The sequence below is a fragment of the Neophocaena asiaeorientalis genome, unplaced genomic scaffold (assembly GCF_003031525.2).
Source record: "Neophocaena asiaeorientalis asiaeorientalis breed wild unplaced genomic scaffold, Neophocaena_asiaeorientalis_V1.1 scaffold192, whole genome shotgun sequence".
Lineage (NCBI taxonomy): Eukaryota > Metazoa > Chordata > Mammalia > Artiodactyla > Phocoenidae > Neophocaena > Neophocaena asiaeorientalis.
Genome location: NW_020185326.1, coordinates 2,978,217 through 3,050,305, shown reverse-complemented (window position 1 = coordinate 3,050,305; position 72,089 = coordinate 2,978,217). Strand labels below are relative to the sequence as shown.

Genomic DNA, 72,089 nt, shown 5'->3' with positions numbered 1-72,089 from the left:
AATGGAGGTATAACAATTTAATGGTAGAGTGAGTAAAGAGTGAAACACATTGGGAGGGTCTGCAGTGACTTCTTTAAAGAGGCGGCATCTGAATTGGCTCTTCATGGGAAGGTAATGCTTGGATCAGTGGATACATGCAGAGAACCTTCCAATAAGAAAAGGTTTGAGGAAAGGCCCTAGAAGGAACCTTTGGAGCATAATAAGTAAACTTCTATAACTAGAACATAGGAAACAAACAGAGAGGATAAGGTCACTGTGGCAACAAAACTGGGAATTGCAGAGAACCCAGATCATCAAATCTATTCTCAAGAAATTTTCAATTAAAAAAATCTTACTGCTGTACTATAAAACTCTTAGAGGAAAACATAGGAACGCTCTATGACATAAATCACAGCAAGATCCTTTTTGACCCACCTCCTAGAGAAATGGAAACAAAAATAAACAAATGGGACTTAATGAAACTTTAAAGCTTTTGCACAGCAAAGGAAACTGTAAACAAGACAAAAAGACAGGCCTCAGATGGGAGAAAATATTTGCTAACCAATCAAGTGATAAAGAATTAATCTCCCAAATATACAAGCAGCTCATGCAGCCCATATCAAAAAAACAAACAACCCAATCCAAAAATGGGTGGAAGACCTATATAGACGCTTCTCCAAAGAAGATATACAGATTGCCAACAAACACATGAAAGGATGCTCAACACCACTAATCATTAGAGAAATGCAAATCAAAACCACAACGAGGTATCACCTCACACCAGTCAGAATGGCCATCATCAAAAAATCTACAAACAATAAATGCTGGAGAGAGTGTGGAGAAAAGAACCTTCTTGCACTGTTGGTGGGAATGTAAATTAAAACAGCCACTATGGAGAACAGTATGGAAGTCCCTTAAAAAACTAAAAATAGAACTACCACATGACCGAGCAATCCCACTACTGGGCATATACCCTGAGAAAACCATAATTTAAAAAGAGACATGTACTACAATGATCATCACAGCACTATTTACAATAGCCAGGACACGGAAGCAACCTAAGTGTCCACTGACAGATGAGTGGATAAAGAAGATGTGATACATATATACAATGGAATATTACTCAGCCATAAAAAGAAACAAAATTGAGTTATTTGTAGTGAGGTGGATGGACTTAAGAGTCTGTCATACAGAGTGAAGTAAGTCAGAAAGAGAAAAACAAATACCATATGCTAACACATATATATGGAATCTAAAAAAAAAAAGTTTCTGATGAACCTAGGGGCAGGACAGGAATAAAGACGCAGATGTAGAGAATGGACTTGAGGACACAGGGAGGGGGAAGGGTAAGCTGGGACGAAGTGAGAGAGTAGCATGGACATATATACACTATCAAATGTAAAACAGATAGCTAGTGGGAAGCAGCCACATAGCACAGGGAGATCAGCTCAGTGCTCTGTGACCACTTAGAGGGGTGGGATAGGGAAGGCGGGAGGGAGGGGATATGGGGATATATGTATACATATAGCTGATTCACCTTGTTATACAGCAGAAACTAACACAACATTGTAAAGCAGTTATACTCCAATAAAGATGTTTAAAAAAAAAATCTTACTGCTGCAAGTAATGTTATCCACTCCCAGTTCTTCTATTTGCATTTCTTCTCATTCATTCATAATCAAACCATGATGACCACATCAAAAATACAGGGATGTGTACAAGGAGGATTGTAGCAAAAGGATAGAAATGGGGAAAGGAAAATAGTTTGAAAAGCAGGAGGAAACGGCACTAAAATTAAAATACCAAGCTGATAGGAGTCTCTCACCTGTATCAGATCAGGGACTATGTCATCAGCAGTTTGATTACTCTTACATTTATTTAACTTTATGTCATTTTTTTACTACATAAATTTCTATAACAGGCCCACACTAACTTATGATGCAGAGACAGTGATCCCTGAAGGCAACCAGTATCATTTTAGAAAGGAAACCTTTTGACCCATGTACTCTGCACTCCACCCAGTAAGCCACTGACATTCCTAAAGAGTCAGTGGATCTGATACAGTATTAAATACAGGCTGCATCATGCAACAAAATTCACAACCACTGTACTCATTGTATCCCCTGCTTTAAGCACCAACTCAATATTTAATGCATACCTGTTAATGGCAAAGACACTGTTGTTGGCACTGACAGGGATACCTGGATTAATCTGGTATGATACAGACCCTTAAAGAATGCAGAGTAGGTGAGCCAAATGTGCACATGATAATGCAATTCAGAGTGTCATAAATTTATGAAAAATGTAGCACGAAAGCAAAAAAGAAGCATTCATTAATCTTAACAGGAAAAATGGAGGAAGATTTCATGGCAGGGTTAACTGGGACTCCTATGAAAAGTTTTCATTGTATTTCTTTTTTTATTTTCATAATTTTTTAAAATTACAAAAGTGATATATGTTCATTATTAAAAAATCAAAAAAATACAGATAAGCAAAAACCACAAATAAACCACTATATTTTAGTATATGCCATTTAAAATTTTGATTTATTTATAAAAATAAGAAGATATTTTACATTCTTTTCAGTAAGCAGCTTTCTTCAGGCAACAATATATTACACCCATCTTTCCATGTTATTTACTATACTTCTGCAACTGACTTTTATATTTAAAAGGTGCATATCACAAAAAGAGTACACAGTAAAAGCATGTCTCCCTCCCACCCCACCCCCATTATCTTATAGTTTTAAACAGAAGCAACCACTGTTACCAGTTTCTTGTGATGGTTCCACAAGTAGTCTATGAATATATGAGCATAAGTGTATATATTTCTCTTTAAATAAATGGCAGCAATGCACTCAGCTTTGTACCTTGCTTTTCTCCCCTTAGGCAGTACACTTATCATTGCCTTGTTCCTCCTAATGGCTGCAAAGTGTTCCATTACACAGATATATAATAACTTATTCATCTAGTACCCTTTGATGGACATTCAGAATATTTCCAACCTCTTGCTATTACAGTATTGCTAGACAGATCCTTAAAATGTAAACATGCACACATTTGTGAATATATCTGCAGAAAAATTGCTAGAAGTGGAGTTTTAAGGTCAAAGGATATGTATATTTTTAATTTCATAGATATTACCATAGTGTCCTCCATTCAGATGGTCCTAATTTCTACTCCTGCCAGCTACAAATGAGAATGCCTACCTATTCCCTACCTGTGGCTGCCCAGCAAGATACTATTTTCCATTCCCCTCCCTGACCACACACAGACAGGTGAGGTCACTTGTCTGGTAAATGGAATAAGGAATGTGAACAGAAATGTGTGTCATATCCAGGCCACAGAAACTGAGAAGAGAATATGCATTTTCCACCCTTTCTTTGCTTTTCTACCAGCTGGAAACAGAAGATTTCAAGGCCTTAGGGAAAGAGAGAGCCACATGATGCAAGGAACCCAACTTCCTGAATCACCATATAGAGAAAAACTGTCTATCAACCAGAAACATCCACATTGGACTACTACATGAGGGAGAAATAAATTTCTATTGCATTAAGCTTCTAAAATGTTGGTGTTTGTTATAATATCTTACTTTATGCTAACTAATATACCAAGAAACCCCTTTTTATATAAAACACCAGATCCACAGTCCAGAGGAATACACTTGGGAAATGCTGCTTAAGTATTTCAATGTTAAGTATGAAAATGCCTATTAAGAAAGTATCCTTCATTTCCTGGATTACCAAGAGCTGTTTTTTGTTTCTTTTTTTTTTTAAATCAAGAATGGGTATTGATTATCAAATACCTTTACAATGTCTGTGGAAAGGACCCTAAGATTTTTTCCTTTTACCTATTAAAGTGAGATATTGCATTAATATTTCCTAATGTTGAAATAGCCTCACATTTCTAAAATAAATTGGGTTTACTTGGTTATGGTATTTTTATATGATATTGAATGCAAAAAATAACCAGAACAAAATAATATACTGGGAAATTCTTTAAACATGATTTATAAATTTTAAATTTCAATTAAGGAAGTAAAAAGTAGAACAGACCTTTCTGAAGAACAAATTTGCCATCTGGAAAAGCAAGTGAATGAGTTAACATACTATCCAGGGCAAAAATAAAAAGAAATGGAATTCCTGAATGAAAAAAACAAACAAAAAAATAGAAACAGAAGGCAGGCCTAGAAGGCCTAAGCGGAAATAAAAGAAGTTCCAGAGGGAGAGCAGAGACCATACTGGAGAAAGCAATAATCAAAACACAGTACAACAGAATTAAAAAAAAAAACCACACAATACAAGAAAACTACCCTCAGGAGGAGACTAGAGTTGTCAGAACAAAAGCATTCACTGATTGCCAGTCAGGATAATTGAAAAAAGGCATACATATAGATATATCCTCATGAAATTTCTGAAGTTTAAGAATAAAGAAAAAAATATAAGCTTTCAGAAAGAAAGAACAGGTTACTTACAAATGAATGAGCACGAGGCTGGCAATGGGCACGGATAAGAACGTAGGCTCTGAAGTAAGACTACCTGGGTTCAGATCATGGTGTGAACTTGGTCAAGTATTTAACTTCTTTGCGCTTCTGTAAAACAGGGATGATGATAGTACTTAGCTTCTAAGGTTGGTTGGAAGCAGTATTTGAGATAACACATAGAAGGTCTGGCACATCATTTGAGTCACCCAATTCCTATCTGTTAACACTGAAAACTATATCAGAGAGTCAAAACTCTACACACTTTTGAGAGGACAAAAGCCTGCCCTCTCCCCAGAGCTTAATGTGTGGCACTAATGACCTGAAGAGCTGGCTGGACTAGCCCACCAGAATGCCTCTAGTGGTACCTGAGCTCTATGCTAGTGAGAAGTGAAATGATGGGCGAAGGAATCTCACTGATTATTGTTTAATGTGAACAAGGCAATGACAACAGGTTTTTGGCCTAGAGCGAAGATTATCAGAGAAGAAAAAGTTGTAGGCTCTGTCAAAAGCAAATGGACTCACAGTGGAATCTCTTGAAGTCAGTGAGGACTCTCCTACAGTATTACTGTTATTCAGGACGCTACAAAAAGTGAAACAGTATAGGACTTGTGGCTGCCTGATTTAGGTGTCATAAAAAGTTATTTCATTCATTTAGCAAATTCTTTGAGCACACCTATGTGTCAGGAACTACACTGGGGATCTAACTGTGAACAAGACACACCAAGCCCCTTCCTTTAAAGAGTTTACATATATGGGGACTTCCCTGGTGGCACAGTAGTTAAGAATCTGCCTGCCAACGCAGGGGACGTGGGTTCGACCCCTGGTCTGGGAAGATCCCACATGCTGTGGGGCAACTAAGCCCGTGTGCCACAGCTACTAAGCCTGAGCCTGCGAGCCACAACTACTGAGCCCATGCACCACAACTACTGAAGCCCACACACCTAGAGCCTTTGCTCCACAACAAGAGAAACCACCACAATGAGAAGCCTGCACACCACAACGAAGAGCAGACCCTGCTGGTTGCAACTAGAGAAAGCCTGCACAAAGCAACAAAGACCCAACAGAGCCAAAAAAAATTTTTTAATTAAAATATACATGCACCCCAATGTTCATTGCAGCACTATTTACAATAGCCAGATCATGGAAGCAACCTAAATGCCCATCGACAGAGGAATGGATGAAGAAGATGTGGTACCTATATATGATTGAATATTACCCAGCCATAAAAAGGAATGAAATTGTGTCATTTGCAGAGACGTGGATGGACCTAGAGACTGTCATACAGAGTGAAGTAAGTCAGAAAGAGAAAAGCAAATATCGTATATTAACGCGTATATGTGGTATCTAGAAAAATGGTACAGATGAACCAGTGTGCAGGGCAGAAATAGAGACACAGATGTAGAGAACAAACGTATGGACACCAAGGGGGGAAAGTGTGGGCGGGGGGAATGAATTGGGAGATTGGGATTCACGTATATACACTAATATGTATAAAATAGATAACTAATAAGAACCTGCTGTATAAAATTTTTTTAATTAAAAAAAAAAAAACCCCACAATATTGTGGAGAAGGCAGCAGTGGCAGCAGCAACGGCAGCTCTGGAGATGCAGTCCCGGTCCTGGCTTCAGCCCCAGTCCCATCATGGTGGCACTCGCTGAGCTCCTGGCCGCCCTCGTGGCCACAGCCTCCGGCTACTTTGTCACATGCCGAGGAGTGCTTCTTTGAGCAGGTCACCTTGGGCACCAAGATGGGCCTCATCTTCAAGGTGGCTGAGGGCAGCTTCCTGGACATCGACATGGAGATTACAGGGCCTAATAATAAATGAATTTATAAAGGAGACTAGGAGTCCAGTTGGAAATACACATTTGCTGCTCACATGGATGGAACATATAAGTTTTGTTTTAGCAATAGAATGTCCAACATGACTCCAAAGACAGTGATGTTCACCGTTGATATTGGGGAGGCCCCAAAAGGACAAGACATGGAAACAGAAGCTCACCAGAACAAGCTAGAAGAAATGATTAATGAGCTCACAGTGGCGATGACAGCTGTAAAGCATGAACAGGAATACATGGAAGTTCGGGAGAGAATACACAGAGCAGTCAATGACAGCACAAACAGCAGAGTAGTCCTTTGGTCCTTCTTTGAAGCTCTTGTTCTAGTTGCCATGACATTGGGACGGATCTACTACCTGAAGAGATTTTTTGTAGTCCGGAGGGTTGTTTAAAAAGCCTTTTCCTGATGGTCCCAAACTCATAATTCACTGTTTACCAAATATCTTGGGCATAATAATGTCATTAGTTTCTATGTTTTTATTTTCTGAACTGTACATTCAAAGCTTATGTTTCTTTGTGATTAATAGATATTGGGGAAAAACACTTTTTCAGGAAAATTATAGTGAAAATTTGACATTTGATTGGCATAATTTCATATTTGAATTCTTCCTCCATTATACAGGTCTTTCCAGAACTCAGACGCTGTAAGTTGAATATAGGTGTATAGTCCTTATTATATCTTCTTTCCTTTTGCTTTCATAATAAAATACAGTTTGTTCAGGATAGTACTTTACTGATAGCACTTTACTAAAATGACTGCATTCTTGGGATCCCTAATCCTGCAGTTCAAGTCATTAAAGATTCATTTTGTTGAATCTTTACGAGAAACAACAATCTGAATCTTGACATTTTCTGTCCAGCCGAAAATGGCAGAGCCCTGTGACTTACAGGATGCTACCAGGTGGTATTTTCATACTTTGTCTACCTTGTTTTTGCATTAAAGATAAGTCTTTAACCAACAACCTTTCCCTCCGCTAAAGTTTTACTCTGAACCTTAGAACTCAGTCACCTCCAGTTAAAATTGTTGACACAAGCAGCTAATAACCATTTTTTGGTTTCTGCCTAACCGTGTAAGAAGTCTCTATTAAAGCCAATTCTCTAGGTGTTTCAGTGAACTGTAGTTCCTTTTCTTTCTGTGCTGGCACATCCACTTCTCCACTCTTGGCACGTAGGAGGTATGCATTCAGTACTAGGAAAAAATCTGGATTTCTGATGCCAAAGGGTTAAAGCCTCTTGGATTTCTTTGCAGTGATATACAGCCACTATTTCATTTTTGGTCAGTGGCATTTTGGTCACTGTTTAATTAGGGTACTGAACATCACTGTCAGTCCTAGGGTTTTTGTTTTTGTTTTCCTTGGGTCTTTCTATTTTTTGTTTTTCTTTCTTTCTTTTGTTTTACTTGGGTCTTTCTTTTCTTTTGAATTTTGTTTTGTATAAAACGAAATGACTTTCTCTGATGATGGGTTTAAAATTAAAAGAGTATCTAGTTTTGGTGTGGGGATGATCCAGAATTATGTTGTGACTGATGTATATAAGTTACTTGCGCTTTTTTTTTTTTTTTTTGGATCTTTGCAAGGGGAAAACTACAAGTAATGAGTTTTATATCATTAATTTAAATTTGTTACAGGTTTTCATGTTCAGGATAAACAATTTTTCAACCTTGGGTGAAAATACTTGAAACAGTTTCTGGTGACTGTGTTTTACCTTAGGACAACTGTTGCATTCCAATTTGTGTGTGCATGTGAAAACACTTCAAAATTGAGTTAAAAGATGTAAATTTACAATTGGTTGTGTATCTAATCTGCCCCAGGTTCAATAAATAAACAATTCTCTAAAAAAAAAAGAGTTTACATATATGGATCTTGACTTATATGACCCAAATGAGAATGCCCACATAATGTAAGAAACCTATCCTACTGATTTAAGCCATTACCAAAACATACACACACACCTTTTAGTTCAATTACACAAGAAACAAAAAAAGCTAACTTTTAATATTGTTAATCGTGAATAGTCATATGCTACTTTAATTTAGTCCCTTTTTTTATAGTTCTGCAAATGCAAAGCTAGCATAACGATTTGGTGGAACTCGTATTAATTAGTTCAATTCTAGTTACTAAGCACTTAACACCAACCAGAAATATTTTAAATGTTCCTCTTTGTATACTAGCTAAAAATTCTCTAGCCCATTTGCCCACCTTAAGACAGATTATTTCTTCAATCCAAAAGGAAGATATTAAATTAAATGGCATACAATGAATATAGTGGGTTGAATTGGTGGTCCCTGAAAAGATAGGTACATGTCCTAATGCCTGGAAACTGTGAATGTTACCTTATTTGAATAAAGAGTCTTTGCAGGTGTAATTAAAGATCTTGAGATGAGGAAATCATCCTGGCTTACTAGGTGGGTCCTAAATCCAATAACAAGTGGAGTATTAAAGTCAGTCCTTATAAGAATCAGTCCTTATAAGAGAAAGGCAAAGAGAGATTTGAGACAGACATAAGAGGAAAAGACACAGAATAGAGAAGGAGGAGGCTATGTGACCACAAAGGCAGAGACTGGAGTGAGGTGACCATAAGCCAAGCAGTGCCAACAGCCATCAGAAGGTGAAAGAGGCAAAGAATGAATTCTCCCCTAGAGCCTCCAGAGGGAGTGAAGCCCGGACAACACCTTGATTTCAGACTTCTGGCCTCCAGAGCCATGACAGAATAAATATCTGTTGTTTATGCCACCCAATTTGTGGCAATTTGTTACAGCAACCATAGGAAGCTAATACAGTGAACAAAGGCATTTTGGTAAGGAATCATGGGTTGAAGTCCCACTCCTGTCATTCAGTCCCTATTTGCTCTTTAGTAAGTTGGTTAGCCTCTCTGAGCCTCCATGACCTTATTTGTAAAAATGGGATAATCAAACCTGTGCTGCTATCCCCCAGGGTTCTGATAAGAATCAGATGAGATCATATAGGTGAAAACATTCAGAATACTGTAAAATCCTTTACAAATATGAATTATTATTCTTATACTTTATCTGGAATTTAATGAGGTTTGGAGCCCAGGCTTTTATGCAAGCCCACTTGCTGCAACCCTTTACATAAATCAGCACTTGTCTAATTTTAGCAATGCCAACATTATATCAATTTTTTTTTTTTTTTTTGGTATGCGGGCCTCTCACTGTTGTGTCATCTCCCATTGCGGAGCACAGGCTCCGGACGCGCAGGCTCAGCGGCCATGGCTCACGGGCCCAGCCACTCCGCGGCATGTGGGATCCTCCTGGACTGGGGCACGAACCCGTGTCCCCTGCATCGGCAGGCGGACTCTCAACCACTGTGCCACCAGGGAAGCCCTATATCAATTTTTAATATTAAATTTTATTTATAGAATTAAACTATCACTAATATACATAGTACCTCTTTAGTGTTAGGATTTAATGAAGGTCTACTTAGCACTAACCTTATCTATTTCACTTCCCTCCATATATCTTTACTACTGTCACACTTATTTAGAAAAGAGACCATCGAATTGGTTTATTGCCCCCATATACATTAACAAATCAGTTCTAACTGATCTGCCTTCAATACTATCTGTGAACTCACTTAACACAATCATAATTCTTTCTCTAGCTGACCTTAATTATTCCTCACTGAATTTTTCTTGGCTAAGAATGAATCATTAATAACCTCTTCCTCCTATTTTCTGGTTTTCCCCAATAGGTGGATCCTGATCTACTGCCAGACCTAGTTTCACCTTTCCTGAAATCAAGTATATTTATGAAGTATAACCATAACTAAGGATATCATTCCACAAGTTATGCACAAAAGTTTCATAACTCTATAATCTCACTTTATCCATGTACGAGTTTATATTTTCTAGAGAATTTTTCCATTTTTATTTCACAAGAAACATCATCAAACATATTCCAAACTATTGAGAGGCTAGTTCTACTGCAAGCTTCAAATTTCTTTCCTTCAGGGGACTTTCTTGGTGACGCAGTGGTTGAGAATCCACCTGGCAATGCATGGGACACGGGTTCGAGCCCTGGTCCAGGAAGATCCCACATGCCACGGAGCAACTAAGCCTGTGCACCATGACTACTAAGCCTGCGCTCTACAGCCTGCAATCCACAACTACTGAGCCTGTGAGCCACAACTAATGAAGCCCATGTGCCCTAGAGCCCGTGCGCCACAACTACTGAGCCCGTGCGCCACAACTACTGGGCCCACACGCCACAACTACTGAAACCCGCATGCTCTAGGGCCCATGCTTCGCCACAAGAGAAGCCACCGCAATGAGAAACCCATGCACCACCACGAAGAGTAGCCCCCGCTCGCTGCAACTAGAGAAAGCCTGCATGCAGCAACAAAGACCCAACACAACCAAAAAAAAAAAATTTCTTTCCTTCAGTGCAAGAGTTTGACATTAAAAATAAATAGTACTCTGATGATGCAGTCTTTATTTTCTTGTGCCATAATCATTCTTTTCTATATCAGAATTGAAAGATATTCAAATTTTCCTTAGATCTAACACAGAGTACCATAAACATTTTATTCTTTGAAATTTTGTCTCTTCAGAGTAACTTAAAAGAATTTTTCCCAAACAGAAGTTCAAAACAGTAAAACCTTGAGTGGGCTTTTGAGATTTGTAAATGTAATAATCACTTGCAATTATTATTATCAATAACACACATCCTTAAGATGAGATGTCCTTTAGATGTCCCTACCAAGCCACTGAATTGTGGGCAGTAAGTTATTTTAACATGCTTCACTATGTTTCCACAAACATAGTGAATAAATCATAAATCACTTCCAAGATGTAAATTAAACACTTGGTTCTCAGGATCATCACTAAAAATTTCAAATCAAAAGTTACACTTAGGGGGCTTCCCTGGTGGCACAGTGGTTGAGAGTCCGCCTGCTGATGCAGGGGACACGGGTACGTGCCCGAATACCGCAAAAAAAAAACAAAAAAAAAAAAAAAAAAAAAAAAACAGTTACACTTAGGAAATCCACAACCATTATTTTGTATAAATACAGATGAATACTACTCTATGGCATTATCCATAACTTTAAATATAGGCTTTACCCGTCTACAAATGGGTTTATAAAGGTACCTACTATTATCACTTCAGATCAATAAGAAATTTACTAACAATGGTTTCCTAACTCTCTGGTCTCTAAATGACCTACATAAAAGTAAACTGCGAACCTCTTCCAACAACCGTTAGCCTCCATATTTTTCAGACAATCGGATCCCACGTGAGACTGCCAAAATACTACTTATTCTGTGAAATGTGCTAATCCTCCTGATCATGAAAACTGGAACTAACGATCTTCATTAAGAATTTTAACTCTGGATCCTCAGAATACTTCTTAAGAAACAAAAAACATCCTAAGAAGCCGTCCATTCCCCAGTCACCCATCTTAGCAACCAAGTGTAGAACCTGGCTCCTCGCCACTAGAGGGGGGTGTTTCTTCTATTGGTTTCTCTTTCCCCTAATTTGGCTTACCAGAATTTCTGGTCCAACTAGAAATAAGCCTCAAGATCAACATCCTGACTTTTATTTCCCCTGCATACTGTGTGGCCCTTTCTTTTTATTTCAGGCTGTAAGCTACCACTAAAATATCAACTTCAATCCCTGATTACCTGTACAATTATGTCCCATGTCCTATTTCATTGCCTTTTTACTAACAAACAAGATACACAGAGCTGATTCTAGAAGACTTTGACATTAGTTCATCTGAAAAAAATCAGAAAATGCAACCAACCTCGCTTATTCTTTTTCAGGAAAAAGGCTTTTATTCATTTTCCATGTTCACATTATTTCATTTGAATCACAACAAAACTACAGAAAAGAATTGAACAATTAGTAACAAATTCCAAAGAAGAAACTCTATGTCTTTAAGTGACTTGCCCAAGATTTCAGGTAGCAAATAGTGAAGCCATAAATGAAGACTCAAGTGCCCTGACCCCTAGACATTTCTGGTGCTACCTGTTCTATGCCATGAGTAAAAGGCACTAGATGAGAAAATGGACTGAGGACTGACCTACTTTTACTTTTGCCATACCAGTCTAGAGCAAACAGCTGTGTGACTACTTAACTCACTATTATTTCTGGCAAAGATTATACATGTCTTAGACTAGCCCCCACTGGCCATAAAGTCACAAAGTGAGGCAGGAGTAGATGAGAGAGATAAAGGAAAAGAGAGGCTCAGGGGAGAAGGAAGAGATGAAAATAAATCTATTAAACAATTTTGAGGCCAGGCATAAGATGCTAAGTATGCAAGAACAGGGACCAAGATGCATCGAGGAATCAGAATCAGAATCAGGAAAAGAACAAATGAATGACAAAAAGAAGCAGTCACACCACCAGATATTCAAATGATCCAAAAGGCTCCAGAACAGGGACTTCTCTGGTGGTCCAGTGGTTAAGACTCCATGCTCCCAGTGCAGGGGGCCCAGGTTCGATCCCTGGTCAGGTAACTAGAACCCACATGCTGCAGCTAAGAGCCCGCATGCTGCAACTAAAGATCCTGCATGTAGCAACGATGATCCCATGTGCTGCAACTAGGACCTGGTACAGCCAAATAAATAAATAAATGTTTTTTTTAAAAAAGGCTCCAGAAGAGATGATGGCGGCTGGCTGATTCCTTGCTGCTTTCTGTGAAGAACCTCTAAGGGCAGAGGCCCTTAGAGAAGACTGAGACAAGAATTGGCCAGTTAAAATCTGCACCCACTTTCTGAAGCCATAAGACAGGGGAGGGAAGAGCCCCAATAAAAGGAAATCTATCAGAATAAAATCAAAACCGTTTGACATGAATCTGCTTGGGACAAAGTGAGTATACCACTCAGAATGCTTTTGGCTGCAAGTGACAAAATCCCAGATAATGCTGGCTTACACAATAAGGAACTGTGTTATCTCACAGACCTGGAAGTTCAGAGGTGAGGCAGACCAAGTACAATACAATCAGAAGTTCAGTAAGGCCATCAAGAGCTCAGGTTTCCTCTCTCTGTTCTGCCATCTTCTAGATCAGCTTCCTCCAAAGCTAGTTTCTCTCATTACCCTAAGATGTCTTGAGCTTTTCTAGCTATCATATTCAGACATAACAGCATCAGAGGAAGAAGAGGCACCATCTCTTTCTTTTATCTCTTTTTAGGGTCAAGAAAACCTTTCCAAGAAGCACCCCGGCCCTCCACCAGGCTTCCCTTCACATCTCATTGGCCAAAATAGGTTACAGGCCATTCCTAACCCTTCATTAGCAGAGGAAATGGGATTAACCATGACTGCTTAGACTCATCATCTAGGGTGGAATTAATGCTGGGTAGTCAGTCACTATGACCATACCACGGGCAAGTTATAATGTTGAGTATTACTGTGACATTGTTTTCACTCCATAACAAACGTATAATTTATTATGTTGCTTCCAAGATCTTAACGATGAGGCATGTGCTTTGCCCAAAATTTAGATAATTACTCTTTGCTGACATTCCATATGTGCCATCATAAACTTTTTTATCAGTTATAAAACATTTTATTACAATTTTCTTGGCCAATCCACTATTTAAAAAAAAACTTTAATGCAATATTTTAGAGCAAGAATGGTAAATAGGTTTGTCACAGCAACTCCAATAGGTACAGCTACTTAGAATCCCATTTCAAGAAAGATCCAAAGATGAGTTTGGATCCAATAAGTAATAGTGCCATGACTGATTAGTGATGTCTACCATGTACTCAGGTTTGCGCACAACACATAGCACATATCTGCCAACCCTGACTTAGAGAAAATCTATTTAAATAACTTCCCTCCAATGACAATGGATCTCTCTGCCTTATTTTTATTTTAGTCAGGAGCCAATCTAATTCCTACCCTCTCTTTATTATTCCCATCTAATTTATATATTTATACACATAATATACATCAAGCGTGAACTCCAAAAATTATTCTATAGATAATCAGAGCGTTCCACAGGGACCCTTTTGTAAATATATAGAAAGGGTTGGCAGAATGGCTTAATTTACAAACTGTCTCACTTAAATAAAGCAGGGGGGGTGTCTTTGGGGCCCAGGCTAGTTGTGGATCTCAGCAGGCTTCAGGGACAGAAGGAAAAAGAGAATGGCAATCTATTCCCAATTAAAGTGGACTGGCCCACAGTTGCAGGTCAAAAGGGAGAAAGGAACCAAAGCCTAAACCTGGACAAAGGTGATTAATCAATAATTGGAGAATGCTTAAATAATGGCAGATTACAAACAGTATGCAGAGTTTATGTGTATAAAATGCATTTGAAAAGATAGGAAAGGACAACAGTGGTTATTCTTGGGTAAATTAATTTATGGCTTTTTTTTTCCTTTTGTCCTTCTACTCGTCTACATTTTTCTGAGTGTCCTGTACTGCACATACACTGCCTTTTTAATGAGGGGGAAAAAAACAATAATGGAAACATGTTTTTATCTCATCCCTTGATGTTTTGGTTGTTCCAATTAACCTCTTATTGCCTTGTAGTTAAGATTGAGTTTGTCCAAGTATGCTATTGTTGGGCAGCTAGGTTGTCTTAACCTTTTGGTATCACAAGCAACAAAGTACTCTTGTAGTTGAAAATTAATTTGAAATATAAAAGAAGAAAAATCAGAAAAATCTCTAGAAAATGGACCAAAAGTGTTTAAACACCCCATAATATACTAAAAGTATCACTACTCAAAAATTAATAACTTAGGATATTCACACCAAATAATTGTTTTAACCAAATTGTCCAGTTGACCAGTTTACTTTCAACTAAATTGTATTTGGACAAAATTGATTTTGGCCAAAATAACTTTAAGTCAAATTGGTATTGGACAGAGTATACTACCAGCATCAGAGGAAAGTCTAAATGCAGAGATAAGAAATAGCACCCCCCCCAAAAAAAGTTTCAATAATAAGCAACAGGCAAGTCTGAAAGAGAAACATCACCTGGGGCAATGTTTCAAAGTAGAAGGAAGTGTTTATCAAGGAGCTATAAAACTAACCCAAGTAGCTTAGAAAGTGCTAGTAAGGATATCAAGTAAATTCAGTTTCAGCTGCCTGTTTGGACACTCTCCCCTAGGTAGAACAATGCTGGGTTTTCTCCAGGTTCCCTAGATGAAAAACTTAATCTGTTTGGAGTTCAAATTGAGGATGTATGTTCCCCAAATCATTCATCCACAATCACTTTCCCAGTAAATGAGGTTCTGGAGCTGGCCACTGCATGATGGGGAATCCAAACCACTTCTTGGGCATATTATGGTTCCCCACCCCAAATTATAGAGGGTAATATCCCATATTGTCAGACAAGCAGAGGTAGCAGATGATGTGAATTTGCACGGAAAGAAGCAATCTGAACTGGATTGCCGCAGGAGTAAAAGACCCAGGTAGTGGGTTTCAGCTTCTAGAATAGCTGGTTAGCATGGCCAGAGAGAGTTAGAAGACATCTCTGACTTGAACAGTCTTCGAAGGAACCAGATTACAGTTAAGATTTCTTTTTAGCCCATTATTGCTCCATGGAAAATCCTGGAGAGCTTTCTGAGCAGCCTGTATGCATTCAAATATTAACTGGTTGTCAGGCTGCTGGTGTTGCTGAGGTAAGCAGAGAGGTAGCAGAGTAGAAGGCAAAGACATCTGTGCCATTAAAGAAGGGATTCTATAGGAAGGAAAACAGAGAAATGCATTTATATTCAGTCACAGCAAAGAAGGTGTGAAAAAACAAGGTAGATGAATCAATTTGTTTCTACTAAAAAGCAAAACAATGTAGAGAGGGACTATTCACAAATGGTGTTGGGGCAACTGAGTAGCCATTTGGAAAATAATTAAATTTGGACCTATGTCTCACACCATACACTAAGAAAAGTGCATCAGAAAACTTAAGTGTAAAATAGAAGCCATAAAAGTAGTAGTAAAAAAAAAAAGTAGTAGTAGAATATGAGAGAATTCTTTTATAACCTTGTAGTGGGGCAGGCTTTTCTAACTATGACACAAAACCCAGAAGTCATAAAAGAGAAGACTGACAAATTCAACTACATTTTAGGAAAAATCTACATGGCAAAACACTACAAGCAAAGACAAATGACAAACTGGGGTCGGGGGGGATGATGCAACTCATTTTACAGAGGGCAAACCTCCATATTATAAACATCAGCTACAAGTTGATTTTCAAATGACCGCCCCCCCAAAAGAAGAATATAAGAGATACTTCACAGAAAAGGAAATACAAATGGCTTTTAAACATATGAAAAAATATTCAAACTCACTGTTAAAAAGAAATAAAAATTAAAACCACACTAAGATAACAATTTTCACTCACTGGATTGGAAAAAATCCAAAAGTTCAATAACACATTTTGTTGGCAAGAACACAGGTAGTCAGGCACTCTTATACATTTCTGATGGGGGTATAAATTATACAGCCTCTATGAAGGGTAGTACCTATAAAATCACTATGAGATACACTCTTTGACCACAATTCCACTTTTAGGAATTTACCCTACAAATATATTTGTACAAGTGTGAAATAATCTATGTAACAAAAGTATTTACTGCAGCATTGTTTCTAATAGCAAGAGATTGAAAATTTCCCAAATGTCTATCAATATGGTACTGATTAAATAAATGATGCTATAGCCACACAATGATGTGGAAGAGATCTCCAAGACATACTGTTAATATGAAATATACCTCATATATTTCTCCACTGTTATGGAAAGAACACCAAGATACACTGTTGAGTGAAAAAGGCAGAATGGAAGCATAAGCTTCCATTTGTATAAAAAAGGAAAGGAAAACAGAATTTATATTTGTATTGGCTTGGGTATGCATTTTAAAACTCTAGGAGGATAGGAACTGAGTAGATGGTGGACAGGAGTGGAAGGGAAACTTTTTTATTTCTAAACATTTTGTTGTTTGAATCATGTGAACGCATTACCTTTTCAAAAGTTAAATCTTAAGATTTAATATATTAAATGTTTAGAAAATATAATTTGAGTTCCTAGATAATATTCTACATTTATGTCCCTCAGTCTATGGGTGATAGATTGTAGACAAGTGACAAGAGGCCTTGAACTGTAAAGCAAAGTGAGGGTTACAGTACGAAATCTGATGACTAGGAGTGAAGAACTCACCAATGAACAGGTTGTACAGACCCAGGGTAGAGACAGTAAAGAAAAGAGGGAAGGACACCATCTTGTGAAAGTATCAGAGCAAAAGTGCCACATCGAAATAAAGAGATAAGCCAGAGATTAACTCTTGAGGGGGTTTAGGATCAAAAGGTGATATAATTCCTTAGGATACTTGAATTCTTTAGTTCAAACACAGATGTCACAGAGTGCTGTGACTCAGGGGTACTGCCCTCAATATGGACAACTAGATGTGTCTGTAGTCTAGTCGCAATGGAGAGACAGGCGGTTCAGAAGCAGCAGCACAGTGATGTACAGCAGGTCTTCTCTGCTGCTCTCTCATGCTGAACCCCTGAGTGAAACTCTCTCAGAAAAGTTAATAAGGCCACGAGGCTGGTTATGATAAAGAAAATAGAATATTTTGAATAAAGCTTCTTGAAAACTGCTTTCATTCATTCATCAAATGTTTACAGAGCACCTATTCTGTGCCAAGAACTGCTCCATGGGCTCAGTAAATTCATCCTCCCAAATAAATATGTCCAAGATAATTTAAACAAAAAGGCATTTTAAAAGATTTTGAGATAAATAGAAGCTTCTCACACACAAAAAATTTAAATATAAAAAGTCACTAAAAAGTTAACTGGCAACTATAAAGTACCATGAAACTATGGTAAATGGACTTCAAATTGTATACAGGTTATCCTGTTGTTTTTAAAAAGTGAAATTAATGACTTAGCATGAATTTAAAATAAGACAATCATTTTCAGAAATTAGAAATAATGAGTAAAATTCAATAATTTTACTAAACTTAAAAAGTATCAATATAAATCTTTAAAATATGGCTTTCTATTCTCATCACTACAATTGATAAAACAGGAAAACATAACCGGAAAAGAGAACTAATTCAGAACAGATATCAGGGAAGAATTTTTCCAGTAGTGAACTGTAAACATGAGTAACAAATAATGAAAAACGTATTATGGCAAAAAATTAGAATCAGTTACTAATTACATGATCTAAGTGAGAAAACAGATACCTAAATATGTAGAAGAGGCATTTAAAAAGTAGCCCTAAATTAATGGACAAACCATGTTTTTACTATCCAAACCTAACTCAGATAATACATAAATCTGCAATGTGTTAAGATTCAGGTATTTCCCAATGCCTACAAAGTCAGCTCTCATTTATCCATAAAAATGTATCCAACAGCAAACCAGCAAGTTTGCAAACAGAATTTATTGTATTCTTCCTGTTTGACTTGCTAACATATTTCCAACTTAATAACTACTTGGTACTTTCCTTTTTGACCTGCCTTCTCAATATCTCACTTTCTCTATCTGTTTATACTCTAAAAGGATGTAAAGACTTACAAGCCCACCATCACCAGCCCTTTTCTAGGAAAAAGCAAAAAGGACAGTTCTGCCTCAGCTGCTACATTTAAGAAGAAATGATTCATGCTTAGCATGCAGTGAGAATCAGAAAAGAACAGGAAGAGCAAACAACAGTATCCATTCCAATGAAAGTTTATTAATTTGTATGAAGTCAATTTGTGACTCATCCATATTCAAATGAATGAACAAAAACAAATTCCAAAGCTAAATATAAAATGACTTTTGGACTATCCAGGTTTCTGCTTGTTTCCACTTTATGGACAAGACAAGGCTGTGATGCTGGCAATACATTAACACTCTCAGGCCACCAAGATCCCACTCAGTGGCTACAGTTATTTATCAAGTAGGTCAAAGAAGTTTAATATAATATTACTACAAATATTACTACTATTTGTATAGTATACAAAAGAGCTACTGAACCTCCTGACTACAGCAATCAAGTAGTGACAGGAGACCAGGCCAGAGCTGACTCACGATTTACATTTAACCAGCCTTAAAAAGCATTCAACTTTAGAACCTGAAAGATCCTTAAAGATCATATAGTCAGCCCAACATTATCCTTTTACAGATGATATTTAGGCCCCCCGCAAAAGATTAATTAACTTACCCAAGGTTGGGCAGCTTCATGGCAGCAAAACCAGCCCCAGGCCTCTGAGAAGCAATCTAGTGCTTTCTGTAAAATACAGCATCCCACTCCTGGAGAATATGCTGAAGGAACTGATCTTGTACATGTGAGGCAATTTTTTTTTTCCAGAGTTGGATGATAGGAAAGGGCTATGTAGTTATATGTGGAGAGATATTTACTTGCTCCACCAACCCTAGCTAAAATGCAGATCTTATTTCATAGGCATAAATAATATCCTGAATTTATCACACATGCGTAATAACTTTTCTCTCCCAAATCACTGTGGCCTTCCAGAGTTTACCAACGACTGGGGAAAACATGACTAAGAAATAAACTATCTTTTTAACCAGATTGCAAGCCTGTCCTGTTATTTATTAATGGATAGAAAAATATTATTTAATGAGATTAAAAATAATATTACCACTTATACTATTTTTTTAAATAAATTTATTTATTTATTTATTTTTGGCTGTGTTGGGTCTTTGTTGCTGCACGCAGGCTTTCTCTAGCTGCGGCAAGCGGGGGCTACTCTTCGTTGCAGTGCGCGTGCTTCTCACTGCAGTGGCTTCTCTTGTTGTGGAGCACGGGCTCTAGGCGCACGCGCTTCAGTAGTTGTGGCATGAGGGCTCAGTAGTTGTGGCTCGCAGGCTCTAGAGCACAGGCTCAGTAGTTGTGGCGCACGGGCTTAGTTGCTCCGCGGCATGTGGGATCTTCCCGGACCAGGGCTTGAACCTGTGTCCCCTGCATTGGCAGGCGGATTCTTAACCACTGCGCCACCAGGGAAGTCCAGCACTTATACTATTAAGTAATCTTTCCCTCTCTGGTTTTTACTCTTTTCTAAAATTTTCTGTAACATAGAAAGTCTTTCCTGATCTATTATTTACTTTTTCCTTGTTAAATATTCATATTCTAATTCACATGAGCCTTTTTCTAAAACTTGTAAGAAATCATAATTCCAAAATCTCTTTGCCTAGCTTACTTCTGCATATACGTAGTGTTATACAAATCTATTTAAATGTATCTTAGAAAAGATAAGAAACTCAAGAATTTATGTGTTTAACTGGTTATACATAGGTGCCATGGTTCTCAATTTTTTAAACCTTAAGAAATTTTCCCAAAAGAAGTTGATATTAACATTTCCTAGCCTACAGCATCCCATTCTTCATTGAGAGGAAGCAGCATAAGTGAAAGTACACATAGAGGGGGAAAGACTGTAGAAAAGTCAAACCAAAAGTCTGTCAGGGAAAAAAAAAAAATCATAGCAAATCTTCCTACACGGCTATAATAGGTACAAGCCAAGCTGCAATTTCCTTGTATCACCATGTGGCTGGCTGGGCCTGTGGTGGGCACTATACTCAATCAGGAGTGTTAAAAGTTGAGGTAAAGAAAACAAACCACTCATGTCAAAAATATCCTAATCCATATAACTGGTTAACTTATGTTATGCCTGTTCTCTCTTCATATTCAAATTTAGATGGGAACTATTTTATGGATATTTACTATCTCTGTTAAGCTTAGGTGCCACAGAAATTTCAAAGATATGTGAGACATGCTTTTGAAGCTTATAGTTCAACAGGGCAATAAGCTGTGGACACAAGAGCACAAAAAGAAGGCAGTAAAATAAGAACTTTATGAAAGACTAAAGCACAATCTGAGTTCATTTCTTGAACTAGTTTTAGAGGAAGGGTAAGATTTCAATAAGCAGAGAAGAAGGGAATGCCATAAAAAGGAAAACTATGAACAAATGTGGAAGGGTAAAAGGATCTCTGAAGAAAAGTGAGGATAACAGTTTGACTAGGATAGGAAAATTCTGTGGAAATAAAGAGGCCAGGATGTGGAGGCTTTGGGGTTTTATTTTGGAGACATATCCAGCTGCTGAAGATTTTTGAGCCCAGGAGTGATATAACAAAAGCCGTATTTTAGGAAGAATAATCTGGCAATGATAGAATTGATAAGGAAGGGATAGTATGCAGGTAGGTCAGACAGAAAACTACTACCATTGTCCCATGTTCCTAAGCCCAGTAATTTAAGTGTATAAGTCAATGTCAGCCCAAGCTACCAAATTTTATATACATATCTTAAATGTAGTCTAGAACTTCTATAGTGATTCAGGAAAACATGGACTTACACACGTGTCTTTTAATTTTCCTTCCTATCTTCACCTTAGGTAACAACTTCTGGCTTGGAATTTTCATTTCACCTTTCCTCACCCAATTTTTGTATCAGCAAGACTCATCATCATTCTTTACATATTAGCAAAATCAACAAGATTTACATGTTAGTGATTAATCAGAAGAGTCTTTAAAGCAATTCTAAATCCCATTTTGTTAAAGTAACTGCTTTATATCACACACAATAAATTTCCCCCAAATTTATATTTTGTTTTCCAAGAGAAAGAGCACTTTCTTTCTTGCAGACAGACTACACCTACAAAACCAAAACAAAATGAAAGATAATTATCAAGTGAATCTGTAATAGTTACTTCATAGAAAGAATTTTTAACAGATTGGCTGCCATAAGTATCATGAAAGCAGAAACTAACTGCTTTCTTTGCTTTGGGTGTAAACTAGGCCACACATGAATGTCCCTCTTCTAGAAAAAGGACCAAACCAGGTTAAGTTTTCCACATTTCACAGATTAAGATAGTCTTATTCTATTTGATTTCCCAAAAGAAGAGATTTAATTATAAAGTATTGTTTCATTTGTCATCAAAAAGGTATTTTATATTACTGAAATGGTCATATTACATAAGCCTTACAGAAAATTATGCCTGACTTTCAGTAAATCAGACTTTTGAAACAGTACAGAACAATAGATATTAATTTGAAAAAGAGAACAATTCACTTGGTTTGAGGTCACCTAAAGAACTGCATATGACTACAGCCCTAGGTTTAAGCAGAGGATGGTGTCCCAGTTTGTAAGAGAGCCTTGTCTCTGCTTCCATGACTTTCCATTTGAGTGCAAAAATGTTGCCACTTATCAGTGACCACTGGAACCTCTCCAACAGTCAGTCCAGCTTCCTACCCAGAGGAGTACTAAGCCAGCTGATTGGCTCAGTGCAATCAGACAACAGCCCTCAGCCTCACAGTAGTCAAGGAACAAAGATTGGTGACCCGATACTCAAGAAGAAAAGGACGTAAAAGGCAGAGGAGGGGAAAAAGAGGCGAGGGAAGCATATAACCAACATAAACGTGCAGAAAGTCACATTCACTCCAAGAGTCAAAGGGAGAAATGCTTTACCTGGAGATATTCAGACAGGAATGGAATTTTTTTTTTAATGTAACATAAATAAGGAAAACCGGTTTGAAACGGTCACTGAGGAAACCCAATTCATATAAACAAACTTAGCTAGAAGCTTTATAAGTACCTTCAGTGGGCAAGGATCTTTTACATACTAACATTTTAAAATGTAGTTTACTCAACAAATTCACTGAAAGATGTTCTGTTTCCTAAAAACTGTACCTAATAACTGTTCTTTTCAGTGATTCCAGTTCTGCACGCGATTTCAAATTGAAGGGGGAATGGGTGGGGTGCAGAACATAAGAAATTTTTACAGCATGGAAATAAAAGTATTTTTAAACCTTCTTGGGGGTGAAAAGTTAGGCAAGAAGTAATACGTGGAAACTGTCAAGTGCTTCTCTACACATCCACCCACCAGATACCATCGCAGCCGGCTAGGGGAGTCTCCCTCTTCTTGCCTGACAGCTTCACTTTCTTTGAGGTCTGGAGCTGGTGATCACACTGGCCCGTCATGGTATTTTCATTTAACAAAGCAGTTACTCAACAGGGGAAAAAGCCACAAAGGAGCAGAGCAACTGCTGCTGCACCCGTGATGCAAGTGCAAGATGAGCCCCGGGCCGCCACCGCCGCCTCGGCTCCTCCGTGACGTCCGGGAGGGGTATCCCCGGCTCTCAGGAAGTGGTGGCCGCGGGCGGCTCCGCCCCCACGCGACTCGGGGCTGGCCGGGCCGCGGGGTGGCTGGACGGCCGGGCCTGCTCAGCTCACACCCACTCACCCCGACCCCCTGCGCCGAGCCCGGCCCAGCGTCGCCGGTCACCAGACTGGGTCGAGCCGAGTCCAAGATGGCGACTCCGCCCCCACCCCCTCCGCACTCCCCGCGGGGTCTGGGCGCCCCTCTGCTCTGAATGGAGAAGGGGCGGGGGTGACCGAGGGGAACCTACTCCGCTATCTGCCGCGCGCTGCGGCGGCGGGGCCAGGCCAACCGCCGAATTTAGTAACATTGCCTGCGTCAATCACGCGCCTCGCGTGCGTCAGTGCCGCGCGGCTCCAGGTCCTGCTACCTCCACCCGCCCGCCTTTGAATGGATGCAATGTAGCAGCGCCCTCCTTCTTTGTGAGACTGGATTGGAACCCGTGGCAGTTCAGAGGCTCTGTTCCTGTCCGCTAGGTCAACTTTCGTAGTACCCTTCCAGGTCTTCTCCACACCACCCTGTCTGAAGCGGAAGTGGAGGCGAAGAAATATACCCATAGCATATGTATAATTCTAGTTTTGTTTCCAAGTTTCTTGTGGTAGCTCGAACCTTCGATTCTGAATTGTGTGCTCCACCCCCCACACACACGCAAAGATTGTGACAAGTCAAAGACATAAATGTCACAGCTGATTCAAGCGGACCACATGGGGACCATGTCTGTCTGCATTGTTTCACTCAAATACTTTCTCCTCCTCAAAAAAATCATTTTTGAAAGAAGTTGTTTTCACCCAGCTGCAATCTTTGGAACTAGGAGACTTTAATTCTGATAAAATTTTGTTTTTGTTTTCAGCAAGAAATTCACACTTAAATTCATCACTTCCAGGAAGAAATTGCTCTCCCTAACAGAATCGCCCAGGCTTTCAGCTCACCATTTCATAACAACTGTGTCCCAGGAGACCAGAGCAAATCCCGTAGCGAGGGACTGACTAATAAATCCTGTTGACTGATTTCGAAATGTTTAATTTGGGAGGTGGGAGGGTAGGCCCGTCTACAACCATCAAAAAGTGAAAGTGCGAGCTGAGAGTTACATTTCTGATGGGAGGGGGTGATTTGCAAGTCAGACCCGCTCAGCTGTTCAACACGTGTGTTTGTTTTACACACAATAAGTAGTTTCTGCTGCAGCGCGCGCGGATGACGGATGTGCACTTAGTTGGGTTATAAAGTCCAGTTAGGAAACCCACATTTAAGTGTAAAGAAATAAAACCTTATCTTCCCAGAGCCATCGGTATCCCTGTGCGAAACACGCACCCAGCAAATGATGGGAGGAGGAGAGAGATTAGCCTAGGCGCAGGGAGCCAGAGAGACGTAAACAGCTTTAGAACTGTTGCTTGGGGAAAGAGCAGCACCTCGGGGAGTCTTCGGACTGGTGCCTGACTCCTGCACCCGCTGCCAGGTCACTCGGAGAAGCTGGCTGGCTCAGCCTTCCCTTTCGGAAGAGCTGTCCTCTCTCTTACCCCCTCGCCCTGGCTCCCTGCCTCGGGGCAGCCTCGGAGGCGCGCCAGTAGCACTCCTCCAACTCTACTCCACCCGAGTCTGACAGCTGGGCGGTCCCGCCTGACCCGCGGGCGGGCCGCTGCACCCTCTTACAGAATAGCGCCCGGGCAAGCAGCGCGGTTGCAAACGGGTTGGCAGCGCGGGTCCGAAAGGCCCCCGGGCCGGGACTGGCCGCGCGGCATAGTTTCCATTGCGCCACCCTGCAAATGGCCGGGGAACGCGCGCGCGCGCGCGCACATGCACACACACCCCCTCCCTCGCACACGCGGAACCGGCTGGGCCAGGGGAGGGAGGAGGAGGGTGACGTAGCGTCCCATGGCGTCACATTGACGTCTCGCATTCCAGGCACTCTATGGAGAGGCCGCTAGGGCTCCTGTGGCATAAATGACGTGCCGAGAGAGAGAGCGAACGCGCAGCCGGGAGAGCGGAGTCTCCTGCCTCCCGCCCCCCACCCCTCCAGCTCCTGCTCCTCCTCCGCTCCCCACACACAGACAAGCTCACACCCGCTCCCTCACTCGCACACACAGACACACGCGCGCACACACGCTCCTCACACACACTCCACTCTCTCCCGCGCGCTCACACCCCTCTCACCCTGCGCCCTCGCGGGTGCAGCGCTGCGCGGCAGGCGGACGCCCCTCCCGGTCTCACTTTGCAACGCTGACAGCGCCGGCGGTGGCTGTGGAGGTGGGAACAGAAGCGGCATCCTACCCCCTGGTCGCGGCCCGAGCCAGGACGCCCGCGGAACCCCTCGGCGGCGCTCTCCCATGAATCGGGATCTCAGCATCCCCTGCCAGCAGCTCACTGCCTCTGGGAGCCGCTGGACTTCTACACCGCAGCCCTTCCGGGACGGCAACTGTGACTCCCACCCCCCCCGCCGCCCCCAGTGCAGATTTCGGGGCAGCTTTCTAGAAACTCGCTCTAAAGACGGAACCGCCACAGCACTCAAGTACGTATGAGATTCGCTCAGTTAATAGGGGGACTTGCTAAAAAGTTGGCGCGCTGGGAAGCTTAGCTTCTGAAATTGACAACTTTGAGTGTGGGGTTTTCCCCCCTCGCCTCCTCGCTCAGGCTTTGCTCGCGGAGTCGCCGGTGTGTTCTGATCTGAAACTTTTCCCCCGTAGCGGGCCTGCGGGGATCTCTGGAGCTTGTGGGATTCCTCTCCCTACCCAAAGAGGCGAAAAGCCTCTAACAAAGAGGAGGACCGGGATTTGTGCAGTAGCAGCTCCAGCGATGTAATTCAGGGTATTTCGGCTCTAGTTGTCATGGTAATGATGCTCTAGGCGGCGGCAGCGGCAGGGAGTTGCAGCTCCGGTGATGAACGGCAGTAATTTTCCTGCCTTTTAACTAGGGTTGAAAATAGGGGCTCCGGTGGGTCCAAGTTAATATGCCTAATGGTGACTCCGAGATGGTTGACTGGGAGGAAGCTTGGGAGGGAAGGGGCCTGGTCAGCAGCGGCCGGAGTTTGCAGCGGCGCTCCGAGGATCTCAGGAAAGAGGGCGTAATTGTAGGAATGTGGCTTATTGTATTGAAATGAGCCTGGGGCTCCACCAGGCACGTCTGCCTGGCGTCGCCGACTTGCCCGTTCACACTTTTCTCTTCAGAGGTAATTGGGTGTAATTGCCGACCCCAGTGCCCCGACACGCGTGGGAACGGTGTCCGTCTCCTCCGGGCCTTGAGTCGGTATGGGAGAGGCGTGTTTTACTCTTAACTGACAGAACTCGCGCTTTTGGAGAAGTTGCTCGTAGTGTTTTACTCTTCATAGAAATGAAAGTTTTCGGTGGTGAGAAGAGAGCGGTCAAGCGGGAGCAGCCTGCGGAGGCTGACTTCCAAAGGCACCTCTCGAACCTGTTGGAAGCTTGGGTCAGTCGTGAGGGAGAAAGCATTTGTCCCTTCATTCCAAAGAACGTTCTTGGAGATTGTCATTTATTTATTATGCCCACGGATTCTCCAGAGGGAAGAGCTGCACGGAGTTGGGTAATCAGAAATCTCGGGCTATTATCCCAGAGCCCTAGGGTGCCAGGAGAGAGGTACAGGGCGCCCTTCAGTCATTTCATCGCGAATCCAATCCTGAATCTTCTTTTCCCACGACGGAGAAATATTTTGTAGAACTGAGCTAGGGAAAGGAACAGCTGCCTAACGCGGCTGCTGAGCACAATGAATGAAGTTTGAGTTTCTTCGAGTTCTCTTATCCGAGCAAGACGCTCGTAATGTGAATGTCAAAGACCTCTTTGAAATTCTCCCCCGCGGTTTGTCTCCTCTCCCTCTGTCTTTCTGAGAATCTCTGCCTTTGCCTTTCTGTCGGTCTCTTCTCCACTCCTCCTGCCCCCGCCCAACCTCCGCCCCCGCTCCCCAGGGTTGGAAACTCCGTGGAGGAGCCCCGGTCACAATGGTGCGTTTCACGGTTTCCTTCACACACTTCACCACGGGGAGGGGAACACGGGGGTGTTCCTTTCGTCTGCCCACGAGAAAGAAAGGGGCTTTGACAGAGGTAGTTATTTCTTCCTAATTTACAACCCCGAGGCTCCGTGCTCCCGGCCGCGGCGGCCGCGAGCGGGAGCGGAGCAACGTGTTTCCAGGCTCTGAGGCTTTGCCTAGGTAACCGGTCGTTTCGGGGCGGGGGGGTAGGGGGAGTGGAGAGAGCCGAGGGGCGCTCGGCTCGGCGGCTGTAGGAAGTGCAGTGTGGCTCTTCCCCGTGAACGCCGGGCGCTCGAGGGGAGCCCCTTCCTTGGGGAGACGCTACCCTCGCCCACCCCAGTCAGAGGCCTATCCTTGGAGAAAGACTCCGCTTGAAAGGCCGCGGAGAAGGGCGGAAATGCGGGCACCTGGAGGAGGTGGTGGGAGGTTGCCAGAGACTCCCACTGAAGATGCGGGAGGGACGGGAAGCGCAAGCTACAGCCGTGGGAAGATCCGCCCTTGACTGCGCTAGGGCGAGCGCAGGCTTTCTGTAGTATCAGCTGGGGCTGGGGTTGGGGATGGCAAGGGAATCCCCCATTTCCTGGCCGTCGAGGGCTCCCCGGATCTGGAGGCTCCGATACCCTCTTTCCTTTCAGGCAAGCCCGGGGCGCAGGGGCGGCGGGAGACGAAACTTATCCGACACCCGCGGCCCGCGCACCCCCGAGGTTTTTGGAATTTTGGTAGTTTGGGGTTTTTTATTTTTCGAGTCCCTGTTGCCATCCGTTAAGCTGCGAGTGGGTGCGGGCAAAGGGGGCGCTATAGGCCGGAGTTTGGGGCCGTGGGATCCTTTCCCGAGGCCCGCCGAAATGAGCTTCTAGCTACAAAGTTTCGCTAAGGCTTTGCGCAGAGACGCTCACCCCAGAGCCGCTCTCGGCGCCCTCCGGAATGTGCCCCCCTCCGGGTCGCCGGATGGCCCCGAGCCTCGAAGTCGCCCACCCTCTGGGATACCGCCCGCTGGGCGCAGGGGGCCTCCCTCCCCTCTCACCACCAGCCGCAAACGCCAACCGCCTTGTGCCTCGTTTCCAGCGTCGGCCTATTTCTACTGTGTCCTTTTGTTTGCTTGACCCCTGGCCCCCGAAACTCGCGGCTAATAGAGGCGAAGCTCCATTAGCATTTAGAATGAAAAGCGCAGACTTTCTTAATTCCTCGGGCCATTCATGCATTCGTTCCGTACCCTGTGCCTTTCCTATGCAACGTGTAAAATTTGTATTTGAGGGGTGGGGGCGGGTGAAGTTGGAAAATATTTTCCGCTCGTGCACACTCACAGACTCCGATTCGGGCAGAACTCCTTCCTCAAGTGTTCTCCATTCTTCGGTTTTCATGACATCGTTAGCTTGGAACCAATTGTGGGGGCAGATAGATTAATTTCTGGGCGACGACTGGCTGCGCGTTTTTTTAGCCTCGGTTCGGGAACCACAAAACCGCGGTGAGCGCGGACAGCCTTTCCTCGGCTCCCCCAAGGCGCTGTGATGTTTGCTGCCCGGGGACTCCGGTCACCTTAAGCACTGCTTTCTTACCCTTCTAATTCTTTTGTAATTAATGCATTTCTAGAGATCTATTCAACCCTCACCGCCATACGCCCAGTCCAGGCCGCGGTGACCCAGCGTGGTCTCACTGTGACCTTTGTCTTCTCTCCTGGTGCCCGCAGAGCCCACTGCGGAAGAGCGCAGCCCGGCAAGCCCCAGCCCTGAGACTGGACCCTCAGCGGAGCCGGGCAGCACCTCCGCCGCTTCGCCCCGCCGGACGTCCCCGCCTCCTCCACTCTCAGCCTCCGCTGGAGAGACCCCCAGCCCCACCATTCAGCGCGCAAGATATCCTCCAGGTAGGTCTGAAGGCACGACCCCTTATTCCTCCCGGGCTGGAATATGTGGGTGGGGGAGCCACATACCCAGCAAGCAGGCTGGTCGACTTGCACAGCGCCAGGACAGCGAGTGACTGACTGCTGGCCGCGAATTTCACGGCACAGGTGGCTTCCTTGCACGAATCTCCTCTGGATACCACACCCTGTTGCTACCTAGTGGAGCAGCCAGATTAAATTAATCGTATTGCTCAAAGATATTTTTCCTGAGAAAAATGCAAATACATCAACAGATTTGGATCTTTTATACATTTTAATGTCTTCATATTTGCTCTATTTTTAATGCTAATGCATTTAAGTTATGGGATCATTTCGAACAATGCAAAGCATTTTTGTTTGTATAAAACGCAAATCATTTGGGTGCAGACATTTGGATTATTGAAGCTCAAAGGGAAAGAGAGAAAGCATTTGAGCTGAAAACCAAGGAGTAAATTTGATTTGGGCAAAAGAAAGGATTGCAGGTTTGGCTTGTAATACCTCTTTATGCATTTGGTAAAGGGATACCAGGTGCCTGGCCAAAGAGATGCAGATAAATAGAACTCAGTCCCAGCAAGCTCATCTTCTATCTGGAAACCTCAGAAAGACACAAAGAAGAGCAATAGGTAGGGACTGGCAAAGAAGAATGATAGAAAAGACTCATGGAGAAATCCAAGGGAGGAGAACAAATGAAACATCAGGCAGTGTTCTTTCTTTTAAATGACTAGCCTTTTATTTCACCCCAACAACTAGACAGCAGGATAAGTGCTCTTTTAACTTCAAACTAATGAGTGTTTGTAGGGTGCTCGGAAAATAAAGGCTTGAACTGGCCTCTCCTCATCACTGCTTCTTCCACCAGGCCCTCAACACCTTTCTACAAGTCAAGATTTCATCCCATACATGTATGACTCAATGAGATTTGGAAATGTGGGTAAGAGAAAGATGTCAAAGGAGATGTTAAGTATTCACTTTTCTATTAGTCACACCTTTTACACCATAGACTCCAAAGACACGTTAAGCACGTGGTTTTCCTTTGGCTCAGAAAAACCAACCACCAGAAACTGCCCAGTTTACTATTTATATTTAGCCATAAAGAAAGGGAAATAATTAGATAAATTATCCACTACATCCAATATTTCTTAGGGCTTTCTCATCCAGTTCAACCTCTCTGAACAACAGTAAGCACTCCAGATATCATTGCTTTGGGGGCTGAGAGAAACTAAACCTATTAAGAAACTGCTTTCTTTTCTAGGGGTGCTAATTCTTCTGTCATAAGAAAATATGTAGATAACTAACCTATTATGACAACTGTAAACTACTGTTATAAAGCAGCCACTGATATATTTTATTTCTTAGAATGGGGGGGAAATACACACACACACACACACACACACACACACACACACACATATAGCATATATGGCAGAGAGCAGGTTTGGTGGGTGTTCTGTTGCAGCTGCTGATCTTTTTCTTTGCAGATGGTGCAAACTCCCCCGAGTCCATTTCCTGGACCTACGTTCCTACCTCACCACCTAGCTGGCTGAAATCATCAACAGGGGTCCAGTTTGAGCAGGCTGCTAGCCTTTCTTGGAGGAGTAGGGAGAGGGTGGGAGAAAGCAGCCACAATGTGTGTGGGTAGCCTCAGTTGGCACTGATAAAATGTTAGAATGTCACTGGGCCAGTAAGTCCCATGTAGGACACCTTTTTTTTTTTTTTTCTTTTACTAACTCATAGGTTTACAAATCAAAGCTTAAAATGTTAGAATGTCACTGGGCCAGTAAGTCCCCTGTAGGACCCCTTTTTTTTTTTTTTTCTTTTACTAACTCATAGGTTTACAAATCAAAGCGTGTGACTTGGGGGACGAGTAGTCTCTTTCACCCAAAAGAAACCAACACAGCATTCACTGGATTTCTTCTTGTCCTCCTAATTTGTGGCCGAGGTCACTTCATTTAATCTCTAGGGCTCAAAACCACTTTTAAAAACACAACTGGGCTTATGAGGGAAGACATCAAAATTCACAGATATAGTGGAGGACAGGGCAAGGGAGGGAGGGTGGGCACAGAAGTCCTCAGGAGGCTGGGTTTTGGCAACCTGTGGCCCCTTTGGCAGTTTGTCAGGGATTCAACTTTCTTCCCAGGGGAAGAAGGAAGGAAGGAAGGGAGGAAGGAAGGAAAGAAGGAAGGAAGGACGGACTCTAAGTCTATGATACTAGAAGGTGAAAAGAATGTCACTTCCTCTCTATTTCCCATATTGGAGAGCGACAAGTCCATTGCTGCCTATTAGCTAGGAAGAGTGCCGACTTGCTTCTGAGAGACCTTATTCCTCTCCCTTGCAGATATGCCCTGTGTGCAAGCCCAGTATAGCCCTTCACCGCCAGGTTCCAGTTATGCAGCACAGACATATGGCTCGGAATACACCACGGAGATCATGAATCCTGATTACTCCAAGCTGACCATGGACCTCGGCAGCACTGAGATCACGGCCACGGCTACCACGTCCCTGCCCAGCTTCAGTACCTTCATGGAGGGCTACTCGAGCAACTACGAACTCAAGCCCTCCTGCCTGTACCAGATGCAGCCGTCGGGGCCCCGGCCTTTGATCAAGATGGAGGAGGGCCGCGCGCACGGCTACCACCATCACCACCATGACCACCACCACCACCACCACCAGCAGCAGCAGCCATCCATTCCGCCCCCCTCCGGCCCGGAGGACGAGGTGCTGCCCAGCACCTCTATGTACTTTAAGCAGTCCCCGCCGTCCACCCCCACCACGCCGGGCTTCCCCCAGCAGGCGGGGGCGATGTGGGAGGACACGCTGTCCTCGGCACAGGGCTGCATCGCACCCGGCCCGTTGCTCGACCAGCCGATGAAGGCGGTGCCCACGGTGGCAGGCGCGCGCTTCCCGCTCTTCCCCTTCAAGCCCTCGCCGCCGCCCCCGCCCGCGCCCAGCCCCGCAGGCGGCCACCACCTCGGCTACGACCCGACGGCCGCCGCCGCGCTAAGCCTGCCGCTGGGAGCCGCCGCCGCCGCCGCCGCCGCCGCGGGCAGCCAGGCAGCTGCGCTCGAGGGCCACCCATACGGGCTGCCGCTGGCCAAGAGGGCGGCCGCGCTGGCCTTCCCGCCGCTCGGCCTCACGGCCTCCCCCACCGCATCCAACCTGCTGGGCGAGAGCCCCAGCCTGCCGTCGCCGCCCAACAGGAGTTCGGCGTCGGGCGAGGGCACGTGCGCTGTGTGCGGGGACAACGCCGCCTGCCAGCACTACGGTGTGCGCACCTGCGAGGGCTGCAAGGGCTTCTTCAAGGTGAGCACTCGCCCCTCCGGCTCCCTCTCCCCTCAGCAGCCAGCCTCCCCAGACACCCGCTCGAGTGAGCGTCTAAGCGGGCCCTTCCCGGTTTGAGAGGTGTACTGGTTATACTGTGCATTTCAGTAGCCTTTCCTAGCACCCTCACACCCACTTTCTCAGGGCTTTTTAACTTGACGTCCATTACAGGAGGCCCAGACGGGCTTGAGGGGGCTGTGAACTTCCTGACTTGGCGTTACCTCCTGCTTATTTTTCTGGAGAGAGCTTTCAGCAGATTCGCAAAGGGATCTGTGACCTCAAAAATGCAAACACCTCACTGTGTTCCTCTTCTGTCCATCCAGGATGTCTGAGGGAATAGGGTCTGTGTGCCAGGCCCTGGGTGTTTGTATCTCATTTAATCCTCCTAGGAAGAGCTAGGACTCTAGACTCAAACAGAACTGACATTGAATTTTGGTCACCCACTAGCTATTTTTACTAACAGCGTCTTGAATGTTTAATTATCCTTGTTTCATAGATGAGGAAATGGAGGCTCAGGGAGGTTAACTGCCCCTGGACACACACTCAGAGAGTGAGATGGAGGCAGGATGCCAACTCATGTTTGCATGACCTCAACGTGCATGCCCTCTTCATAGCTCTGCAGCTGCAGAATAGACAGGGGCAGCTGGTGGATGCAGTTTGGGGCAGCTTACTCTGTAGAAGATGGTAGCTGGGGTCTCATCATTCCACTCCACTTCTGTACCACACAGAGTGGGGACACTCTTCATTATCTCAGAGACCCAAAGGAGAATTTTATAGTGGGCGGGTCTTTAGCCTCCCCCTTATTTTGCCCAGGAGGATACTGAAGTCTAGAGAGGTGATTTAGTTGCACATGGGGACAGTTCCAGCTGGTTTCTCCTGACTCTTGAGTTCAGTGCTCTTCTCACCACTCAGGGGGAACAGGCCTTGTTCTCTTGCAGCTCTATTTTTGCTACTGACTCCCAGACTTCTTCAGACACTTAATTCTGTGCCACCCTCCCCACTCCTCACTCCCCTGGCTATTATGTCAGGCATTTGCAAACCCCTGGATGCTCAATAATCACTTCCTAGCCTTCAGTGCTGGGCAGGGTGGAGGGAGAGGAGAAGCTAGATGCTGATTGGATAATGAGGATTTGGGAGGCCAATAGGATGTATCTGGAAGCATGCTGGAATTGGAGTCAGAACACTCAAATAGGAGTCCTTGATTTGTCACCTACCAATTTTATGATGTTGGGCATGACACTTCCTTCCAGGCCTCAGTTTCCCTATCAGGTGAATAAATTTCAGAGAAAGGATGTGAGTGTTAAATGAGAGAAATGTTTATGAAAGCACTTTATAAGCTTTAAAGGGCCATAAAAGAATAGTTCATTATAAATGAAAATAGAAACATTTATTTAAAAATGCACATGTGTGCATTGGTATACATACCAACAAGCAACAGTTATTTTTGATCTGGAGATAGGAATCATGTGATTAATTTCTGCAGATAAATGAGAAAATGCTTGTGGAAGGATTTTGCAGTATGTTAAATGCCATATAGGAGGTATGCAGGATTATGATGTTTTAAATGTAGAACCATCGGTTTAGCCGTTTTTTTCTGTCTTAACTACTCAAGCTTTACTTTCAAGTAACTGCATTCCTTTAGCAGATTTGCTTTTTACAGCATTTCAGCGGAAATGCTGAAAGGCAGTGAAATGGGCAGCTGAAAGGGGAAAAAGAAAGAAAAACAAGAGAAGTATAAGTAATCCACAAGTATAATCACCCCAGAATTGACCAAAATACAGGAGTGGTGATACATTCCTCGTCTAGAAATGTCAATTAAGTGTTCCCCAACAGCATCCTTCTTCTGCAGCAATATCTTGAAAACAAATCTATACTCGAAAGGGTAGGGGTAGGATAAGGGAGAACCACCCCACAGATCTGTTAATTAAGGGAATGGGAGCAGGTTTTACCCAGTGGCTTTCTACCATTAAATTGAATTCTTTAAAAATGTGACATGAAGTGCAGTTAATGATGGGAATTCAGTGATTGAACCATAACGATCTCTCCCTGTCCTTAAACTATTGTGCAGGCATACACAAAAGTGGGGATGGTTTGAGGTTATTGGGAAAACGTATACCTGAAGCAAAATGCCACCAGCACTGAAACTGGGATATTCTTGAGGACGATAGCAAGAAATAGAGTTTTTTTAATTACTTCATGTTCAATGAAAGAGAGCTTCATTTAGGAAACACAAGTTTCCTACCCTTACAAACTGCTGCGAATTTAAATGGTGGAAACCTCAGAAGTATGTTTATGTTTTGGCAATTTTGCATTTTAAACTAAAATCACCTGCTAAAGCAGGGAAAATGTATCTGGCTTTAAATTTTATATAAGCAGTTTAGAAATGATCTCTTAAAATGAAATTAAAAGGTGATAGAGTGAAAACTGATACAAGGGGGTTGAGAACTGCTGAAAATTTATAAAGATAGAAAGTAAATCTATTTAGAATTTTAGACACAAAATAGATCACCAATCCCAAATTACCTGGATTTTTTTTTTTATGCAGCCCAGGCTTACCAAATAAATTCCAACTTTCTGCTCTATTTGGAGTTGAATAGATACAGGTAATTCCTGAATGAGTGATAAATACACATCCATTTGCACAAATGTTTTTAATTTTTTTAAAAAAATCAAGCATTCTCTTATATTTGGAGCATAAAATATCCTTTATTATTTCTTCGTGTTTCATTTTAAAATTATACATGATTCTGAAGAATACAACATTATTTTATAACCAGGCCCAGGCCCAAGTTTTATGATACGTCTTTTACAGTATGGCTATTTTGATGTCTGTGTCAATAGTCATTTATGAAATAACCAATTAATGGGAATTTTCATTGAAAATATATGGCTCTCATATTCCTTCTTTTATCTCATTCTTTTTGTTTTTTTGGTTTTTTTTTTCTTTCTTGGATTTGATAGCGGTTTTTAGTATCCCGTTTTACGATTTTGCTTTCAAAAATGAGAAATGGACAGTTTACCATTCTTTTAAAAATAGAATACACTACACAAGCTGATTAAGTGATTTTTTTTGCATTAAAACATTATTTCCTATATGTTATAACTAGACAAGTCCTGGTTTTTGCTTTTTATGATTTCATCTCTATTGGGGAACAAAGCCAGTTTCTGTGATATTTGACTTACAATAGTGATATCCAGCAAAGTACATCCCAGATAATTTTGATTTTATTTTAATAAGGTCAGCAATAATCAGGGGAGTGGAACAAGTAGAAAATTGTTCCCAAAGGGATATTAAAAGTGAAGATAATCTAATCCTCCAAGGTATGATATGTTGACCTGGTAATTTCAGATATGATTTTATCATTCAGACTTGGGTGTCTCCTGAGACTTGCTTCAGAACAATCCGAGATGATTTTCATTGTCAGCAGCTAACACTAATAAAATTGTTTTTCCTGCAGGCTAGCGTGTTAGGAAATTAAATTTATCTAATTATACAAATTGCACTGTCGCTTTTCACATTGTAATTAAAATACATCTTGTCAGGTCCTACCTCTTTCCAGAAACTATTAGTTGACTATCTCTGTATTGTATTTCCTCAGAGAACAGTGCAGAAAAATGCAAAATATGTTTGCCTGGCAAATAAAAACTGCCCTGTAGACAAGAGACGTCGAAACCGATGTCAGTACTGTCGATTTCAGAAGTGTCTCAGTGTCGGAATGGTTAAAGAAGGTATGGATATAATGCTTTTTGTCCAGCTTGCTTATAAATATTCTCAGATATCACTGAAAAAGTTAATGTTTACATTAGAATGGTGAAGTTTCCTAGTTTCCCTTTCTTTTCAACATTTTATTTTTATGGTGTGTATTTACATTCAAAAATAGCTGAGGTCTACTTATTCTAATTTCTCAAAATCAATAGAGAGCCTGTGTACATACATCTTTGTTCTATTTGAGAAGGAGACTTTTAGGGCTAATTCATTACCAAATGTAAGTGTGAGGTGGCTTTTATGCTGCTTGTTTCAACTCTCATTAAATCATTGTGTGGCTATTACTCCAAACTTATTGCCACTTTTAAATGGTTGGCATCGGTAATGATTTGCTCAACTGTAAAGTGTTTTGATTCCTTTTTGTGGTTTATGGCTGTTCGTGGATATCTTTGAAGACATATTTTGTTTGTTTCTCTCGGTATCAGTCGTCCGTACAGATAGTCTGAAAGGGAGGAGAGGTCGGCTGCCTTCCAAACCAAAGAGCCCATTACAGCAGGAAGCCTCTCAGCCCTCTCCACCTTCTCCTCCAATCTGTATGATGAATGCCCTCGTCCGAGCTTTAACAGACTCAACGCCCAGAGATCTCGATTATTCCAGAGTAAGTTTTATGATGTCTTGCTCTTGAATGAATGATCAGGGTCTCTATTCATGATAATAGTAATAAGGGTGGATTGAATGACTTTGTGCCTGGCACTGTGCTCAACCGTTTTCATACCTTTTCTCTATTTTTCACTTCACTTAGCAATTCCAGTGCATCCATTGCACCAAATAATTTTTGCCTTATTGAATCTCTAAATGCCTTAACAAATGACCCTGACAGTGCTGCACCTGTCATACCCATTGTTGCAGGATTCCTGATGGTTGTGCCAACGAAAATCTGCACAGGTGAATTACAATTTGTACATTTCTTTCATGCTTTAGACAAAGTGACTACTTTTTTATTCCATATTGTGACCAAACCATCTGGGTAAGCTTCAAGTTATCCTTAAACATTTTACCCAATTGCACCGGCATTGACTGACCTACTGCTTATACTGAGGGATTAAACCATTGATGGAGAGGAGCAAACACTGGCCTTGACATCGGGAGGTGTCAGGAGGACTGGGATGGAATGCTGCCTCTGCTGCTTCCTGCCTGTGTCACCTGGCTCCTGCTCTTGGCTTTCTCATCCTTACAGTGGAGATGATTACAATATTTAACCTCAGAGGGATGTTTTGAACATCAGTCACACAGGAATGACGGTTGAGAAAACATTTGAAAATTGTAAATGATTACCAGTGTTGTTATTTAAGCCAACCAAAATATATTAACACTTTTATTTCATATGGGATATAGTAAAATATCATCAGTTTAAACCCTGCAAATTCCCAGAAATTTGGATAACACAAAGAAGAATGATGAGGAAGGATTTTCTGAGCAAAGGTATAAACATTACTGGAAGGCAGTTTTAAAAGAGACTGAGAAAAGCAGACTTCTAGTAAGACAGGGTCTCACCAAAGAAGAAAAGAAAGGAAAAAGATCTCAATTATTGAGCAATTTCTACGTGCTAGGCATTGTGGTACTTTGTCTCATCTAACCATTGAAAGAAGCATGAACTGTACGAATGGTTAATCCCACCGTAAGACAAGAAAACTTAGAAACACAGTTTACGCACAGATAAGAGAGATACCAGTCCAGGGATCCCCAGTTGGTTGATTTGGCTTGGCAGCAGCTACCAGATCGCCCTCTCCAGGTCCAATCAGTATTTCAAACTTCTGGTTGAAGAGCTGGCCAAGAGTGTGAGAGAGTCTGCCATATGCCCTCCTTTTAGGCTGCAATGTTGACAAAAGTGAAGGGGTGATTTGTATATCTGCTGTGATCTTCCTTCCCTCATCCCCTCCCTCATTTTAGGTTGTGAAGCCTCCTCTCCACACTTGAGCACAAGACTTCATATGAGAAGCATGGTAGACCCTTAGCATCAAAGGTTGAGGACTCTTACTCTGATTACAAGTAGCATCTCTTGACTGAAGTCAAGTCTCAAATAATAGTCTAACAGAATAATGCAGTGATTAAGGGCTTAGGTTTTGGAACCATGCAGGCCTCGATTAAAATCCCAACACCATCATGTACTAGCTGGGTGATCTTGAGCAACTGATGAAATCTTTTAATGCATCAGTTTCCTAATCTGTGTTATGGAGTAATAATAATAATATCTACTTCCCAGGGTTTAACTTCCCAGGGAAGTTTAAATAAGATGATAATTGTCAAAGCTTTAGCACAGTGCCCTGTATGTTATCTCCTTGACCAAAACTTCTTATTCTGTCCTTTGTTGAATGTTCTAATGAGTATAAACACTACACATGTCAGGTGCTATGTAGCAAAACCACTAAGGTAAGTGTTATGATCTCTCATAGATGAGATTAAAACTGAGAAAGGCTAAAGGACTGACTTGCCCAAGGTCACATAGTAATATGTATCAGAGAGAGAATTAGAAGCCAAGTGGGCCCAATTTGGCCCCCAAAGTCTGTGCTCTTAAAACCATAATTCCTTGCATCTCTGGTTTCAGTGAGAGTGGGTGAGAGAAAAGCATTTGGGAATAAAAACTTTTCCACGAGCCAACTCTGGCCTTCCCTTATGCAATTCATCTGAATTAATGAAGCTTCTTGGCACTGCCTTCACTGAGGCTACAGCACACAATCTGACATTGTTCTGGGGCATTTGAAATCACTATTGATGGCCAGTCCAGAGGTTTAGTCCACGAAGTGGTTTGGTGGGTTGGGGGGGCCCAAATTATCCAATTATTGGTCTACATGGCCTAAGTAGTTATTCAGCAGCAAACCCTACCCCGTACTTTGAGTTGTCCCAGATGGGGACTGCCTCACAGTGAAAAATCAGTCCACTGTGTTTGCTTGCTTCTGTACCATTCAGGGTGTTAGGCTGGAGTCATCATGCTCATCAACAAACATTTATCCAATTTAATTGTTAGCTTTGCCCAAAATAACAGATTGACCGTGCCAGAGCCTGGGTCACACTGATACTACCTTTGGGGCCTGGCTCAATTTTGTAAAGCGTATTTATTTTAATTGCATTGTTTTGGAATTGGGTTGAACCTCATAGCTTGGATTCTCCTGCTTTTAGATAGCTTTGCAAAATTATCAAAAATTGGACCCAAATCAATTAAATTAAAAGTCTTTTTTTAATAAAATACAGTGAGTTTCCATCAAAAACTTGGATGAAGGCAGAGAAGGCATGCTGATCACATTTGCAGATGACAGAAAGCTGGGAGGGATCGCTAATATGATGGATGTCAGTGTCAACATTCAGAGTGATTTCGACAAGCTGGAACGGGATGGGCTGAAACCATCGTGAAGAAAGGTCACAAAAATAAGTGTGAAGCTCAGCATTTAGAATTTTTTTAAATGGGAGAGCCTTGGCCTGTCAGTGGTTCATGTTAAGAAGATCTCAGGAGTTTATTCCATACACATTCAGTAAGAACCAACCAAGTGTGCAGTGGAAGGGAGGGATGCAAAATTAGCTTAGGCCTCAGTAGTAGAAGCATGGGACTAGAACCAAGTTGATGGTGTCCCACGGACTCTGTCAGTCCACACTTCAAGGATGGAGTTCAGTTCCAAGCTGGGATTTAAGAGGATGCAGTGTATGTGGATACACTGTTTCTGGAAACTCGAAAAGGATGGTTGGAGGAAATGGAAATACATAGACAGAAAGGGAGAAGATTTGGCAGGATTAGGTCACACTTTGGCCCTGTCGCCAAGAGGACTGTTGCTCCCTAGGGCAGAACTAGAGGGTGAAGGAGGGGGCCCTTCCAGCTCACTCTGAGGACAAGGAAGAGCTCTCCTGGCTATAAGAGCTGCTGTGGAAGCGTGAGTTCATCAACACAAGAAGAAACTAAGGAGAACACATAACAGGGTTCCTCGCAAGGAGAGAGGTTACTTTGACTGATAATAATTTCCTTCCAACGCTAAGATTTTATGATTCTAGGGTTTACCTTACTGTCCCTAAATGCAAGTGAATATATATACATATACATATAAGAATGTGTGTTGTTAAACAACTTGTTACTTCACAAGATTGAATTTGCTTCGTTCTCTTAAAAAAAAAAAAATTAACGTAAAATGAATGAAGCAAAATGAATTTATTGAATGCCTACTTTGAGCCAGGCACCATCACATACATTCTTACATAATTTCACTTAAACCCAGTTTATGTGGTACAATTTATGGTTTCAGTCATTTTTTTAATGTCATTCATTGAAATTCAATTTTCATATTACCTTCTTCTTAAAGTTTTTTATTTATTAATTCATAGAACTGGAGGTGATCTTGAGGTCATCTAATCCAAAACCCGTATTTCAGAAGAGTAAATAAAGGCTTAAAAAGGCTAAGTGGCTTGCCTAAGGTCAGTGGCAGAGCTAGGGTTAGACCCAAATCTCATCACTCAAAGTAATATGTTTCTCTTTCACCATACTGCCACTTCTGTTTAATGGCAATATACTAGGTTTTTTTTAATAGAAGCTTTATTAGATTTTAAAAATTACAATAAGAGTAATTTATAAAAGGCAGACCATTTAGAAGTGAATAAAGTGAAAAATGAAAGTGTCTTCTTCATTTATTCCTGCCTAGTCTATATCATAGTGGTATACATAATTTTACCTTTTAAATAAGAATATGCCCTGTCAGTTTTGAGTCAGACAATTGGCTTGACCAAAACAATTTATTAAAGATGCTACCTTCCCCCAGTGAATCAGAGAAATGAGAAAATGTTTTCCAGGCAGGTATGTTCTAATCTTGTACCTGCCTATGTGTCTTTAAGGTAGTAAGTGAGCATTTTCCTCGTTTGTGGGAAAGGGAAGTGAGGAGTTGTTCCAAGTCACAGAGGGAAGGGGGTTTTCAAGGCCAGAAAGAGGGCTCTTCACTCTGTGAAGCCTTCCTGGCTCTGGGAACTTTTCTTCTCCTTTGGGCCAAACTTCTCTCCTTCAAAAGTGAGCTCAGATCATTGTATATCAGTGCAGTCAAAACACGTCACATTTGATTTGTTTCTCCTTGAAATGTTGCTATTCTGTACCCCACAGTTGCCTTTAATGGAGCATTACAAGTATATATAGATACTGGGCTTGTGTTCAGAGCCTGCATAATTACTAATGAGAAAATGCACTTCACATCCTCATTAGTTGGTCATTTCAAGTATTTTCCAGCAAACTAGGATGTTTTCTGGTAATGGGTGTCACTTAGTATAGTAACAGACTCCAAATACAAGAGATACTGCCCAGATAAAACCAGGCACCAGCAAGTGGCATTTAAATATGTTAACAAGATAGCCTAAGAAACAACATGGTCGACACGTGTTAAACCTACAAAGTAAACAACATGAAGATTCTGCAAAGAGGGTGCTTTCATGAAGCTACTCAGAAGACCCTCTCAAATTGCCACCAACTCACTAGATGATTTCAGGCAAGTTCTGCCCCTCTGTAGGCCTCAGTTTTCTCATCTGAAAGCTGAGGAGATTGGACTAAATGCACTGCCATGATCCCTTCCAGCCTTCTCCTTCCCTGACCCTCTGATTCCCCTATGGGTACAGGTCTGCATTTCCCAAAGTGTGGTGCCCAGACTCTATGTATCAGAAGGAGTCAGCTTAAAATGCAGATTCTCGGGGCCACAGGCAGGCCTACTGACTCAGAATTGGGGGACCGGGGAAGGCAGGCAGGAATCTGTATTCTAAAGAGGACCTTGGATGATTCTTTGGCACACTAAGCCTTGAGAACGATCGATATGGTTTAATAAGAACAACTCACTTTTACCTCGTATCTCCTATTTCCCAACTTTCTTGGGGTTGAGAAGGAATGAGCAATAGAGATAAGTTTAACAGAAAGTAATTGATTCATTTAACAATTCTTCCAGAGCAGTGGACACGTTATTGAACAAGATGCAGCTCCTGCCCGCATGGAGCTTACAGGCAAGTGAAGGAGACAGAAAGTAAACAAATACGTAACTGCAGTGATGCCATTGACGGGAGGAGAGGAGGGTTTTTTGGTTTTGGTTTGGTTTTTTAGAGAGGGGAGGCAATTAGATCAGAAAAGAAAAAATTGGGGATAAAATATATTCATTGCCACTTTTTAAAGTGTCACTTCTTAAAGTGTAAGAACCTAAGAATATGTATACATAGTTTGGCTCATAGAATGATAACATCTAAAATATAAAGAAATATAAGGACCCAGGGAAAAGTTACATTCTAAGTGGAAACAAAGTGTTCTTAGGACATTTTACATATTTAGCCTGGACTGACACCGAGGAAGAGTAAATAGCAGATTCCACTGTGCTATGAAAACATCACATTGCTAAATTTTAGGGCTGGTGTTCACCAAGGGTCTCACGTAATTCCCAAATAACTTATTTTAGGCCTAGGTTGTGGCTGAAATCTGACCTGTATAGCCATGGTATTGCCATTTGAAATGTGCCAACTCAATTTAGTTTAAATAGTATTCATTGTTTTTTGCAGCTCTAGATTCTCAATCTAAGTGCTTTGGAGAAATCTGCATTCGACATTAGCTATCAGTAAATGCAATATTGTGTCTTTGACTAGTGGTAAAACCTGATTATTGATTATTCATATAGGCTGGAATAAAAAGCATAAATAGGAAAAAAAGATTCATTTTTAAAGTCTTTCTCTATTTGGCCTATGTCTGATTAGAATGGTCAATGAACAAGTATTTCTAGATTTTTCTTTGGTGAACCCCAAAGCTGCTTATCCCAGAGACAGAGGGATGTAGGGGAGCACAGAGGCAGAGATGGGGGTCTGGTTCTTCCAACTCCACGTACAGTATTCCTTAGCGAGGTGTTTATAAATTGCTAGTCCAGGCAGAGAAAGACTCTAAAATGTTTTGTTCCATTTCTTTAAATCTTATGTTCAGTAGAGGGGATACTTGATTTGTCTTTTCCCCCCAGCAGTTGATGCTGACCCTCCAGTCACCCCCAAGTTACTGATGGCTCAGGCTGAATCCAGTTTGGCTCCAGAATTCTGAAACATGAACCAGAATCGCTGCAGGTGAAGCTCAGAGGGTCTGGCTGGAGTCTGGCACACAGGGCCTGCTGGCTTTCCTCCCTGCTGGACTCTATCAGAGAAAACAGCATACACAGGCAGCAACTGCATTTCCCTGTGTGCAGGAGGCATGAAATGTGAGCCCAGCAGGGGTGGAGGCCTGCAGAGGACCCTGGGGGAAAGCTAAGTGCTCTGGAGGATTCTGAGCAAATATTGGAAGCAGGGAGATTATTGAGTTGTGAGCCATGGTTTCAGGGACTTCAGTGCAGGAGAGAGCTGTTAGGTCCCATTCCTTGACATTCTTTAGTCTTTTTTTCTCCATTTAACACACTATTTTAAAACAACAATGCTGAATCAGTATCAAATTCTAGGCAATACCGTCACACCTGGTGTGATTAGCAACATTTAGAATCATCAAATGCAAGAGCCATCACATGGAACATTCACCAGGATAGATGATGATCTGGGCCATAAAACACACCTTAACACATTTAAAAGAATAGAAATCATACAGTGTCTGCCATCAATCCCACAAAGGAATTAAACTAGAAATCAGTAACAGAAAGATAGCTGAATGCAAGAGCCAGAAGGAATCAGCTAGTCTAGTCACTTCCAACTTCAGAGGCAGAAACAAACCCAGAGAAGTTAAGTGCCTTGTCTAGGGCTGCACAGCAAGTCAGTGCCAGAGTCTGGAGGAAGTCCCCATGACCTACTGCCTGATCCAACATTCTTTCCTCAACTCTGAATTACCTGGGAGTTTCACATGTAGTGCTGTCAACTTTGTAAAGGTGGTGCTGCCCTGAATTTCATCCTGACCCTGGAGAGCATATGGAGTTAGATTCATATTAGAAGAGAAAGTTTAAAAATAAAATCTTTTTTTTCCACTCTCCTCCAGTTAATAGTATGTGTGCTGGAAGGAACTGGTGGGGAGTGTCTATGACACCAGTATCATGCTGTCATCCTTGAATATCTGTGGGAAGGATGACAGCTTCCTTCTCCTGGACTTTGCTTCCATGGTCCATTACAACACAGAACATCCAGGGCTTCACAGAATCCAGGCCCTGGGTAGATTATTGGGAACAGAGGAGCCAGGGATTTGAACTGGACCTGATATTATGGGATCCTAGAAAAAGTCAGGGCTGAAAATTAGAAACCTTTCAGTTCAACCCCTTCCCCCATTTTATAAATATGGAAGCTGAGGGACAGTGATAACTCCAAGTATCAAAACTGTTATCAGTATCATCACTGTCGTCATGTGTCAAACACGTTCTATGCATCAGGTCCTCTGCATGTATTATCACATTTAATCATCACAACAAAATGTTAAGGAAGATATTATCCCCATTTTACAGAGGAGAAAACTGAGGCTCAGAAAAGTGAAGTAATTTACCCCAGATAACTATAGCAGCAGAGCTACATTATTTCACAAATTAGGAGCCTAGACAAATCTAGGATCAAAGTAGCTTGGTTCCTTGTCTGATGTTTCTTTTGTTATTTCATGATGCCTCTTGGGAAAACACAAAGAAAAAAAAAAAAGACCCAATTAAGACAAGTGCCTCATTTCCTCACACCTGTGTAGTTCTAGAGTGAGCACTTGGCTGCTTATTGGCTGTTTGTCCTCCAGCCAGGTTAGAGTATTGTTGCAAACCTAGGCACTCCCCTGACTGTTCTTTCATGGAATAATATTCAACAACAGTTTATTGAGCGTCAATTATGTGCCAGTCACTGTGTTGACAAAATATGGGACCAAATGAATACATACATGGAGAACTCCAATTAAAGCAAAGCAAAATCCTTTTTAAAACTATCCTACAGGCCACCAGCTAGTAACATCAGACCTATTAACAGCTAGGAGGTGTAGGACTGGAAATCACAGAGCCATGTTTAAGTCTTGGCTGTACCACTGTTGGTTATGTAACTTGGGAAAGTGTATTAACCTTTCCAAGTTTCTTTGAGCCTCAGTTTCCTCATCTGTAAAATAAGGATTAAAATCCATGCCCTTTGAGGATCAACTGAGACACACAAAAGCACACTCAGCTGTTTTCATGTGAAGGCAATGACGTGCATATTTATATGAATGTTTTTGCTCATCTCCTAAGTCTGTGTTGTTGGTTGTCCCTTGATTATTATCTCGCTGTATCAATCTTTCCTGCCTAACGCAAGAAAGATTTTCCTCCAGTGATTCAAGCAAAACCCAGACTCTACCAGCATATCTAAAAGCCGTGTCGAGACTTTATCCCTGTTTGTACCTTTCTTCTCCTGGGGCCCTCTGGATCAATGATGTCCAATAGGGTGTTCTGCTGTGATGGAAGTGTTCTAAACACATGTGACTATTGAGCACTTGAAATATGGCTAGTGTGACTGAAGAACTGGATTTTAAATTGCATTTAATTTTCATTAATTTTAGTAGCCGCGAGCCCTGAGTCTGATGGCACACAGCTGCCTGGGCCCTGCCAAGGACACACTCCTCCCCGACCCCTTCCTTGTTTGTTTTATCCCTCAGAAATCCACCTGCAGCAAGCATCCATCTTCTCGTATTGGTTAATTCCGTGATTCTCAAACTTACTGTGCATGAGAATTCACCTGGAGATCTTGATAAAACAGTTTCTTGGGCCTACCCTCAGAGTTTCTGATTCTGTAGGTCTGGGGCAGAGCTGGAGATTTTCATTTCTAACACATCCCCAGGTGTTGCTGATGCTGCTGGGCCAGGGGCCACAGTTTGAGAACCAGGGGTTAATTAAGCATATTGTTTGGAGACAGCTGTGCCTTAGGGAATCTGTGGATGCTGGAGGCCCATGCAGACACAAACCCCTGGGGTAATGGTTCTCAACACAGCAGCCCTTTGGAATCACCTGGGGAGCTTTTAAAATTCCTGATGACCAGTCCCGATCCCAGACCAGTTAAATTAGAATCTCTGTGGATATGACCCAGACATGAGTGTTTTTTTAAAGCTCCCCAGATGATTGCAGTCAGGATTGAAAACCACTGCACTAATGGGACTTAAGCAAATTTCATTGCCTATTAAGTGGTAACAGAATCCACTCTATCTATGTCACAGGGCTATTGTGAGAATCCGATGAGACTGTGAATGCAAAAAGGTTTTATAAACTGTGGCACCTAAAAGTAAGGATTTAGGTGTTGAAAATCTTGGAAGAGCCAAGCTGCAAATGATGCTGTTATCCCTGTTGGATTGAGATAACGCCGCTATCTGTGGTTTGCATTCTAGTACTGTCCCACTGACCAGGCCGCTGCAGGCACAGATGCCGAGCATGTACAACAGTTCTACAACCTTCTAACAGCCTCCATTGACGTATCTAGAAGCTGGGCAGAAAAGATTCCCGGATTTACTGATCTCCCCAAAGAAGATCAGACATTACTTATAGAATCAGCCTTTTTGGAGCTGTTTGTTCTCAGACTTTCCATCAGGTAATTACTTTTATTTTATCTTCCTCAGTCCACTCCTTCCTTTGAAGAAGTTTGAAACCTGCTGTGTTTGTAACTAAGTCAGCAGTGAAAAGTTTGCTCAAGGTGGACATATGAAATATGACCAGGCATTAAAAAACTGAGCAGTGGGTGGAGCCCTGGGCTGGCAGCCGGGACTCCTGGGTTCTAGTCTCAGTTTTAATACAGACTTGCTCTAAGACCCTGAGCAGGTCACTTGCCTCACCAGAAATTTAGTTTCCTTCTTTGTAAAATGAGAATGTTGGATTTGGTGTTCTCTGAAGCCCCTTGTAGCTCACATTCTGTGATTCCAGGAAGATTCTCATGGTGCATAAAGTATTTCCTGGGAGCAAGTATTTGCTTTGAACATTGCATTTACCTCCCAAGTTTCTATTAAACAAGTTGCTGTTCTCATACACCAGATGGGGCACTGAAGGGTTCCCACAGCTTCTCAACCCCCAGTGTTTACTCCAAGAGAATAGCTTCTGGATCAAAAGATTTGGTTCAACTTATGACACTCAATGACACCAAACACAAAAAGGAACTGATTTTTCTAAAAGCTAGAACCTGGGATCTAAGCTTCTCTCTTAAAGTCTACATTAGCATTTTAAATTTCATCTTCCTTGCTTCCTTTTAGTTATATATTTATAGGAGATGGTACCAACATTTTACCAGTTTTATAGGAAAAATCATCACCTTTCCCCTCTTTGTCTTCCCTACCACCCCCTCCCCAGTTTCACACCGTACTACCAGAAACTCTCACTTAAAGTGCAAATTCCCATGCCTCATTCCCAGCTATTTCGGTTTGGATCTACCTTGAAGGAAGTCCAGAAATCTGCATTTTTAAGTCATGCTCCAGCGATTCTGATGCCGGTGTTCTGAGGTCTGGGTTTTAAGCCCTGAGGGTGAATCATTCACTCCTGTGCGTCCCTCTGTGGAGGGATCTGTGGGAGAGACTGAGGTGGAGTTACTACTAGACTGCCAGTGGTTAGCATAGTTACAGTCCTGTGTGTGCAGGAGCCACGCTGAGCCAGCAATGTGACTACCGTCTATTAGGCAGGCAGCAAAGGTTTAAGTAGGTGATAAGCTCCATGAGAGCAGGCACCATAGAGGCCCTATTTACCAGGTGTTCTCCAGTGTCTGGCTAAGGAACGGCACAGGCTTTGTGCTCAGGAAATACTTTGAGTGAATGAACGAATAAAGCTGTTCATCCAAGAAGCACAATTAAAGAGACATTAACTTGTTAATGCAGAAGGCCAAGAGAGAGAAATATGTGGCAAGAGATTTGAAAATTAAAGGAATTTATGAGTAAGGTAAAAGGACCACCTAGAATTCAGAATTAGTTACACTTGACACTCATAGGCCTCTTATATACCAGGCGTTGTGCATGAGCTTTCAAATCCTTTATTTCATTCAATTCCCACAACATTCTTTGGAGGTAGCAATTATAATTCCTGTTTAATAGATAAGGAAGAGGAAACTCAGAAAGATTAAAGGAGTGCCCAAGGCCCCACAGCGAAGTGGTGCTCACTAGAAGTTCCAGGGCACCTTTCATCAGAAAAGAATGGGATGACTATGGACATAATATAAACTATCTGGATGGGTTGAGAAATAACCCTCTACAGCCCCACTGTTTAAAGCAGAGAATGTAATACAAAATAAGGACTCTTTTTATTTTAGACCACTGTTAGTTTGTCATTGATTTCTGGCGCTTGCAGGAACTTGGTGTTTTTAGAGTCTGCACAATGGAATTTTAGTGTCTAGCCTCGGGCCTTATCAGTTTTTGACATTTAAGGAAATGAAAGGGAAGTTGAAGGAGCAAAGTGCGAAGGAGCACTGAAGGGAACAGTCTCGTGTTCACTGCAGAGAGTACTGGGCACTGGGCTTCACTCCCACCATCCATGAGTCCCAGGATGAGCCAGCAACTGCTTGTAGCAATAAGAGAGCAGACACCCTACCCTGAGCATCCCCAGGGCTGAGGCTCACCAGGGAAGTCAGCAGGCACCTGGTGGTGGTTGTTTATCCCAGGAGCACAGTCTTGTTCATGGAGGGCGTCTGGGCAGGTTTCACAGCACCATGCTGGGTTTTGGATGCTGCCCCAAGACTGTATGGGTGCCTGTGTGTTATGCTGTTATCCCACTGGACAGACTGAACAGACCTATTTAATGTGTCTCTGTCCCTCACCCACCACGACTTTCTCTCGTAGGTCAAACACTGCTGAAGATAAGTTTGTGTTCTGCAATGGACTTGTCCTGCATCGACTTCAGTGCCTTCGTGGATTTGGGGAGTGGCTCGACTCCATTAAAGACTTTTCCTTAAGTTTGCAGAGCCTGAACCTTGATATCCAAGCCTTAGCCTGCCTGTCAGCACTGAGCATGATCACAGGTAAGCACCACCCTGCTGTGACTTGAAGGGACTGTGTCCCCCTCTCTCTCCTTTCCTGGCTTATGGTAGATTCTGGCTTTGGCTGTCACACACACAAGAAATTAGGAAACTGATCGCCACTTTGCTGAAATCTGCTGTTTACCCTAGTTTAAAACAAGAGACAGGGATTTCCCTGGTGGCACAGTGGTTAAGAATTCACCTGCTAATGCAAGGAACATGGGTTCGAGCCCTGGTCCGGGAAGATCCCACATGCCGTGGAGCAACTAAGCCCATGCGCCACAACTACTGAGCCTTGCGCTCTAGAGCCCGCGAGCCACAGCTACCGAAGCCCATGCGCCTAGAGCCTGTGCTCCGCAACAAGAGAAAGCCCGTGCACAACAATGAAGACCCAATGCAGCCAAAAATAAATTAATTAATTAATTTAAAAAAAAACAAGAGACATACACCTGCAACTTATTGTCACAAACTTCCAGGAAAGAGGATTCCCAGTCTATTTGGTTATTGTCAACAAACCCTATATATGAAAATCTAAGTTTCCACAGGACCTCTGTGGGCAGTTGGACTCGCTGCTTCAGGGTTATTTTTACAGGGAGTTTTGAAGGAAGATTACCTTAACCAACCTGTTCCTGTGGGGCAGAGGGACGAGTCTTCCCCTTTCCCCAGTCCTTGGCTAGTAACCCAGAGTAAAACCAAAGAACTGCACACACATAAAATACACCTTTATTTATTTACAGCTTTATTTAGCAACTTTGATTGGCAGAGGACTGAGGAAAATGGATATTCATATAAAGCAAAAATGGTTTAACTCAACGATTTTGGAGGGTTAAAAGCAGAAGCCTAAAATATATTCAACTTCTTTGTTATGCCGTTCTCCCCCTACGTGTCTCTCCCTCTCTATCCTTTGGGAGATAAAGGATTCCAAGGCAGAATGAGAGAGAAAGAGAAAGGCACATTGGGTAAGAGAGGGGATACCATCTCCCTGTGGCTGCTGGAGGCCACAGGCCCCAGCTCCCCTTTGCCCCTTTACACTTTCAGAGTTTCCTGTTCGATCTCATCCTTCTTGATCAAACAGGGGCCTGGTGAGACAGTGACAGTAGATGGAGGCTCCAGAAGAGGCTAGCCAGACCAGGGGTGCACCTCCCATCCTTTTCGTCAGACCCAAGTACGGGCTAGGCCGTTGGACTGAGGATTAAATTTCAGATTCGCGCTACACTCTTGGCCATGGAAAGCATGTTTTTCAGGCAGGTGATGAGTTTCACAGAGGACCAGATGCATCCTGTGGCACCGATGGGCCCTTCTTTCTGATGCATTGTCTATATGCACCTTCTTGGGACATCTCTTAGCTAAAGTGAGATGTGTCTGAGTACCTTAAGAGGCTAAGCTGGTTCATCATTTAATGGTTTACGTGAAGCTCAAGAAGAGTAAAAGCATGTGCCATGGGAGGAGTAGGACACTAGCATGTTCCCTTAGTATTCCAAGTGGAACCTGACTCCTCCTGGTCTTTGATCCTAGATGAGAAACTCCCTTCTTTTGTGAGGGTTCCAGAGACTTCCAAGGGAGCCATTAACAAAACAAAAAGAAACTCTGTCTCCAAGAGTATGGATTTGATTAAGGGGGCTTTCAAATGGCAACGCAAGGGAGCACCTAAAGAAAATAAACCCATTTAAGGCACAGACATATTTCTCCAGCAGTACTGAAATGAAATTGGCTCAAAGGCTACCTTTCAACTAAAGCTCTTCAGTTCAATTTTAAAACCATTCACCTCTTCCTAGGACAGTTAAACCTTCAAAACTAGAAAGTATGAAATTTAGTTAATTTAGAAAAACAGACACAAAAAGTAGAGCCAGCCTTTGCTTTCCGTGAATAAAGCCAGCACATTGCCATGTCTCTATGGAAATGGGTTTTGAGTCTAGTATATCAACAAGTGTCCCCTGATCTAGGTACTCTGCTGCAAGTCAGTGGGTTTTCAGAGATGATAACACACATCCCTAGAGGAGATAGAATATGCAAAAGAATCCATGTGATACAAGGTGCTGAGTGCTATGGTGGGGATGTGAGAGTGGGTACAAAGTGCTGAGAGACCCATGGTAGGGGGTGGTCTTCTCAAAAGAGGTAACATAAAAGAGTCTAAAAAAAGAGTGGATATATGTATATGTATAACTGATTTGCTTTGCTCTACACCTGAAACTAACACAACACTGTAAATCAACTATACTCCAATAAAAATTTTTTAAAAAGAAGTAAATATGTCCAAACCAGGGGGAAAAAAAAGAGGTAATGTGAGCTGGTCTTGATAAAAGCTTACGATGTTTCCAGGCTAAAATGGAAGGAGTGAGAATTCTAGGCATAAATAAAAATGTGCTAAAGCCATTGAAAATATGGCTGTCATACGTTTCAGGAAGGAAATGTGTAAAAAAATAGAGTGATGGGAAATGAGACTGGTGTGATAGGTTAGGGTGGGGCAGGGCATGAAGAAGCTTTTACACTTAGGTGAGAAGATTGGGGGTTATCTTGAGAGCAGTGGGGGATCCACAGAGATGAGCGTCATGGCCAGGCTTGCATTTTAGAGAGGTCTACCCTGATGGCTGGTTTTGAGCACAGATTTTAGCAGGAAAGAGACTAAGAGGGAAAAGGGCAGTCCAGGTGTGAGAGTTGTGGTTTAAGAGGAGGGCCCGAGGCCTACATCTTTTTCTGTTTTACCCTTTAAGTAGAAATTAATAGACAACAGTGAGGTCACAGTATGCAGGTGCCAGGCAATCCCAACCTGGAGAGATGGGCAGTTCAGTGCACGGAATACAAACTAGGAATTAGGAGAAGGTGGTTGCTAGTCTTGTCTCTGCCTCCAGTTTACTGTGTGTCCGGCAGTTACAGCTGCTCATCCACTGCCTATCTATGTAGAGGCATGCTCAGGGAGGAAGCAGTTTGGCATGGCAGAAATTGCAAGGATTTTGGAGACCACCATCCCCAGGTTAGAATCTGGGATCGCGTATTTAATAAGTACGTACTATTGAGAAATGCATTTCTCTGAACTTCAGTTTCCCCATCTGTAAAATGGGGGAAATAATATCTATTGCCTCAGGTGGCAGTAAGAATTACAGAAAATTAGGTTTGTGATGTAGCTAAACTGGATTCAAAATAAGCACTCTTATCCACTCACGTTCCATCCTGGAGGGATGGTAACAGGGACTCCCTCAAATGAGGCACACGCCTGCCCCTTCTGCAAACCCTAGGTGGTCCAAAATCAGACTCAGTGTCATGAGGAATCAGGTGGTGGCCTTAGAAGCAGTGTGTTTGGTGAATGCTTGAGAGAGGCTCAAAGAAGGACAGCGATATTAAAGGAATTCAGCTGCAGTTACTGGGCACTTACAATGGGCCCGGTCCTTGATGGGCTGTATCCAGATCCTGTGCTCAGTCCTGCAGCCTGTGCAGAGCCGGGTGTTACAGGTGCTGTGGTTGTAACACACACGAAAAAGAAGCCCTCTTCTCTCATTTCTGGATCTCACAGCACTCTCTTTGTGATTTGCTGGTTCGGAGGGGGTTTGAAATGTGTGAAAGCATCAGGAAATGGCAGAAAAGGCAATGCCTGAGCAACAGCAGTGCACATTGTTGTGGATATTAATTTTCATTTGAATATGGGCTACCCTGAAATCTTGACTTCTAAATAAGCTCCATTGACCATAAAGGGTGCTTGTCGAATATCAGTTGGGCTATTGACAGAAGAAAATTCATCCCAAAATCTTCTGCTCCAAACCACACAGAACTCATGAAAAGGAAATGGGGTCTTAGACATTTAACCAGTCTTGCTTTCTAGGAAAGTTATGAGAATCTGGACAATATTGGTAGTTTGTACAAACATGACTTTGTTTCCTAATTCTTTTTTTTCCTCTTCCTCCACCTCTCTATATGTGCCCTGGTGAAAAACTAGGTGGTGAGGTGGGGCAGGAAATGGTTTCTTTCAGATCACTCTCCTTTCACACAGTGAAAGGGAATTCCCCACAGTTGTGGTTGTCAAATGTTTTTAGGCCCCCAGTTCATCTACCCTTTTCTAGTGACATATTCCTGACATAGGAGTAATGGAAATGCTTTGCTTCTGATGGAATATCCATGAGGTGGTATCTAGTTGCAGTTAATTATGTATAACAAGTAAGAAGCCCCCCAAATAGAAAGTTAGTGTGGAATTACTATTTTATCAGTATCCATTCACTGAGTAAATACTGAAGACCTACTATATGTGGGGCATGGTGGCAGTCCCTAGGGATGCAAAGATGAGTCATGTGTGAATTCTGCTGTCAGAAAGTGTATGGTCTACTAGGAAGTCATATATGATGATGATGTAGTAAACTCAGTGTGTGGTGGTGAGTGCTCAGGTCCTTAAAAGTGCAGGGGAAGTTCAGACTACTGCTAGCACTTTGCAGGTGAAGGAAAGTGGAGGTGCTGGTCATGAATAGCTTCCCAAGGAGGCGGTATCAAGAAATGAGACCATTTAGAGGAAGGACATTCCAGACGGAGGAAACAGCATAGCAAGGGCATGGCAGTGGAACACTTCAACACATTTTGGGGAAAAGCAAGTAGGGTGGAGTTGCATTGTGTATCTTTTAAATCCTATATATAATCTCAGTAGAAAGAACAGAAAAATTAAAAGAGTACAAGTTATTACATTTGATGATTCTATGTCTTTGAATGAGCGTGAGAGAGAAGACATGAATCCACTGTGGGCCGTGGTCTCTTTGCTTCTGGTGGTGAGAGCTAAGAGTGTGTCCTGCACTTTGGGGAAATGTAAAGAATTTTCAGGAGAAAATATTGATTCTATGTAATATTTACCTTATGGCCTAGAATTATGACCTAACCTCAGAGTAAAATGCATTTTCCATATAGTAAAAAGGGAAATAAGATTGGAAAGGCAATTTTGGACCAGATGGTGGAGGGAACTTGAGTGCCCAAATGCCATTTTGCAAAACACTACACTAAAAGAATGTTCCCCGTGGCTTTCTTTCCCTATTCATGTCTTCCGTCAGGTAGAAAATGCTCTTTTCTTTCTGTAGTCTTTTTCTTTGTCTTATTGGAACATGAATTCTGAGACTGAGGAGGAGGCAGAAAGCAATGAAACAGTGACATGGCAGAACCTGGCAGGTGGCTGATCCTGCCACACCCTCTACCACCTGTCTTCCCAGAGCTCCACTGTTCTCTCTAAATGGTTACCTGGTTACTCTGTTTTTATATCACATATAGCCATCGGCTACATTGCAAGGAAAACTAAGTGTAAAACTTGGCAGGGCCATACTGTTTTTTTTAAAAGGTAGTGGAGAAAGGTTATCATGAGGTTTGGAGATTGGAGAGCTGAGTTCAAGTCTTCACCCTGCTTACTTCCTAGCTCTGCAAGTTTGGGCAAGTTCCTTACCCTCTCTGAATCTCAGTTTTGTCCTTTTTCACAGGGATAATAATGTCTACTTGTAGGTTTCTTGTAAAGATTGAATGAGCTAATGTATACTTTGCAGAAAAAAATATTAGACAAACCTTTATTATTATTATCCTAAATGGTAGGAGTTTTACTTCCAGGAAGAGCTAGCTGTTCTAAGAATCCATAAAAATGTTGATGCATCCCTACAATTGTTTATGCACATCACATTAAGCAATTTCTTTGTGTCTTTCTTTTCCAGCTAGACCCAGGGTTTCTTAAGGGCAGGGAGAGTCTTATTCATCTTTAAAATTACTTTAGCATTGAAAGGTGTCTGGCACAAAGCAAATATTGGTTGAATGAATGGGTTAATTGTGAATAGCAGAAAGTTTCCCAAATTAGGAAAATCTGAATTATTTATTTTTAGCTCACCACTTTGTTAGTAGAAAATAGTTAGAATTCCTGAGAACTACCTTATTTCAATTCAAATTGACTCAGTAATATTTATTGAGCATCTTCTATGTGCCAGGCATAAAATCCCTTACCCTCCAAGAGTTTGTGGTCTCCCTGGGGAGACGGACACCTGCTCTAATAGATCAAAGACAGACAGACAGACAGACTGAAAAGCACTATTACAGCCTGAGCACAGGTTGCTGACCGACTTGTGGTTTCCTGATCAGCGTGGGCTCAGTGTCTCTGGGACTGCCTGTCAGTAAAGGATGTTATTATGACATGAGAAGTAGCAGTGAGATGACTTCCCAGAGAAAGAAGTAGAGCTCCGAGCAGGAAGTTCTGTTTGTTAGTTGGTGTTTGAGTTACACACACATCTCTCCCCAGTTGCTCTCCTCTCCTTCTCCTTTGGCTGGACCTGTATTATTGCTGTTGCTGGGTTGGCCTGTGTGGAGAGCTGCTCAAAATCAAAAGTTGCTTTTCCTTATTGAGGCTCCTGATGGTATCATCACCCCTTTCCTCATCCCCTGATCCTTGCCGTGAGGAAGAGGATTTGGCATTTCTTGTGTGGGTCTAAGAGGCAGATCTGGAAACTGTAGGAAGGCAAAATTTAGCTCAACATAAGAAAAACTTTCTAAAAGACAGAACTATTTGAAATTGGAATAAGCAACCATGGACAGTGAGTTCCTGCCTTGGGGAGTGAGGTTTACAAAACAGAGACTAAATGAACGCTAGTTGTAGACTGGGTCAAACATCTTATGGGGACTGGGGTTGACTATAACAGACCTTCTCCAGCTTTCACGTGCATGCAAATCACTGGACATCTTGTTAAATTGAGGGTTCTGATTAGGTAGGTCTCTGCAAGGCCTGAGATTCTAACAAGCTCCCAGGTGATGTTGGTGCTGCTGATTTAGGGACCACACTTGGGTAGCAAAGACAAGGGAACCTACTGGTAATTAGGATTCCATGAAATTAACAATAACTACCATTTTATAATACTCAGTGCGAGGCACTGTGCCAAGACCTCTGCCTGTGTTATCTGTCTAATGTTCTTTAGTAAGTAGATTTGGAAGGACCTGAGGTGGGTTACAGCAGAGATGGGAAGCAGAGAGACCAGTCAAAAGCTATTAAAACAATATAGGTAACAGATATTGAAAACCTGGTCCAGAGGCAGTGAGACTGAGAGAAGATAGGTGCAAGGAACATTGCAGAGATAATAATCAAAGTTCTTGCAGTGGATTAAATATGAGCCGGGGAGAAAAATTGTTAGAGATGATTGTGAGAGTGACGGGGAGGATTGTGGAATCATTAATAGGCCAACTCAGAAGTGGCTGATTTGAAGGAAAGTTGAAGGGAAAGTTGAGCTGGGGACGTGGAAGATACTTGCTAATATTTATTAAGTACTTACTGTATGCCAGGCATTGTTCCAAATACTTCACATGTCCTAATTCATCTAATTCTCACAACAACTCATGAGGCAGGTACCATTATTAGCTCTATTTTATGAATGTGGAAACAGACCCAAAGTCACCCAGCTGATAAGTGATAGAGCAAGGCTTTACATCCAGGAAATCTGGTTCCAAAGCTTCTGATGTGGTAGGTTTTAGAGTTTGTTAAGTTCTTTCCTGTTGTTAGCTTCTTAATAACTCCCAACTTGTATATTTATTCTGAGCAACCCACCTGTTTAGTATTCATTTAATATAGTTTACAGGTCCCTCCATTAACATATTCACTTAACAGATATTTATTGGGTATCTCCTATGTAGTAGGTTTGGTGCTGGAGATACAACGATGAGCAAGTACAGTCTATGCCCCCATGGAGCTTACATTTAATGGAGGAGGAGGCAATTGTTGCAAAAATATCTGATTTCAACCTGATATCATTCAAAGGGAAAAAATAGAGAAAATGCCATAGGAGAACATGATCTAGACTGGGAGTAAAAAGGGAAGCTTCCCTGAAGAATTATTTGATCTGCAATCTAAAGGATGAATAGATGTTAACTAGGTGAAGAGGGAAGAACATGAACACAAACCTAAATAGCTTTATTATTTCATTCAATCAGTCCCTCCCCCTCTCTCTCCATCTCTCTCTCCCTGTTTCCTCCCTTCTCCCTCCCTTCCTCCCATCTCTCCTCCTCCCCCCTGCCTGCCTTCCTCTCTCTCCTAGCAGAGATGTCTATGGCCTGGATAGCCAGAATGAACAGGAACCCAGCAGTGTCTTTAGATACTAACACCACACAGGTTAGGAGTGCGGTCTGTTGTCTGTCTGCTTTGTTCACTGCTCTAACCCCAGTGGCTGTAACATTGCTTGGCACAGAATACATACTCATATATTTGTGGAAAGAAGCAATTAGTTAATTAGCTAATTAGGTACATGGAAAGTAGGAGAGAGTTACAGGGAGGCTGAGTTAATCTCAGGAAGAGGAGGAACATTCTAACAGTGTTCAAGGCAACCAGGTACAATAGAAATATCTCTGGACTTGGTGTGAAGGAAATTAGCCACTTGTTCATTTTGACCAATGGGCAAATCACTTAACTCTCTGTGCTTTAGCCTTCTTACTCATTAAATAAAGATCATCTTTGTCCTGCCTAATTCACAGAGTTATTGTGAGGGTGCAGTAAAATAATGTAAGTAAAAATGTAATGTAAAGTGCTATTAAATATATTTTTATTATCAGGGTGTAATAGTGAACTGCCAGTCCAGCTGGTGCCAGGTACTGTCTTTGTGGTATCTCATAGTGGGAATTCTTGTCTTAGGAGAAAGTTTGAACTGAATAACTCAAATTCTTTCCAATTCATGTATTCTACGGTTATGACATATAAATCCATTATGTAACCATTTCTATAAGTTGTATTTTAAAGTTTTGAATACATAAAGCTGAGTTAAAATACTGAAGTATTGGGTAAAAATGTTGTAGATCAAAATGCAGAAAATACTGAGAAGTTTGTTTTATTTAGTGGTGGACAAAGATCTTAAGCTGAAATCTGTATATAATTCTCTAGGGAGGGGGAAAATCCGAATGTCTGATTTCCCCTAGAATTTATGAACTCTCTGTATGTCAGCTCTGCAGCCATGTTTACCAAGCTGCAAGATGAAAGGGGGTCCCTTAAACTAAAATGCCAGTGATTGGGGTTTTAAGGAATTTCAAATTACTCGGAAGGTCCCAGACACTTAGTGACTCTCAAGAGATTTGAAAATCTTGCTGACTGCTGGCAGTAGTTTGCCTGGAGACTGAATTTTATCTCAGCCCTTTTGAAAGAGTAAAGAAGCCACAAATCCAGTAGCTGTTCAAAACAACAAAGAAGGTGCCCTTGGCTTCTAACGGGAGTGTCTCTGAATTCCTCAAGGAATTCCAGGCCTAGGCTTGATCCAGCTGGCAGGAGGTATCGATCTCCACTTGAATTCACTGAATAAATAGTTGGTTGCCATAGTTATCGAGCAGTCACAACTGGTTGGAGAGCAGGGAAAACTCCGAGGCACCTTCTGTGAGTTTGGCCATGAGAAAGTCTGGTTACAAGGTTCCATAATCAACCCCCTCCTGAAATCCAGCCCACACATTGCTCAGTTTCTTTATCCTGATAATGAATATGGGGTCTTGAATATAGTGCAAGGCATGAGGCACAGAAAGGAAGGGAAAGCTTAAATCAATGGATCGGTATTTTATTCTGGGAAAAGCATCTCTCCCTGCATTATGAACCTAATTTGATATATTTCAGTATTTAATAGAATTTGCTATCAGCAAGATGACTGTTTGATCGTGTTACAGCAACTAGAGGGGTTCTCAGAGGACCAAATCCCAGTTTGTTCTATTTTAACATTGTTTATTATACCAATAGCATTAACCTGGATATTTAAAAGAAAGGAAAAGAGTTATCTGACAATCTCATGAATATTTTCACTTTTCTGTTTCCTTTCATCCTTCTCTATATGCAGAAATACTTTTTACATGGATGGAATCACAGCTTAGATACCATTTTATATTCTAATCTTTATTTAATGTGATATTATATATTTTGCCATGTCGCTTCACAACCTTCATATTTGTCCTTTTTGATGTCTACAGAATCTTCTATTATGAGAACATACCATTTTTCACTTAACAGTTCCCCTATTCTTCTTCCCTTTATCTTTTTCCATTTTTTAAAATAGATAATGCTACCCCAAATGTCTTCATGCATATAGTCTTATTCTTCTGTTCAGTGTTTTCTTCAGATAAATTCCCAAGAATGGGATTACTTGGTGAGAGGCTACGAACATTTTATAGCTCTTGAAATTTACTGCCAAATTTGCAGCCAGCTTTTTTGCTTTTGGGGGAAAATAAAACTTTAGGCAGAGCACCATTGCAGTTGAAGTTCACTCTTGAGTGCTTCTTCTGAGACTAAAACAAGGGGACTATGTATTTAGTAAACATAAACCATAGAGGACAGCTTTGCACCTGGGCTGATTAGTTAATAGCTTCCTAGGGGAAAGCAAAATCCTGCACTGCAAAGCTTGGGAGTCAGGGGACTTTATCTCCTTTGTTTGACCCTGCAGCTGCCAGCCATTTGCCATGTGTCAGGTATTGTCTTAGGGGCTGACTGTGCCATGCATGTAGCACTCTACAGTTGGCAGAACACTTTTATGTAGCATCTTCTTAGCTGAACCTCACAATAAACCATGGAGGCGAGCTTTATTATAATCATACTTTTTCTTTCAATTCATTCTGTAATATTTAAGAAACACAGAAAAGAATGAAGAAGACTACAACAAAGACTTGTGTATCTACCACCCTTTAATCCCCATTTTCCTAGGAGGATGTTGAGCCTTAGAGCAATTAGGTCACATGATTAGTAAGTAACAGAACCAAAAATGGAACCCAGGTCTGTCTGACTCCAAGTTCAGTCACCTTTTCTCTATATTATGTTGCATTGAGATGAGAGACCTGTAAGTTACAGCCCACTGAGATGCTGCTGGCAATTTTCATGGTTGTACTTTAATATAATTACAAATATATACAAATGTGCATCAGAGCTGGAAGGGACCTCAGAGGTCATTAAATCCAATCTCTTCCTTTTCATAGGGGCTCTAGAGAGGAAGGAGCTCCCCAAGTCATACACAACTAGCCAAGCTGGGGAAGAATGCAGATCTCCTGGTTCCTGGGCCTCCTTTTATTTAGGGCAAGAGAAAAAAAAAAGTGTCTAGATAGTTGCTTCATTCTTGCGATGATTTTGGGAATTAACTTTTCTAACAAAAATATTCCCAACTAAAAAAAAAATTAATGTAGGAAAAATTAAAAACTAGTACTTGATTTCCCATTGGATGGAGATCTTCCATCTCTCAAGAATTATTATTTTACATGTAAATATACCAAGAGATGAAAACTTTGACTAAGATAACAGGGGCCAAGCTCTTCGCTCTTTCTCTTCTCTCAGAAAGAGACTCTGATATCTACATGCTGAGGGAGAGCAAATTGATTTGTACTGGATGTCATGCTCCTTTCTGTTTGCAAGGAGATGCAACATTGCTCTGGAGCAAGAGGACAGAGTCTGCCTCAGAAGACTGGGTTCAAATCCCAGCTTTTAGCAGCTGTGTGACTTTGGGAAAACCATTTAACCTTATTTACAAAATAAGAGATCATAATATTTAACATGGGGATTATTTATATATTATTTTATAAAATATAAGATACTGGTGTTCATGTCTTGCCACATTATAAAATGCTTGCACCACCTCCTCTGGGCCTCCTCTCTTCTCTTTGACTTTTCCGTCTCCACAGCAGAGGAACGTGTGTTTTGTACCAGGTATAGGTCAGGTGTAGGTGTGTGCCAGGTGTAGGTCAATAGGAGTATGGGGCTGGGAGAACAAGGGAAAGAAAATCTGGATTCTTCTCCAGCTGGTTAGCATGAAAATACAAGAATGCTCTTTGTATCAGGTCTTGCAGGGCAGCCTTTGCATTAACAAATGGAAATTACAGCCACACTTACCAACCCAGTGTGTCAAGATGGGAACATTTTTTCATTTGCCTGGATGTGTTTCCATGTCACTCTGAAAAAGAGTTGCTTCCTGATGGGGCTTTTGTAAGACCTCAGTCAGATAATGTGTGCAAAATAGTAACCACCCTGTTACTCACTCAATGTGGCTCTGTGACGGGAACTGTGTACTTCATCTGCATTATACGCCCAAGCTGATCCTCCCAGAAACCCTGTATTGGGTATGATTATTATCTTCATTTTATAAGGAAACTGGGGCTCAGAAGTTAAGAGACTTACTCAAGGGGACACAGTGAGTAAGTGACAGGACTGGGATTCAATCCCTGTTGTTGTTTAATACCAAAGGCCATGAACTACCTCTAAGAGAGAGGGCACTTTGACTGTAAAATGCCATCCCAACTGGCAGAACAGGACACAGGCCTCCATTAGGGATTCAGGGTTTGTTTGTTTGGGTTTTTTTTAAATTTATTTTTGGCTGTGTTGGGTCTTTGTTGCTGCACGCGGGCTTTCTCTCGTTGTGTTGAGCAGGGGCTACTCTTCGTTGTGGTGTGCGGGCTTCTCATTGCGGTGGCTTCTCTTGTTGCGGAGCACAGGCTCTAGGTGCGCGGGCTTCAGTAGTTGTGGCACACGGGCTCAGTAGTTGTGGCTCACAGGCTTAGGTACTCCACGGCATGTGGGATCTTCCCGGACCAGGGCTCGAACCTGTGTCCCCGGAATTGGCAGGCAGATTCTTAACCACTGCGCCACCAGGGAAGTCCAGGGATTCTGGGTTTTTTAAGATGTAACTGCCTCCTAAATTTTTCTATCCTTTTCTAACCCTCTGCAGAACGACATGGGTTAAAAGAACCAAAGAGAGTGGAGGAGCTATGCAACAAGATCACAAGCAGCTTAAAAGAGCATCAGAGTAAGGGACAAGCTTTGGAGCCCACTGAGCCCAAGGTCCTACGCGCCCTGGTAGAACTGCGGAAGATCTGCACCCTGGGCCTCCAGCGCATCTTCTACCTGAAGTTGGAAGACTTGGTGTCTCCACCTTCCATCATCGACAAGCTCTTCCTGGATACCCTGCCTTTCTGAACAGGAGCAGCCTGAGCGGGGAGCTGCCTCATCCGCTAGCAGCCGCTTGCTAAGCAGCGGAGGGATGGGTCTGGACACCTACCATTTTCTGTCCTTCCTTAAGAGAAAAAGCAAGCTCCTGTAGAAATGAAAGACTTTTTTTTTTTTTTTTCTGGCACTTTTCCTTACAACTGAAAGCCAGAAAGCTTACAGAGTATTGTGTTGGGGTTGTGTTTTATATTTAGGCTTTGGGGTTGGGGTGTGGTGGGGTATAGTTCATGAGGGTTTTCTAAGAAATTGCTAACAAAGCACTTTTGGACAATGCTATCCCAGCAGGAAAAAAAAATAATAACTGTTTTAAAACTCTTTCTGGGGAATACAATTATAGTTGGTTTGTATTTAAAAACAAGAACAACCAAGGGTTGTTTGCCAGGGTAGGATGTGTCTTGAGATTGATCCCTTTAGAGTACACTTCTTGTATCAAGGGTACGTATGTGGTGCAAACAAAGCAGAAATTCCCTCTTCCTAATTTCTTTCTTCCTTATTTTATTTTAACAAATGGTGAAAGATGGAGGATTACCTATAAATCAGACATAGCAAAATGATAATGGCTGTTCGCTTCCATATACAAGTGCAATTTTTAAAGTGCTGTCTTACTAAGTCTTGTTTATTAACTCTCCTTTATTTTATATGGAAATTGAAAGGAGGCAGTCATGTTAGCAAATGACACATGCTAATTTTCCTAGTAGAGGCTTTGTCCACCTGCCCTTTAGAACCCTTCTGAGGTATGGTCCATCCAAGAATTTAGGCCGTTCTTGATGGATACAGATCCCTGCCCTGACTGTCCAACTGTCCTAAAGGGGGCTCAGATTATAAGATGGATTGCATACAGCTTTTTTTTGTCATGTTCGGTAAATCCAGCCGGAGTTCCCTAAACTTTCTTCAATTATAGAAACCGACTGACACATTCATTCAGAAGGCCCAGGAGCATTCAATGAGTTTTAAGCGTTTGAACCCTAGATGAGAACATGCAAATGAGTAGGAATGGATCATACAGGGTAAGCACCAGGGATAATAAGGTTTTTAAAATATATATAATTTAATTTTTGTTATCGGTTAAAGAGACAATTTTGGAGAACAAGCAAGTCTTATTATAAAAAAAAAATAGTGTGAATGTAAGTACTTAGAAAGGATTAGTGGGCTGCGTTTCAACATTCCGTGTTCGTACTCCCTTTTGTATGTTTATACTGTTAATGCCATATTATTATGAGATAATTTGTTGCATAGTGTCCTTATTTGTATAAACATTTGTATGCACGTTATATTGTAATAGCTTTGCCTGTATTTATTGCAAGACCACCAGCTCCTGGAAGCTGAGTTACCGAATACTTAAATGGGGTGTTCACAGTGAACTTGGATACACCAATTAGAAATTAAATAAACAAATATATATATAAATATAGCAGGTTACATATATATATTTATAATGTGTCTTTTTATTAACCATTTGTACAATAAATGTTACTTCCCATGCGGTTATTTTATGGTTCATTTGCAGTGACTTTTAAGGCAGTACTGTTTAGCACTTTGATATTAAAATTTTGCTTATGTTTTGCCAAATTCAAATAATGTTTGAAGATTTTTAGGTCTAAAAGTCTTTATATTATATACTCTGTATCAAGTCAAAATATCTGTGGCCACTTTGCTAAGAAACAAACTTTGAATGTCAAACTGATGTCACAGTGGTTTTTGTTAGCTTTAAATCATTTTTGCTTTAGTCTTTTTAAAGGAAAAAGAACAAAACTATGCTGTTTATATTGTCATTAAATTATACAATCAAACAAATGCCAAATGAATTGCCTAATTGCTGCAAAGGATAGCCGAGATAGCAAATCATATATGTTTTTTTCCAAGAGTCATTCTGATATTTGATCACGTATTATGTTTGTGTGAGCTTTTGTGAGAGATTATTATTTTTATATCAAGATGATAGGATCTGGAATGTTAGGATCTTGGAATGTTAGACTTAGAAGGGGCCTGACTTGTCAACTAGTCCGCCCACCCTGAAATTCATAGAGGAGAAAACTGGGGCCCAGCAAAGGGCAAAGAGTTACCCAAGTCAGACAGCTGGTAACAGAATGAAGACTAGGACCTAATTCTTCTTTCCATGGTCTTTTTACTTAATTTACTGCACCTATAGGGAAACAGCCTTTTAGAAATAACCACTAATATTTATTTACATTTTACCATGAAAAAGTAGTACTTTTGCAGTAATTTTTTTAGCTTATATGCAAACATAATAAACATTATTAAATATCAGGAAAGCTAACGTTTCATACAAGGTAGCTTCAGACCAAATTCAAAATGAATTTGGATAAATTAGAAATACTGTGCATACATATAACCCTTTTGTGCACTGTTAGTCTTGGAATGTTAATCCTTGTTTTTTTGTCATGTCTGTGAAGGAAAAACAAAACAAAACAAAAAAACAGAGCCCTAGAGAAATGCTGTCACTTTTCATTTTTACACCCATCAGATTTAAGGAAAAGACTTTTTAGCCGATATTGATTGGTTGGAAGGAATGAAGGTTTTTAGTTATAGGTCCAGACACTAGTGCTGAAAATAAAGATTATAGCTAGTGTTCTTCTGTCTTCCATAGTTATTACAACTATGAGAGCCCTCCACCAAGTCATCTGTCAATTCAAGTCTCTTTTTTTACCTTAATGTTGACACACAAGTTCATACAGAGTGGATGACCAAACTAGCTCAGATGAGGACAGCAAGAATTAAAGCAGGTGATTCTTCCCTTGTGGGAGAGCTCTCTCAGTGCGAACATGCCTTCTGTGGGCGGAAATCAGGAATCCACCAGCTGTTAATGGAGAGTGCCTTGCTTTCATTTCAGAGAGCAGAGTTTTCCAAAGTTTCTCTGCTCCTCTAACAGCATTGCTCTTTAGTGTGTGTTAACCTGTGTTTGAAAGAAATGCTCTTGTACATTAACAATGTAAAGTTAAATGATTAAATTAAATTACGTTTTATCAATGGCTGCTGGTGTGTTGAATAAGCACGCTTCATTTAACAGTATTTTCTTAACCATTTATATAATGGTATTTGCTGTGAACTCTTAGACATATCCCAAATGGATTTTTTTAAAGGCTTACTAATACTGAAAAATTAATAGACATTCTGAATTGGAAATATATTAAACCTCACTGATTGGGAAGAAAGACATTCTAAATTCAATAACCATCTATTGACTACTTCCTGCAGGCAAAGCACAGTTGGGTGCTTTGAGGAGATACAAACATGCACAGTGTATGAAGTTTTTGCTTTCAACTGTATATAACATAAGTGGAGCTAACAATCTGTTGCCTAAACTTGTCATTTAGGGGTATGAAGGATTTATTTCTATATCAAGATGACAGGATATCAGTTGTCTGTGAACCAGAATTTACAAGAATCAGTGTAAGAGTTCGCAAAGATTGATTGGGACTCTCTGCCTTTTTGCTGAAGCCATTACTACTACATTGCTTAGAAACCCCTCTGTGGGCAATGCAAATACAACTTTCATTCAGCTCTACCCCAGACACATATTCCAAGTTAGTACAAATATTTTTTTGTGTGTGCACTGATAGCTCAAAACTAGAAACGTGGGAGCTCTCATGATTTTCTTCATTAGTTCATGCATGAAGTATTTTCTAAGTGCTTTGTGTGGTCTAGGAGCCAAACCCTTCTCCCTGCTTCTTGCCAGTGCCTTCATTTCCTCAACTATAAGATACAGTAAGAAGAGAATGAGAGATACAGCGGAGCACCGTCTTGCATACAAATTCAAATATAGGTGCTTGGCCCAAAGGGAAAAAAGAAAGGGGGGGTGGGGAAGCTCCTTTTTCGGGGACTCTAGTGGCAAAAGTTTGGTTTGAATGGGGAGGGAGGCAAGGAAGATCAGTTCTAGATAAGGGGCATTTATTTGCCTTCGGTTGAATTTGCATAAGTCAAATGCACAAAGATAACGCAAGAAGCTAATTGTTGACTTTAAAAAAAATTGCGGTAAAACACACGTAAAACTTATCATTTTAACCATTTTTAAGTATCCAGTGATGTTGAGTACATTCATATTGTTTAAACAATCTGCAGAACTCTTCAGCTTGCAAAACTGAAGCTCTGTTCCCATTAACAATAACTCCCCATTCCTCCCTCCCTCAGCCCTTGTAACCAATAGTCTTCTTTCTGTCTCTGTGAATTTCACTACCCTAGGTACCTCACATGAGTGGAATCACACCGTATTTGTCCTCTTGTGTCTGGCTTATTTCACCTAACATAATGTTCTCAAGAGTCATCCATATTGGAGCATGTGTCAGAATTTCCTTCCTTTTTAAGGCTAAATAATATTCCATACCACGTAATATACCACATCTTGTTTACCTATTCATGTGTCAATGGACACTTGATTTGCTTCCCCCTTTTGGCTATTGTGAATAATGCTGGTATAAACATGGGTGTACAAATATTATCTTTTCAAGACTTTGCTTTCAATTCTTTTGGCTAAATGTTGACCTTTGAGCTTAAAAGTATTATGTAAATTATTTTCAAAGATAATCTTGATTATATGTGATTTTATGGTTTGTGGGTTTTTTTTGCCTTAGGCAACTGATTTCAGACCCTCCCCATTTCCTTCTCTCTGGTAGCTCCACGAGCAAGCTGCTTATAAACCTTTGTTCTAGGACTAGGAGAAAAATGGGAAAGACTAAAATCAAAAACAAAGACTGAAATTTAAGAGTATTAAATGGTCCATCATCTTGTCCAAATACTTTTCTTTGAAAAAGCCCATACTTTTCTTTGAAAAAGCCCATACTTTCAGCCCAATGGGTTGAAAATCTCATCATGTTTCAAAGAGGATTTTTGCACCTTCTATTATATGACACCCCTCACCATGAACAAAATTCTTCAAAAGATATTTAAGAAAATTATTCCTCAGGGTCATCGCTGAGTTGTGACACTAACAGACAATACTTTTTGTTTGTGTGTTCTGTTTGGTTAGTGTTGCAAGCACACTCATTCCTGTTTTATTTTTTTAACTCTGCTCATTTCATGGCTCCAACTGGGAGCCAAGGATCACTGGCCCCTTACCCGATTAACTGCTATGATGCTGGTCATCCTCCAGGCTGGGGCTCTAAGGGCATTTGATTCAAGGAGAAGCGGAGACTCAACATTTATTAGGCATCTATTATGTGTGCCAGATACTCCAGTAGATATGCTCATACATGATCACACTTAATGCTCACTACTTCTGAGAAGGTGTCATTATTCCCTGTCTGAAAATGGGGAAAGAGGCTAGGAGAGGGTGAGTACCTTGCCCAAGAGCCCATGGGATTTGAATACATGTCAATATGGCTCTACAACCCCTGGCAGTCTTCCTGGTGCTTGGCAATCATTCAACCCCTCACAACTCTTTCCTGCCCCAGCCAACTTCCCAATTTCCAGCTGATTTAAAACTTACACTGAGGCGCTATAGTCAACAGCTTAAAGGTTGTCCTCCTTCAGGTTCTACAACCTCCTCTCTGTTCCCTTCTGACCACGTTCAGTAAACCCACAAAGACCAGTCTCATCATCCCCATAATCTGCTTTCCTTGTCCCTGCAGAGAGTTGCTGGAGCAATGCAGAGAACCAGACAGTCCTTGACCATCTCAGAGTTGTTCTCTTCCCAGCAGCCTGGCCTTCATTTTGCCCATTGAACATATGAGTCTCCTAACACACTTTCCACCTTTTATTCCTAAAATCCTAATTTCTTCCCCCCCGATCATTTCATCCTTGAACATTTTTCTTGCCAGTTTCTAATCAATTGTTCAGAATTATACAAAGGTGTTTTAAAGTATATATTTAAAAAGACACATAAATATACTAACCTAACATAGCTGCTTTCATATGTTTCATTGTCCATATGAACATACTTAGGTTTTTCTTCTTATTTAAAAAAAATAAAGAGTACATCCTTATATATTTGCATTTTTGCTTCCTACATTGCCAAGAGATTCTATGGGAAACTAAAATAATATAAAATTGGAAAAATAAAACCGATTGAAAAGAAAAAAGTAAAATAATTCATATATACAAAAAATGAAACTGACTTAAAACCAAAAAAATAATTATAAAATGATTTATACATACAAAACAATACTATAACCAACATCTATGAACTTACCACCCAACTCTAGAACTGTTGGAATCTCTGTGCTTCCCTAATCGTATTGCCCTCTTCTCCCCAACAGCCTGAATTTTGGTTTATCATTGCATATGTATATATTCCTAAACATTTTACTGTTTAGAGTTACACTTTTAAAATTTTATATTAGTTGTATCATAAGGTATATATTCTTCTGCAACTTGTTTTTCTCTTTGCTCAAAATTATGTTTATCTATCGACAGATGAATGGATAAAGAAAATGTGAGGCATATATATACATACACACACACACACACACACACGCACCCACATAGGAATATTACTCAGCCACAAAAAAGAATGAAAGAATGCCATTTGTAGCGACATAGATGGACGTAGAGATTATCATACTAAGCGAAGTAAGTCAAACAGAGAGAGACAAATATCATATGATATCATTTGTATGCAGAATCTAAAAAAAAGATACAAATGAACTTATTTACAAAACAGTAGTAGACTCACAGACATAGAAAATAAACTTATGGTTATCGAAGGGGGTAGGGGTAAATTAGGAATTTGGGATTAGCAGATACAAACTACTGTATGTAAAATATATAAACAACAAGGTCGTACTGTATAGCACAGGGAACTATATCCAGTATACTGTAATAGACTATAATGGAAAATAAGCTGTATATGTATAACTGAATCACTTTGCTCTACACCAGAAACTAACACAACATTGTAAATCAACTATACTTCAATTTTTAAAATATATTTATCCATGATATCATATGGCTCTAATTCATTAATTTTCACTGCTTTGTAGTACTTCTTTTAACACATTATAATTTCTTTATTCACTGTCCTGTCAATGGTTATTTAAGTTGTTTTTAAGTTGTTATTTAAGTTTCCATGTTCTTACTATTACAAGCTATAATATCAGGAACATTTTTGTACACATCTCCTGATAAACATAGGCAAGAATTTTTCTAGTCTGTGGTTTTCAAAGTGTGGTCCCAGGACCAGTAGCGTCAGCATCACTTGGGAACTTGCTAGCAATGTAAATTCTCAGGTCCCACCCCAGACCTACTGAATCAGAAACTCTGGGGATAGGGCTTAAGAATCTGTGTTTTAATAAGCCCTCCAGGTGATTATGATGCATGCTAAAGTTTGAGAATCACTGTTCTAGGATTACCAAGAAGTAGAATTGCTAGGTTATAAGGTATGCAAATCTTCTCCTTTACTGGGTTTAACAATATTCTTCAAAAGTGGTTGTACCAATTTACACTCTGAACAACATTGTACGAGGGTTCCATCGGTTCTACGTCTTCCCCAACACTTGAATTCATCAGGATTTTTTATTTTTGCTAACTCAGCGTTTATAAAATGGCACCATGTTGTGCTTTATACAATTATGAATAGAGCTGCCTATTTACCTACAGACCTTTTTGTGAACATGCTTCATTTTTTCAGAGTAAATACCTAGGAGTGGAGTTGCTGGGTAGGTTTAACTTCATAAGAAACTGTCAAACCTTTTTACATAGGAATAGAATATTTAGCCCGGCACATAGCTACTCAGGATAAACACATTTCTCAGATTTCCTTGCAGCTAGGGGTGGTCTTGGCACTGTGTTCTGGTCAATGGAATATAAGTGAAATTGTCGTCTGGGTACTATGTCCTATATGCCACTCTCTCCTTCCAGATGGCATTTGACAGTGGCCTTCTAGAGACAACATTATTATTGTCTGGCCCCAAAAAGTGGCTTTATGGGTAGAAATTTCAGCTTGGTGAAGAATCAAGAGTAGTATCATAATAGGTGATATTTTAGGATGACTTGTACCTAGGGCTGGTCCCGGAATATGTCTGATTGGTATTGTAACCCACATGTTAGCTGGGGCCTCTTCTCCTTAGGATCTAGAAGGGATTGTTTTGAACTCCCTATTCCACAAATAGTGAGGTCCAAAGACCTCCTCAAGATATCTGTCAATTCTGCCAATTTTTACATTAGCTCTGGTTTCAGGTTCCCAGTTCCGTTTGCTTAGCTCTGTTAATGGACTGTCTTGCTGTACTGATGATGTCATCCTTATTCCTGGTGTTGCTCTAGAAGTAGAACCATCTCCCCACCCCATTGGTTAACTGTGGTTGAAGAGGAACATGCATTGACCCTTCAGAAAATATTGTGACCTGAATAGTTTAAATCTGAAGGGGCTGTAAATATAGTGGCACTATAACTATCATGTCTAGTGTAGTAGGAAGCTTGACTTGGCTCATGAAGCCATTGTGGAGGGTAGTTTTGGTAGAATCATCCTTAGTACCTAGCACAGTGCCTGGTTCACCAGAAACCCTTAGAAATGCTCACGTAATGAATTCAAGTTAGATATTCATTGATGGAGGTGGGAGATGGAAACCACATCAAATTCCCAAGAGATAGACTATGTCATGATTTTTGAAGTTGGTATCTAGAGCCAAAGTGTCGAGTCTCATATTTTTCTGAACTTCAATTCAAAGACAGAGAGAGAGAGAAAGAGAGAAAATCAACACAACCCCAAGGAAGGTTTGTTTTTTCCCTCCCCTTTAGAAAGCAGCTGTCAGTTTAACTTATCCCAAAATACTGTCAGTGATGAGCATGACTGAAAATGTGTTTTATCTGTAATTAGAGAGATTACATTAAACACTATTATTTGCAGACACACATTGAATTAACCCTAATCGAGGCTAGCAAATAGTAGAGCCTGCCTATTTTTCACCTCAAAATTTTTAGAAAATTGTGACAGTTGACACACGAGGGACAATGCTGACAAGATTTCTTTCCATCAAATGCCAGACAGTAATTACAATTGCCTTTAAAAATGTTTTAAGCAGTTTCGTTAGTAAATCAGAAGTTGCCACAAATCATGCTGATAGTTTCTAAACATGGAGGTTGTTGACTGTGCATTCCAATATGAGTTTAATGAATTGATTTTCTAAGGAATTTAACTTTTCATGTTTTCAGGTGTAATTAATTCACTCTGATTAATGTGATTAGCATAGATATCAGTGGATTACACATGATGCCCTCTATTTATTCACTTATTTTTAATCTGCCACACTGTCCATTGGGAAATTATATATGTGTCGTTTGGGGGAAACATCTTGCTCATGGCTCTGATCACATTGGATTTCTGCAAAGCAGAATCCTGGTAGGAATTCATTGATTATTTACAGGCTATGCAGCAATGTATTTTTGTTTGAGGGGCCTATTAAGGTTTACACAGTTCCGGGCTTTAAAGAGCTTATAATCCAGAGGGGAAGATGAGACAAACATTCCGATGCAAGTCACTCACAAGGAAGAATGACTGTCCTCAAATTCTTCTTTTTCTGAGCACCTCTCCCCTCCTCCCCTTAAATAATGCTATTACTCAATGGCTCTCCTCTTCTCCAGTGCTTCCCACAATCCTGGGTACTCTTATTTGTGGCTTCAACTACCACTCCCAAATCTATATCTCTAACTCAGTCCTTGCAGATGCCTCCAGGTAGCTTCACCTGTATATCCCACAGGTACTCCAAATTTAACATACCAAACCCCAATCTCCATCCAAACATGCCCCTCCTGTCTTCCCAATCTCTGTAAATGCCTCCTCCATCCATCCAATCAGCCAAGCTATACTATTATTGTGAGTCTCAGGACAAGAAGAAATTCATTTATTCCCCATCATTCTCAAAATTTAACATTCATTTTAACGTTCATTAGAATCATCTGGAAAGCTAATTTAAAGCACAGCTTCCTGAGACTCGTGCCCAGAAATTCTAATTCAGCCGTCTGGAATGGGATCCATGAATTTGCATTTCTAACAAGCTCACATGTGACACCAATGCTGTTGGACCAGGGGCCACAGTTTGAGAACCATTGCCCTAGATAATGAATATAACATAGA

At 41.5% G+C, this 72,089-nt stretch overlaps 1 protein-coding gene and 1 pseudogene across 1 annotated transcript; both read left to right on the top strand.

The window, feature by feature from the left end:
* Positions 1 to 6,103: 6,103 nt before the first annotated feature.
* LOC112392671 (transmembrane emp24 domain-containing protein 2 pseudogene) lies at positions 6,104 to 6,700 on the top strand (annotated as a pseudogene).
* Positions 6,701 to 30,104: 23,404 nt separating this feature from the next.
* On the top strand, positions 30,105 to 62,035 carry NR4A3 (nuclear receptor subfamily 4 group A member 3). The gene is made up of 7 exons (XM_024734444.1): positions 30,105 to 30,135; positions 31,540 to 32,504; positions 36,122 to 36,251; positions 36,714 to 36,886; positions 46,547 to 46,746; positions 48,968 to 49,146; positions 61,788 to 62,035. The coding sequence occupies exons 1-7, from the start codon at positions 30,105 to 30,107 to the stop codon at positions 62,033 to 62,035; spliced, it is 1,926 nt and encodes a 641-aa protein (XP_024590212.1).
* The last annotated feature ends 10,054 nt before the right edge of the window (positions 62,036 to 72,089 follow it).

Coding starts and splice junctions, on each gene's coding strand:
- NR4A3 (XM_024734444.1), top strand. CDS start 30,105: ATGTATGACTCAATGAGATTTGGAAATGTGG. Junction 32,505..36,121: donor GCTGCAAGGGCTTCTTCAAG/GTGAGCACTCGC, acceptor GTATTTCCTCAG/AGAACAGTGCAGAAAAATGC. Junction 36,252..36,713: donor TGTCGGAATGGTTAAAGAAG/GTATGGATATAA, acceptor TCTCGGTATCAG/TCGTCCGTACAGATAGTCTG.